The 72,089-nt window shown below is 39.6% G+C and overlaps 5 protein-coding genes and 1 pseudogene across 5 annotated transcripts; 2 read left to right on the top strand and 4 right to left on the bottom strand.

The window, feature by feature from the left end:
• Window positions 1–1,482: 1,482 nt before the first annotated feature.
• Window positions 1,483–2,442, top strand: LOC110543562 (olfactory receptor 51G2-like). Its single transcript, XM_021629859.2, has one exon. The coding sequence runs from the start codon at window positions 1,483–1,485 to the stop codon at window positions 2,440–2,442; it is 960 nt and encodes a 319-aa protein (XP_021485534.2).
• An 11,973-nt stretch (window positions 2,443–14,415) lies between these two features.
• On the top strand, window positions 14,416–15,366 carry LOC110544000 (olfactory receptor 52K1-like). The gene has a single exon (XM_021630158.2). The coding sequence runs from the start codon at window positions 14,416–14,418 to the stop codon at window positions 15,364–15,366; it is 951 nt and encodes a 316-aa protein (XP_021485833.1).
• Window positions 15,367–27,295: 11,929 nt separating this feature from the next.
• Window positions 27,296–34,783, bottom strand: LOC110544773 (olfactory receptor 52Z1P-like). The gene is given in 4 exon segments (XM_060366225.1): window positions 27,296–27,708; window positions 27,711–28,226; window positions 34,346–34,391; window positions 34,664–34,783. Coding segments are annotated over 4 exon segments (1,095 nt in total).
• A 7,588-nt stretch (window positions 34,784–42,371) lies between these two features.
• LOC110543257 (olfactory receptor 51G2-like) lies at window positions 42,372–43,331 on the bottom strand. The gene has a single exon (XM_021629637.2). The coding sequence runs from the start codon at window positions 43,329–43,331 to the stop codon at window positions 42,372–42,374; it is 960 nt and encodes a 319-aa protein (XP_021485312.2).
• A 9,900-nt stretch (window positions 43,332–53,231) lies between these two features.
• On the bottom strand, window positions 53,232–54,178 carry LOC110543613 (olfactory receptor 51G2-like; annotated as a pseudogene).
• A 9,051-nt stretch (window positions 54,179–63,229) lies between these two features.
• On the bottom strand, window positions 63,230–64,201 carry LOC110544566 (olfactory receptor 51G2-like). The gene has a single exon (XM_021630500.1). It carries the CDS (start codon window positions 64,199–64,201, stop codon window positions 63,230–63,232), a length of 972 nt encoding a protein of 323 aa, XP_021486175.1.
• Between the last annotated feature and the right edge of the window lie 7,888 nt (window positions 64,202–72,089).

Consider the following 72,089-nt stretch of genomic DNA (forward strand, 5'->3'; position numbering starts at 1 on the left):
TTCGTTTTAAATATTTAACTTACAACTTTTCCCCATAGTACTTATTTTTTGTTCCAGTTGTAAATGTTTCTTCAATGGGAAACAGTAATTGTGTGAGTTGATATATTAACTGACTTCCTTAGTTTCCAGTACCATGCTGAAAGTGTCAGCTGATAAAGGATGCAGCTTTGGTGTATACAGAAAAGTAATCATTACATAGAATTAAAATATGAATATACATTTCAGCTACAAAATAAATCAAGCTGATGCTGTATAGAACCAGAGAAATAATATTAACCAAGAAGAGGCACCTTAATGAAGGAAATAGTCAATTCTCTTTTCTTTAAGTTTTGTATTTTTCTCTTGGTTGTAAGGTTTTCTTTGAAATTACACAGTATTTCAATGAAGCATTTTTTATTATGTAATTAGCTTTCAATGTAACAATCTAAATTACTGGTACTGTGACCAATCTCACATGACCTGCACAGGTTCACATCAAACCAAACAGCAGCCTAAAGAAGGGAGAGTGTACACAAAGTCTCACTGCTAACCAAAAGCTATTTGCAACTGATGCTGGTTGTAAAATCCATCTTCTCCATGCCACTGTCACTAGCACATCAGCTACAGTCCTTGGCAGACCCCATGCCCAGGTATATTTGGCAAAATTATTCTATGTCTGTTTTATTTTATTTTAGTGTGTGTTTATGTGTTTATGTGGGTGTGTGTATATGTGCACATTCTGTTTTGGGTTTTTTATTTTTGTCTTATTGCTTTTTATTTGTTTTGTTGTTTTTGGAAATAAAGAGAAAGGAAGGTGGGACATGGTTAGCAGGAGTTGGGGGAGGGAAAAATTAGCAATGTATGCTCTTTTTATGAAATTTTTAAGTAAAAAGAAAAAGAGTTATAATCCAAACACAAATCATCTTTGGGATTTATTGCCTGTAGAAACCAAGATTATGACATCAATTACACAATGGAATAGTTGGGGAAGAATGAGACCTGTGCTGGCCTTGACTTGGTTGATTTCTCTAAAGATGCCTTGCATGGTGCTCTAGCATCACGAATGAAAACATCAGATTTAAAAGGTTAACAAATCAATTTAAATCTCTGCAGGAATTATCTAAAGAAGAGATGGTGTAAAACTGGCACTTCTCGATATCATGTCTTTGGAAATCAGTAAGTCAAAACTGTGGTCTCCAATTTGTGTGTATGTGCTCTATCAGGCTGTTTGGAAACTCATTTGTGTTTAAAGGGATGTTGAATGAGTTTGCAGAAATGAAGAACTTGGTGGGTAGAGAGTAGATATTTTACCTGACAATGGTCATCACTGACAGAGGAAGGGTTACAGGCCTGGAATGGCTTAAGGAGTTATTAAAGGAAAGTACTAGAGTCTTTTGTTGACTTTTTTGGCTGTTATTTTAAAAATGCAGATCCTGGCCTTGTCAATGCCTCTCCCGTTAGAGAATAATAGTGGAACTTTATTGTGTTCTAACAGCCAGCCCAATGGCAACCTCAAACTCCAGCAGCATCATGTCCTCCACGTTCTACCTCACCGGCATCCCAGGCTATGAGGAATTTCACCACTGGATTTCCATCCCATTCTGCCTCCTCTACATTGTTGGAGTGACAGGAAACTGTTCCATCTTGCACATTGTGCGGACAGATCCCCGGCTCCATGAGCCCATGTATTACTTCCTAGCCATGCTTTCTCTCACTGACATGGCCATGTCCCTGCCTGCCATGGTATCACTTTTCAGGGTGTTGTGGTCTATTTCCAGAGAAATCCAGTTTAATGTTTGTGTGGTCCAGATGTTTCTGATTCATACCTTTTCCTTTACTGAATCATCCGTGCTCTTGGCCATGGCCCTGGATCGATATGTGGCTATCTGCCACCCTCTGCGATATGCTACCATTCTCACTCCAAAACTTATTGCGAAGATTGGAGTTGCAGCCTTGCTCAGGAGTGCTGTTCCACTCATCCCTCTCCTGGTTCGTCTAGCATTCTTCTCCTTCTGCCGCTCCCATGTCCTCTCTCACTCTTACTGCCTGCACCAGGACATAATCCGCCTTGCCTGCGCTGACATCAGGTTCAACGTTGTATACGGAATGGTTGTGATTACTATGCTGTGGGGCATGGATTCTTTGGGTATTTTGGTAACTTACATTTTCATCCTTCACTCAGTGTTAAGACTCGCATCCCGTGGGGGCAGGCTGAAGGCACTCAACACATGTGCATCCCACATCTGTGCTGTTCTCATTCTCTATGTGCCCATGATAGGATTATCTATTGTCCATCGCTTTGCCAAGCATTCCTCTCCCTTTGTTCACATCTTCATGGCTCATATCTACTTAATGGTGCCACCAGTGCTCAACCCAATCATCTACAGTGTGAAGACCAAACAGATCCGGCAAGGAATATTCCATTTGTTCTGTCCCCACAAAATCAATTCTTCTGCAATGTAAGCATGTCGTCCAGATAAGGTGTTGGTGCTGATGATGTGATGTCACGGTGAATTTTCTATTCTATTCTATTTCTATTCTAAGTATGTTGTGCTGAAAGTTGACAAAATATTTAAAACATAATTACAGCAATTCAATTACAGAGAGACTCTAGAAACACTCACTGTTGATCACTAGAAATAGACAGAATGATCTTACACATACTTTTAAATCACCTTCAGCTATTAATGTATTGGAGAGGAACATGATACAAATCATTGCTTTTCCTTCTCTTGCCTGCTACTAACCTTAAAGCTTCATATGAGGAATTTATCCACAAAACTTTCCTTGAGTTGGCAAAATTGCAGATTCTTTTTGCTTGTTGGCATTTGATAATGTTTGCCATAGAACTTTACATGGCCTTTTACATTTTATTATTGTGCTTCAAATCTGTTTACTTGATAATATTTATAGCTGGAAACGACTTAATATTAAATTTATACTGTAGGTCAAAGAAGAAGTTGCTAGGTGTCATGCTGCCTAGGTGTCTTAAAGAAAAGAAATGTTTGCATGTTATTTCTGTCTGGGAAGGGATGATTTCTGTAGAAGAGGGCAACAGTATCAATTTTCTTGTTCTTTGGAAGTGATTTTAACTTGAATGAGTTCTGAGAGTAATTTTGCCACGTTATTACAGATTATCATTTTAAGCCAATAATAACTGTAATCCATTAGTTTAGCATGTGCTGTAATTTCAGGCTGAGGAACACATTTTAATATCTTCAAATGCAAGTGAATAAGGGTTAATTATTTAGAATTTTTGGAAGAAGAAAGCATGGTATTCCAGATCTTGTCTGTTCATTGTTTTTTTAACTCTTTATTTAAAAATTTTTCTTTATAAAATTTTATTTAATTTTTTTATTTATTACCATTTATTCACCTTGTATCCCAGCTGTCAACCGCTCCCTCTTCTCCTCCCACGCCCCTTCCCCAGTCCACTGAAGGTCCTCCTCCCCTTCCATCTCACCCTAGCCTATCAGGTCTCATCAGGACTGGCTTCATTGTCTTCCTCTGTGGCCTGGTAAGGCTGCTGGCCCCCCACTCCTGAAGTGATCAAAGAGCCAACCACTGAGTTCATGTCAGAGACAGCCCCTGATACAATGACTAGGGAACCCACTTGGAGACTGAGCTGCCATGAGCTACATCTGTGCAGGGGTTCTAGGTTATCTCCATACATGGTCCTTGGTTGGAGTGTCAGTCTCAGAAAATGCTCCTGTGCCTAGATATATTTGGTCCTTGTGGAACTCCTGTCCTCTTCAGGTCATACTAACTCCCCATTGTTTCATATGATTCCCTGCACTCTACCCATAGTTTGGTTATGAGTCTCAGCATCTGCTTTGATACACTGCTACATGTTTTTCAGAGGCCCTCTGTGGTAGACTCCTGTCCTGTTTCTTGTTTTTTCCTACTTCCAATGTCCATCCCATTTGTCTTTCTAAGTGAGGATTGATCATCTTACCTTGGGTCCTCTTTCTTGTTTAGCTTCTTTAGGTGTACAGAATTTAGTATGTTTATCCTATCTTATAGGCCTGGTACCTACTTATAAGTGAGTATATACCATGTGTGTCTTTCTCCTTCTGGGATACCTCACCCAGGATGATCTTTTCTAGATCACACCATTTGCCTGCAAATTTCATGATTTCCTTGTTTTTAATTGCTGAGTAGTATTCCATTGTGTAAATGTCACACTTAAACACAATTTTTTATTTCATTGAATGCAATATTTTATTTCATTTAAAGCATTTTCTTTATTTTTGATAATTTCGTCCATGATAAAATATAATACTCCCCATTTCTCCCTCTAAGCCCTCCCATTTTCCCTCCAATATACACCCCTATTTTTTTTGATAAATCTGAAAGTCCTGTTAGTTATGCCTATGTAGACCTGGGCACGGGGGCACTCACTGGTGAATGGGAAACTACCGGTAGCCATAGTCTAACAGGAACGGTCCGAACACCCCTAGCTTCTGTCCACTGCCAGTAACTTCTCAATAAATCCCATTTATCCTGAGATTTTGACTGCCTTGATTTTGTGCAAGCCTAGTTCAGGTAATCACAGTTTCTTAGTATTCATGAATATGTTAGATATTAAAAACATAGAAATGTTGAACATATTTATGACTTTGTTCTTGAAATATTTTTATCAACTTCTTGGTTAACAAAACCATGCAGTTGAGCAATTCAACCTAAATATATTTTAATTTACATTTTATTAAAAGTTTTTTATGAAATTTATTGTTTTCACTTTCCATTTTTTAAAAGTTTATGTGTTCACTTTACATCCTGATCATAGAACCCTCCCTCCTCTCCTCCTGGCCCCATCATCCCACTCATTTCCTCCTTCTCTCTCCCCTCCTCAGAAAGGAGAGCTCTTGTCTTATATCGACTCACTCCAGCACATCAAGTTGCATCAGGATTGAGTGCATCTTCGGCCACCGTGGCCTGGCAAGGCAGCCCTGCTATGGAAAAATGATAAAAGAGCAGGCAACAGAGTCTGTGTTAGAGACAGTAATGGCTCCATCTACTAGTGGACACACATGAATATCAAGCTGCTCTTCAGTTACATATGTCTAAGGAGCCTAGGTCCAGTCCGTAATCTATGGTTGGTGCTTCAGTCTCCTTAGGTCCTCATAGGCTCAGGTCTGTTGGTCTTCCACTCAGGTTTTTATCCTCTCAGGTTCTTTCTATCATTCCCTCAGCTCTTCCACAGGACTCCCTGAGCTCTGCCCAAAGTTTGGCTCTGAGTCTCAGCATCTGTTTCAATCCCCTGGTGGGTGGAGCCTCTCAGAGGACAGTTATGCTAGGCTCCTTTCTGTCTGTAAGCACGGCAGAGTGTCCTTAACAGTGTGAGGTTGGCTTTCTACCATGGGGTAGGCTTCACGTTGGGTCAGGCATTGGTTGGACATTCTCTCAGTCTCCGCTCAGTCTTTATTGCTGAAATCTTGTAGGCGGGGTGAATTTTGGGTTGAAGGTTTTGTATATGGGTTGGTGCTCCCCTCCCAGCATGATAAGTCCTGCCTTACTATAAAGTGACCTCCTCACTCTTCATGTTCCCCACTGCTAGTAGGCTCAGCTAGCGTTACCTCCATATCCTCCCCGTGTTCTATCCTGTCTCCAACTTGTCTCAGAGATAACCGGCCCTCAGTTTTCCTTTCCTCTTCAAGGCCTCCCATCTCCTGTCCCCACATCTGGTCCCTCCTCATTTCCCTCCCCACACCCTCTCTGACCTAGATTTTAGAGCTGAGCTGTTCTGTCCATGAAGTTGGCTCTTGTGCCAATGAGTTCAAGGCTGACCTTACCCTCCAACATGCTCTCTCACTTTCTTCATCCACATCTGCTGTCTATTCCATTTCCCCATCTGAGTGAGATTAAAGCAGCCTACCTTGGGGCCTTCTTTCTTAGCTTCTTTGGGTCTTTGAATTGTTGTATAGCTATCCTGAACTTTATGGCTAATGTCCATTTTTAAACGAGTATATATCATGTACATCTTTTTGGGTTTTGGGTTACCTCATATAGGATATTTTCTAGCTCCGTCATTTTTTCTGCAAATTTCAAGATGTCCTTGTTTTTAATAGCGAATTGTATTCCATTGTATACTACATTCTCTTTATCTGTTCTTAGGTTGAGGAACATCTAGATTGTTGCTAGTTTCTGGTTATTATGAATAAAGCTACTATAAACATAGTTGAACACTTGTCCTGGTGGTATGGTGGAGCATCTTTTCGGGATATGCCCAGAAATGGCACAGTGGGTCTTAATGTAGAATTATTTCCAATATTCTAAGAAAGTATCAGACTGATTTTCAAAGTGGTTGTACAACTTTGCATCCCCACCAGCAGTGGAGGAGGGTTCATCTTTCTCTATATCCTCTCCAGCATGTACTCATTTAAGACAAAAAAAAAAAAAAAGCCAAAACCATACAATGAAAATAGAAAATATCTTCAACAAATAGTGCTGAAATAACTGGATGTCTACATGTAGAAAATGCAAATAGATCCATATTTATCACCCTGCACAAAATTCAAGTCCAAGTGGATCAAAGACGTCAACACAAAGCCAGATAAATAACACTAAATCTGTTACAAGAATAAATGAGATCAGCCTTGAACTCATTGACACAGAGATAATTTCATGAACAGAGTACCACTAGCTCAGGCTCTACAATTAACAATTAATAAACAGAACCTCTTGAAACTGAAAAGTTTCTGTATAAGGCTCAATCCTCACTCAGAAGGACAAATGCAATAGACATCAGAAGCAGGAGAAAACAATGAACAGGACAGGAGTCTACCACAGAGGGCCTCTGAAAGACTCTACTGATCCAGGTATTGAAGCAGAGGCTGAGACTTACAGCCAAACTTTGGGCAGAATGCATGGAATTTTATGAAAGAAGGGGAAGATAGAAAGACCTGGAAGGGACAGGAGCTCCAAAAGGAGACCAACAGAGCCAAAAAAAAAAAAAAAAAAAAAGAGCCCTCGGGGCTCTGAAGAGAATGATACCACAACCAAGGACCATGCGTGGAGAAGACCTAAAACCCCTGCTCAGATGTAGCCCATAGACTCAGTCTCTAAGTGGGTACCGTAGTAAAGGGAGCAGGGGCTGTCTCTGGCATGAACTCAGTGGCAGGCTCTCTGATCTCCTCCCCCTGGAGGGTGCAGCCTTGCCAGGCTACAGAAGAAGACAATGCAGCCAGTCCTGATGAGACCTGATAGGCTCGGGTCAGATAGAGGGGGAGGAGATCCTTATCAGTGGACTAGAGAAGGAACATAGAGGGAGAAGAGGGAGGGAGGGCGTGATTGAGAGACGATTAGGGAGGGAGCCATAGCTTGGATAAAGATTGAATAAATTGTAATAAATAATAAAAAGAGTAAAAAAAGACTATGTTTCATAAAAATACTTTACCATTTCATATGAAAATAGCCAGAAAATTCAAGAGAATTTATTTATTTATTATTATTTTTTGTCTTTTTCTTTTTTTTTTTTCCAGAGCTGAGGACCGAACCCAGGGCCTTGAGCTTGCTAGGCAAGCGCTCTACCACTGAGCTAAATCCCCAACCCCTTATTTATTTATTTATTTGTTTAGTAAGTCAGTTTTTTTCTTTCTTTCTTCCTTCCTTCCTTCCTTCCTTCCTTCCTTCCTTCCTTCCTTCCTTCCTTCCTTCCTTCCTTCCTTTCTTTCTTTCTTTCTTTCTTTCTTTCTTTTTTTTTCAATGCAGTTTATTCAGGAACCTTGAACAATCATCTGACCCTGGGGAAAGCCAGCCCACAGCTTAAATAGCCTCTGGGTAGCCAACCCAGGCGTGCCACGTGGGCAATGCAGATAGGTCCACATACATGGAAGCAAGCCAGATCCTCAGCCTTAGCCAAATGTGGAGTTGTTTGTGACAGAGAGCACTCACCATCGGGAAGGTGGAAGGCGGAAACCAGCTCCATATTTAAGGCTTAGCATTCCGCAGCTCTCTACAGTTCCCCCTTTTTGTTTTAGACGCATCAGGCAAGAGTAGAGGTCTGATCTCTGATATTAGAAATAAATTGGGACTTTGTACCAATGTTCGTTTAGGTGTCATCCACCCAAAGAGCATCAGACCCGTCTGATACCTTTTTCTCAGAGGCGGGACCTGGGGTATGAACCCGCATGCAATCAGACATGCTCTTCTCTGGGTTGAAAGTGGCTGACCCTGAGTGCAGTGCTTAGCCTCGCATCCTGAGCATAACATTTTAGCTTTTTATGGTAGCCAACCATGCTTGGGGATACTGTCCTGCTTCAATGGCTGTAAAGGCCTGAATGATCATGGCTGCATCACGCTGTTGTGAGACTCTAATCTTGCATATACACCACAGGCAAACCAAGGAGACCAACACTAGAAGGCCTGATAACGCTCCCATGCCCGCCCATTCCTTCAGATGATTCATGGCTGCAGCAATCCATGATGATAATCCTGTGGCTAGTCCTGCGTCCACTCTGGTAGAATTTACTGTGACAATGGCCACTCTCAGCTGCTCCATCGTAGTATCGAATTCTCCAGTCCAATTACCTAAAATATAGCTCGACAATTGTTTAGACAGATTTGCAGCACAGGAAAAATTTTCATGTTATATGCTAGTGACTCAAAGTCCAGCATATTTTCATAGACAGCCAAGTTGAGCGATTTGCCATAGGGTATCAATTTGCTCCTGCACGAGGTCAATCCTCTGATTGAACACCATCAAGCTTCCTTTTAGTTGAGCATTAATTCCTTTATGTACAACTAAGGCATGAGCTACATTGGCTAAATGATTATTCAGGGTCTGAGCAGTCTGCCCAGTATGACTCATGGCTAATGCCCCGGTGGTAGCTCCAACAGCCACCAATGAGATGGTAGTAACAATGGTGGCTGTAGTTCCAAGATCCCTTTTCTGTCTGAAGAGAGTCATAGCGTGAGGGGCATCAACGGGCACAGGCACCCAGTGAGGCATGCGAGTAACCAGGGCATACCTAAATTTACTAGCATTCCAGCATTGGACAAAAAAGCAAGTATCATTACCACAATTACTTGGCTCTATCTGGCTAATAATGAATAAAAATGGGAGATATAGACAAACAGGTGTGGGCTTATAGGAAATATTATGAGAAGCCTTAACCACCTCGTTGAAACATCCTGCGTCAGTTCTAGAACTAGCAGTGGTGGGGTCCGAGGTCTGAGTAGGTTCAGGAGACCATTGCCCCCAGGGGCAAGACGTGCTCCATGCCAATTGACTAACTCCATGTTTTCCACCACTTTTGAAAGTCATTTAAGGTTCTTAAATCATTTTTTCCCTTTTTTTTTAAAATTTTTCATCAATTACACTTTATTCATTCTGCATCCCCCCATAAGCCTCCCCTCCCAGTCCCACCCTTCCTCCTCCCTCTGCTTGCATGCCACTCCCCAAGTCCACTGATAGGGGAGGTTCTCCTCTCCTTTCTGATCTTAGTCTGTCAGTTCACATCAAAAGTGGCTGCATTGTCCTCTACTATGGCCTGGTATGGCTGCTCCCCCCAAGAGGGAGGTGATCAAAGAGCAGGCCAATCAGATTATGTCAGAGGCAGTCCCTCTTCACATTACTATGTAACCCAATTGGACTCTGAACTGCCCTGGGCTACATCTGTGCAGGGGTTCTGGGTTATCTCCATGAATAGTCCTTGGTTGGAGTATGAGTCTCTGGGAAGTTCCCTGTGTTCAAATTTTCTTGTTCTGTTGCTCTCCTTGTGGAGACCCTGTCCTCTCCAGCTCTTACTATTTCCCAGTTCTTACCTAAAATTCCGTTCACCTGCCCAACAGTTGCCCATCAGGCTCAGCATCTGCTTTGATAGTCTGAAGGGCAGAGGCTTTCAGAAGCCCTCTGTGGTAGGTTCCTAGGTTGTTTCCTGTTTTCTTCTTCTTCTGATGTCCATCCTCTTTGCCTTTCCAGATGGGGATTGGACATTTTAGTTAGGGTCCTCTCTCTTGCTTAGTTTCTTTAGATGCACAGGTTTTAGTGGGTTTGTCCTATGTTGTATGTCTATATGAGTGAGTACATACCATGTGTGTCTTTTTGCTTCTGGGACAACTCACTCAGGATGATCCTTTCCAGATCCCACCATTTACCTGCGAATTTCATGATTTCCTTATTTTTCATTGCTGAGTAATATTCCATTGTGTAGATGTACCACAATTTCTGCATCCATTCTTCAGTTGAGGGGCATCTGGGTTGTTTCCAGCTTCTGGCTATTACAAATAAAGCTGCTACAAACATGGTTGAGCAAATGTCCTTTTTGTGTACTTGAGCCTCTTTTGGATATATGCCCAGTAGTGGTATGGCTGGATCTTGAGGAAGCGCTATTCCTAGTTGTCTGAGAAAGTGCCAGATTGATTTCCAGAGTGGTTGTACAAGTTTACATTCCCACCAGCAGTGGAGAAGGGTTCCCCTTTCTCCACAACCTCTCCAGCATGTGTTGTCACTTGAGTTTTTGATCTTGGCCATTCTCATGGGTGTAAGGTGAAATCTCAGGGTTGTTTTGATTTGCATTTCCCTAATGGCTAGTGAGGTTGAGCATTTTCTTTAAGTGAGACAGAGTTTCTCTATGTAGCACTGACTCTCCTGGACCGCATAGTGTAGACCAGGCTGGCCTCACACTCAGAGATCTACCATCCTCTGCCTCCCAATTGCTGGGATTAAACTTGTGTTCCACCACTACCATCAGAAAAAGCTTTTAACAATATAGGGTTATCTTTATTGACACTAACTACCAAACACGCTTATTGAGTGTACTTTGTGATGTTCATGAAACATAAGTACATGCAGAATCATTACAAAACCAAGACAATTAAATGATATTAATTTTCCCAACATTTTATAATTTTTCTGTGGTGAAAACAATGAAAACCCTCTCTTTCAAATATGTTGAAATATGTAATATACTGTTTTAACTTTATTCATCTTTACAATGGTACATGAAGGTATCTTCCTTCTACGTTAATAAGATACAACAGATGACAAACTTCTCTCTGTCACCTTTCTCCTTCAATTCTTCCTGTACTAGTAACAGTCTTCCACCCCCTCTCTTAGATCAGCTTTCCAAAGTAACAGATACGTGTGATCATGTAAGGTTTCATCCATGATGCCTGGCTAATTTCACATAGTCCCTTCCAAGGCTATCCATTTTTATTCTAATGATGAGATTTCATTGTTCAAGGTGATTGAAGAAAATTCACATATGTTAAAATAGAACAAAGTCTCAAAGGATCCTCAGACAAAGCATCTTGGAAGAAATGTCAATGAAGCTGAAATGTAGGCTAAAAGAAATATCTTACTCTAACTTACAAGATTTGTGTAATGTACAGGAGTAGTTAAAGTTGCCAAGCAGGAGACATTGTACTGTTCTGTGTTTCATGCTGTTGTAATAACTTTCCCAGTGATCCTGGCTATCCTAAGGGATATGTGTGCTGTGAATTGGAGGGGACTCCTGAGAATTGGACTAGAAGTTTAAAAAGGAACCATGGCTACTAACTTTATAGAGTGTAGGTTATATGATGCAAGAGGAAGAGGTATGTTAACATCATGCTCATTGCATCGTAAGACAGTATCTGAAACAGACAGGATAAAGACAAGTGAGAAATGAATACTGAAGACAAAGAAACGGCATTATATATTTGAATGATAACTAATAGGTATTTGAATAATTTTATTTTCTAGTGATGAAGTATTTGTTTCCAAATATCTTATTGTTCATGGTAGAATTATGTTATTTTCTGTGAAAGGGTGATTTCTAGTTTTGTTTTCTGTGATGCAAATTGGAAAGACCATTCCAAGAAAGCAGATGAAGAGAATGAAGTTTGGGCAATATGTGTGAATCAGTTGTCCATTGAAGAATGGCCAGAGTCTTCAGGTAAAAGTTTAAAAATGTGAAATGATTGGGAAAGTATACAACACACTAAGAGCTTCTGGTCTGCCCTAAGAATAATTGTCCATTTACTGATTTCTAAAAATACCTTTCTGTGTTAAAAATATGATGAGTGAGACTAACAAGTGGATGGAAAAGAAGAATTAACAGTACAAGAGTTAACAACTGATGATGAAAGTCGGAGTTAAATGAACAGAGATGACAAGATCATTTTAAGACATCTGAAGTTTAAGATTGGGCGGCTAGTGCTGACAACAAGTAGAATGTAATGAAATGATTGAGGATGTAAGACCTATTGAACACAGGAAAGTATTTATGTGTATTAACACACTAAGCACATTGGTAGCAGACAATAAAAAAGCAGTATAGATAATGCATAGTCTTCCATTTGAAACTTATGCTCTGGCATGGAGAGTTCCAGCAAAGGTGTTAACAATGACTCCAAAACTAAATCAAAACAAAATATCAAAATTTAAGAATTCAAAATGAATCCAGTATATTTGGTTAAAATTTTTTGTAGTGTAAAATTTGAATTATAATGTGGATCATCTGCTAGGGGAGCAAGGTGGTGGTGCAGATCAAACTGTCTGTGCAGTCGGCTAATACGTACGTCCACGGCCGAGGAAAAGGTGTCTTAGAGAAAATGGCTTTGCTTCTTTCCTATTGACACAGAATTTACAAATTGTCTTCAGAGGGAGAAACTTATAGGAAACAGAATGATAAGCTTGTAATTATGACACATATTTTAAAAGTCATATTATTTATGTCAGCAAGGTTTTTTGTTACATTTTATGAGAAAAATGAGGTGTGTTAATTTGCCTCTTACGGTTACAACTGTGCTTAAAATTATGTTCTATTATACCCAAATCAACAATTGCATGCTTGATTATCTTGCATCAGTTGTCATTTCTAAGAGGCTAATCTTGTTTAGTAAAAATTACAAAAAAAAAATCGTAATTTTAAAGGAGAATTTTCCAGGCCATATTAAAAATGAAGATTGAGCCATTGATAGGAAACTTTCCAGTCCCATATATGAAAGCTAAACCAATTGATAGCTTGCATTCCCAATAAGTGAGGTGGTAAAAATATTAACAAATTTCCCAAACAGGAGAGTTTTGATTGATGTGATGTGGACATGCGCTGAGTTTGACCTTACACACAGGAAAGGCAACCTGTGCTGGCCTGAAGGCGGCTAACCTTCAGGATTCCCGCAGACACTCTCCCTCTTTCTTCTTCCTAGGAAAGCAACTTCAACATGACCAACCTGCTTCTTTTTCTTTGTGTTTCTTTGCCTCTAAGTCACCCAATTCTACACATGGAACATTTTTTTCTAATTTACCAAAAGAATGGTCACCCATTGTTCAAATAGAAAATGAAGTTAAGGAGATTATAAAATTTATATATTTCCCCTTGAAAATATGAAATATGTATAAAATTGACTTTGATAAATTAGAGAACTTGTGTATAATTTGATGTTCTTGGTTCACGTTGTATCTTATTTGAATGAGCAACTATTTATGACAACAAAGAAAAACAGCCATATTTTAAAACAATGATGTAACAAAACATCTGCTAGTTGATGGGGTGTTTGCATATTTTATGTTTAAGTCTCCATACTTTATTTCAATTCCTTAAAAATAGTTGGATTAACCACAATATATTCTTATTTTATTATCTTAACTTTGTATAGAAAATGAAATTTTATGCCCTCCCCTTCTTCCAAAACATTTCCTGCACCCTGCACAAAGGTTGGCTGTGGGTCTCAGCATCTGCTTCTATCCCCTGTTGCATAGAGCCTTTCAGTGGACCCTCTGTAGGACGCTCCCATCCTGTTCTCTCTCTTCCGCCGCTTCTGGTGTCTGTCCTGTTTGCTATTCTGAATGAGAGTTAAGCGTCCTCCCTAGGGTCCTCCTTGTTGCGTAGCTTCTTGAGGTCTGCAGATTTTAGCTATTCTATTTCATATGGCTGATCCCCACTATAGACGAGTGCACACTGTGAGTGTCTGTGTGTTTCTGGGTTACTTCACCCAGGATGATTTTTTCTAGTTCCATTCATTTGGAGGCAAATTTATATAACTGTAAAAATTTTTTAAAAATTAAAAGTAAATAAATAAAAGTACTAAAACAGAAAATGAAAAATTTGCACGAAGACTTAATTAAATCTCTCATTCATCAAATCGCCAAAGAAAGCATGGTGTGGAGGGAGGGAATGAGGGATCGGGACATGGCTGGGATACAGAGTTAATAAAATGTAACTGATAAAAAAAATTTAAAAAAATTATTTAAAAAAAAAACAAGACTTAAAAAAAAAAAAAAGAAAGCATGGTGTAATGAATTTAATCTTTTCTTTTGCAGATAAAGTTGCTGATGCTCCATAGGATCAGATTGTTTACCTGAGCCTTGCTGTCCTTTTGGAAACCTAGGTTTCTGATTCTAGATTCCATACATAAGATCCTTGAAAGAAACACTTTGCAATCATCTCTATGCCCTTAGGGACTATCCTGGTTATACACTAAACTTGAAATGCCCTTAGGTTTGACATGGTAAACAATACGACCCATCACTACATTTCTTTTTTCTATTTGGTTGGTATTCCTGGCTTGGAAAAGTTTCACCGCTTGCTCAGCATCCCTGTGTGCTTCCTGTTTGTCCTGACCCTGCTGGGGAACAGCGTAATCATTGTCACTGTCAAGCTAGAAGCAAGTCTCCACCAGCCTATGTTTTTCTTCCTTTGCATGCTGGCAGTGAATGACATGTTTCTCACTTGCTCCACAGCCCTGAAAATGCTTGCTATTTTCTGGTTTGATGAGCACTGGATTGAGTTTGATGTCTGCCTAACACAAATGTACTTCATCCACACGCTTTGCATCATGGAGTCGGCCATCCTAGTGGCCATGGCTTTCGACAGCTTTGTGGCCATTTGCATCCCGCTACATTATCCAACCATCCTTACAACATCTATGGTTGCTAAACTGGGCTTAGTTGGCTTGAGCCGAGCTCTCTTCATGGTCTTACCATGTCCTCTTCTCATTAAGAAGCTGCCCTACTACACAGGCTATGTCATCCCTCATGCCTACTGTGAGCACATGGCTGTGGTGAAGTTGGCCAGCGCCAACACCCTCATTAACAGAGCGTATGGCATCTCAGTGGCCCTTTCAGTAACAATATTGGACATATGGCTCATAGCCACATCCTATGTGAAAATCCTCCAGGCAGTGTTCCGGCTTTCTTCCCAGAATGCCCGCTCTAAAGCCCTGGGCACCTGTGCTGCCCATGTCTGCACAATTCTTGCATTCTACACCCCGGCATTGTTTAGCTTCCTAACTCATCGAATTGGCAAAAACGTGTCTCCCAGTGTCCACATCATCTTGGCCAGCATGTACCTTCTAGTGCCTCCCACAGTCAATCCCTTGGTGTATGGTGTCAAGACAAAACAAATCCGGGATCGCGTCCTGCGTCTCTTCTCACACTCAAAAATAACTGAATATTAAATCATTTGGATAACATTTGTGATGGAAGAGTATGTCTCATGAAAAATGGGCTATTAAATAACCTTTTCTAAGATACTATTTTAACATGCTCGTTTTCTTTTATGTTCTTTTCATGGTGTGATGTAATATTTGGGTATTGATCTTCTGATTTCGTTTTATGTAAACAATGTCTAATTCTCATTTCATTCAGTATGTTCACATGATTCAGTTCCGGTTCAGGTTATACATGTTACCCTTCATTATGTATCTTCCTGTCAGTTTCTCTCCCTACACTGCTTATTTATCAACAGATTTCTGCATGAAATAATTATAATAATTTTTATTTTAGTTTCATCTATATAAGTTGGGATACTGTCACTGCAACTTTTACATCAGAATAATTCATAGCAGCTGTAGAAAACTATATGAGGCCAAGCCAGAGAATGAACATTATATATCCTTTACTGTGTTCAAAAATGATCTTCTTTTGCCTAATTTCATCTGAACTTTTTAAAGCATTTTATTTTTATTCATCTCTTTATGAAAAAAATCAAAGCTGTCCATGTTTTTTCTTTTCACCAGAGAAGTAAGGTTAGCGGGCAAAGTTGCTACCTCGATGTCTGCAGAGACAATAAATACGAGATTACAGAAACAGGAACATATGGAGCAAGTACATTGTGCCTTACTTGCATTTTAAACAAATTTCTCCCTAGATATCAAGTAAATGATTTTGAAGACTTGAGTCTGTGTAAAGAAAGAACATACAGAAAAGAATAAAGGTAAAGCATTCATTTTAAGTCTCAAATTATTTAATATATACCCCGTGTGTCAATGAAGTAGTCAGACTAAGATGAGAACATGTTAACATATGAATAAGAGAAATGCAAAGCAACAATATTGTAATTGATGTGGTAGAAATTGGGGAGAGCTTAATAAAAGATATGTATAATCCCTTGAAGAGACTATTGCTAGCTGAAAATGTGATAAGGTGTGTTGAGAACTTTCAAGCACCATTACAAAGAGACATAAGTGATATAATACTAAAATTCTGTATCATTTTCAATCAAACACAAAAGAAGACATAAAAAGGAAATAGTATTTATCCAAAGTTATTGCTTTGGTATACCGAAAAAATATAAGTATGGATAATAAATAAGAACAGATTATGTATTGTATTCCCTGAAAATTCTTTTTTAATTTAATTTTATTGAGAAATTTATTTATTACAATTTTTTCACTTTGTATCCCTGCTGCAGCCCCCCCCCCCCCCATTGTCTCTTCCCAGTCCCACCCTCCCTCGCTCCTCTCCCCCTATCCCCTTTCCCTAGTCTCCTGATAGGGGAGGACCTCCTCCCCTTCTAATGACCCTAGCTTATCAGGTCTCATCAAGGCTGGTTGCATCATCTTTCTCTGTGGCATGGAGGGCTGCACGCCCCAGGGGGAGGTGATCCAAGAGCTGGCCACTGAGTTCATGTCACAGATAACCCCTGTACTCCTTACTAGAGAACCCACTTGGAAAATGAGCAGCCAATGGGCTTCCTTTGAACAGGGGTCTAGGTCATCTCTGTGCATGGTCCCTAGCTGGAGTATTGGTCTCTGCAGGTTCCCCTGGGGCCAAGGTATTTTGTCTCTGTTGTTCTCCTTGTGGAGTTCCTGTCTCCTCCAGGTCTATCTTCCTCTTCTTCCATAAGGATTCTGGCACTCTGCCCAAAGTTGGCTATGAGTCTCAGTGTCACCTTCGAAACCCTGGTGCATAGAGTCTTTCAGAGGTCCTCTGTGGAAGTCTCCTGTCCTGTCCCTTGCAGGGAAATGGTGGGAATGAGGAAGGATTATCCTGAGTGAGGTAACCCAGAAGCAGAAAGACACACATTATATATATTCACTTGTAAGTGGATATTAGCCATATAATATAGGAAAAACAAACTAAAAATCTATATTTCTAAGGAAGCTAAACAACAAGGAGGATCCTAGGCAAGATGTTTAAGTCTCATTCAAAAGGGCAAACAGGATAGACATGGGAAGTTGGAGAAGACAATGAACAGGACAGGATGGGGCATGCAGCCTTCCACAGAGGACCTCTGAAAATTCTTGTATTGCTTTTCAAAGTGCAGTTTAGATTATACTCAAGAAAAAATGAACAAGAGTAGCATCTCACATAGAAAATTAGAGATTTTGTCAATTAATTAACTAAATATATTCCAAAAATATTAAGTTCAAATAGGAAAAGATTCACTTTTTAAATAATTACAATTTCCTGTAAAGATGCTATTTTGAGAAAATAGCATTACTTGTATGGAAGATTGAGTAAGCTGAATTTAGTCAAACAGCAAACCTCAGCCTTGCTAGGTCACAGAGGAGGACAATGCAACCAGTCCTAATAAAATCTGATAAGCTGTAGAGAATTGTTTTAGCAATTCTGGGTTTCTTGTTGTTCCATATGAAAGTGAGAATTTTGCTTTCAAGGTCTGTAAAGAATTGTGTTGGTAATTTGATGGGAATTGCATTGAATCTGTAGATTCCTTTTGCTAAGATGGCCATTTTTGCTATATTAATCCTGCCAAGCCATGAGCATGGGCGATCTTTCCATCTTCTGATATCCTCTGAAAAGCTCTGCCCTGCAAACTATCAATGTAGATGCTGAGACTTATGGGCAATCTTTGGGCAGAGTGCAGGGAATCTTAGGAAAGAAGTGGGAAATAGTAAGATCAGGAGAGGACAGGAACTCCACAAGGAGAGCTACAGAACCAAAAAATCTGTGCACAGGGGTCTTTCCTGAGACTGCTATTCCAACTAAGGACTATGCATGGAGATAACCTAAGACCCCTGCACAGATGTAGCCCATGGCAGTTCAGTATCCAAGTGGGTTCCATTGTAATAGGAACAGGGACTGTCTCTGACATGAACTGAGTGGCCTGCTCTTTAATTACCTCCCCCTGAGGGGGAAGCAGCATTACCAGGCCACAGAAGAAGACAATGCAGTCAGTCCTCATGAGACCTAATTGACTAGGATCAGAAGGAAGGAAAAGAAGTCCTCCCCTATCAGTGGACTTGGGGAGGGGCATGCATGCAGCGGGTGGAGGAAGGGAGGAATTGGGACAGGAGGAGGGAGAGAACCACAGGGGGGATACAAAGTGAATAAAGTGTAATTAATAAAGAAAAAATCTGATAAGCTAGAGTCAGATGGAAGGGGAGGAGGACCTCTCCTATCAGTAGATTTGAGGAGATTAGGAGGGGACAAGGAAAGTGGCTACAGTTGGGATGCAAAAAGAATAAACTGTAATTAATATATAAAAAATAAAATTTTAATTTAAAAAATACAAAAAAGAAAACCCTTGAACAGAGCAGTTTTATGGAAGAAGGGAGATGTAAAAGGACCAGGAAGGGACAGGAGCCACACAAGGAGACCAACAAAGAAAAAAACAAACTTTAAAAATCACACTTAAACACAAAGTGCATTTTACTTCCTTTAAAGCATCTTTTTTATTTTTGAAAATTTAATTAAAAAAAGTAGTAACTTCAGGCATTAGTTGCGAGGACTAAAATATCATTGCATCCTGATATGTACTTGACACTCAGTAAGCATCCATTACTACTTTTTATTGTAGCAGGTACTTGGTTTGTATATAGTAAGGAAATAAACACATATTATTGAATGCTAAAAGAAGATAATTTCATTCATGTACATGATAAAATATGATATCTACCAATTTCTCACTCTAAGTCCATGATTTCCCCAACATGTACCTCCAAATATTTATTTTATTTTTATAAATTACAGTTTATTCACTTTGTACCCCAGCTATAGCCCCCTCCCCCACTCCCTGCCAATTCCACCCTCCTTCCCTCTTTCTCTCCTATGCCCCTCCTCAAGTCCACTGATAGGGGAGGTCTTCCTTCACTGCCATCTGACTGTAGCCTATCAGGTCTCATCAGGAGTGACTGCTTTGTCTTCCTCTGTGGCCTGGTAAGGCTGCTCCCCACTCAGGGGGAGGTGATCAAAGAGCCAGCTCCTAGCATCTATCCACTGCAAATAACTTCTCACTAAGTGATGGGGCGTGCAGATCACCTACCCATTTATGCTGGAACTTCGACTGCCTTGAAGTTCAGGTCTAGCGCAGGTAGTCACAGTCTCTTAGCATTCATTAGTGTGTTAGTTATTATAAGCATGGAAATGTTGGACATCATAAAATCTCCTTTTGTAGATAGCTTCATTAATGGCAAAAATTCCCCAGCTCTCTCTACAGCCAATATGCAGAAGACTTGGTTGCAGGCTGAGATGCCTGCCATGTTCCGCCATGACAGTAAGCAGTCCTTCCTATTTCCTGCTTCACAATTATGTCTGCCAGATAGACCGGGCCAGAAGGCTAAAGATGATGCTGAAGTATTACAGAGAGAGAATCGGTGACTGACCAGGCAGTGAACTTTCCCTGTCATCTCTCCGTTTTGGAGGCCGCTTGCCTGCACTTCCTACTTAAGCATTAATTTTATTCCTTCTCAAGTCACTGATGGGGTTGAAGTCCAGATAGTTACTGTTTCACAGTTACGATTAAGTTGTTTATGATTTAGGAAGATGTTTTAAAGTCTAGAAATATGCTTTTAAGTTGATAAATATAAGTGATAATAGAAAATTATTTAGGTACACAATTTTAGAGAGGATAGATAGCCTTTTCTTCAAGGTTCCCAAATAAAAATGAGCTAAATATTTTGAATATAACTTTTACATAAGGCTTTCCTGATTATTTCATAGCTATTCTTACTGTATGTAATTTATTTTATATAAAGTTTATATTCATTTGGACAAAATGTCAAGAAGCAGATGCATGATACCATTAAATAGAATTCAATGATTTTATCTATAGATATCAGGGACTGAACATCTACTTTGTCTGATTTTCACTTGTATCTGTTACTTGGCATAATCTTATTAACAGATTATGCACATGCAAACACATAAATAATAATAGATTATACTGCTTTGGTTTGCATATTTGTAAGATGCTTATGTGATGTATCAAGTATATACAAAGGCTAAGAGAGGGTTCAGAACTTTATAAACCTTGTGTTATTTTTTTTAACAGTTTGGTAAGCACGATACTTCTATTTCAAAATAATGTTGAGTGATTTTTTTAAACAAACAAAATAGTTATTTTGTTGGTCTAGTTAAGACTCCAGACACTGTATTGCAAAGGTGTGGAGAGAGTGACCTTCCGTCTCTCGTTCCTCACTGAAGTGAACATGCTTTGAGTTTCTGTCCATTTTAGGATCGTGTTGGATATGGGTTGTTATAAGTCACCTTTACTATGTTGAAGTACGTCTCTCGAATCCTGGTCTCTCCATGCTTTTATCATTAATGGATGGTGGATTTCATTAAAAAGCCTTTCTGCACAAAGAAAAGGAAAAAACGCATGTGATAGAGAAGCTATGTTAATTACAGGTCATGCCAACATGCGCACACAGGAAATGAGAAAGACACAGAGAGAAATAGGTAAACATATATATATATATAGCAAATTTTAATCTACTATATTACCGCTTGTAAATCATTGTTAGATCAGCACTACCTTCGCAAGTCTCAAAAAGAACATTGATAAAACATATATTTTTAAAGTTAATGGAGCCATTCCTAGCAGCGTACATTTGGCCAGGATGGGTGATTGTGCACAAAGGGGGAACAAAGTTGTGCATAAAGAGGGGAATTTCCCTCTTAATGTGTGGATGCCATCTGGTGATGTCATTTTGCTGGTGTTCAAACAATCATATTGTTGAGAGCTCAAATGCAGGATTTCCCTGTCCTATTTGGGAGACACTAGCTAGAAGCAGTCATTTTGTCTTAGAGTTTTACAGTGTTCCCATCCTCTGGATCTCAGGCAAAGTGGTTGCATAGCAGATGTGACAACTTAGGGAGGGCACCTTTCTGAAACTGAGTCTCTCTATTTTTACCTGTTGTGGATCTTGGTATTAGTCTCTATTGAATAAAAGAAGCTACTTCTTTGATATATAGGGAAATTTCCAAATGTTCTACTCCTAGGTAGAGCTATAGGTATTCAATAGGTACTGAAAGTGGGAGACACCACTCCATTAAAGACAAGCTTCAACAAATGTTGTCCAATTCCAAATAGCCCCCACTGAAGAGATGTGATGCTGAATGTATCAGTGCATGTGTATGTGTGAGCGTGTGTGTACATATGAATAATTATTGAAGGATTTTTGAATTTGGGATTGAAGACAGGCAGAGTATGAGTGGGGGAGGAAAGAGCAAAAGTGATGGAGGCATAATATCCATTTAGATAGTTCTCAACTAAATAATATGACACATTTTATTTGTTTTATTGTTAAAATATTAATTCACATTTTATTTTAATTGTGGCAAATCACTGTTAATCCACTTTTCTTTCTTTTTTTTTATTTTTCAATGCAGTTTATTCAGGAACCTTGAATAATCATCTGACCCTGGGGAAAGCCAGCCCATAGCTTAAATAGCCTCTGGGTAGCCAACCCCAGCGTGCCACGTGGGCAATGCAGATAGGTCCACATACATAGAAGCAAGCCAGATCCTCAGCCTTAGCCAAATGTGAAATTGTTCGTGACAGAGAGCACTCACCATCGGGAAGGTGGAAGGCGGAAACCAGCTCCATCTTTAAGGCACAGCATTCCGCAGCTCTCTACAGTTCCCCCTTTTTGTTTTAGATGCATCAGGCAAGAGTAGAGGTCTGATCTCTGATATTAGAAATAAATTGGGACTTTGTACCGATGTTCATTTAGGTGTCATCCACCCAAAGAGCATCAGACCCGTCTGATACCTTTTTCTCAGAGGCGGGACCTGGGGTATGAACCCGCATGCAATCAGACATGCTCTTCTCTGGGTCCAAAGCGGCTGACCCTGAGTGCAGTGCTTAGCCTCGCATCCTGAGCGTAACATTTTAGCTTTTTATGGTATCCAACCATGCTTGGGGAGAATGTCCTGCTTTAATGGCTATAAAGGCCTGAATGATCATGGCTGCATCACACTGTTGTGAGACTCTAATCTTGCATATATACCACAGGCAAACCAAGGAGACCAATTTGTTTTATTGTTAAAATATTAATTTACATTTTATTTTAATTGTGGCAAATCACTGTTAATCCACTTTTCTATTCAGCCTTTTAATCTAATACCTTGGAGAATAAAACATTTAACAACAATGTGAAATAACTATTTCAATGTGAAATAAATATGCATGCAATATAAAGACTACTTTATAAACAAAAGATGCCCATTTATTGATTGTTGATCTTAGAGCTTGTGCGGTTGGTGTTCTGTTCAGGAAGTTGTTTCTTGTGCCAATGAATGCTAAGCATTTATCCAAAACATGCTTAGTACACAACAAGGACATTCACCCAACCATGTTCATAGCAGCTTTATTAGTAATAGCCAGAATCAAGAAACAACCCAGATGTCCCTCAATGGAGGAATGGATACAGAAATTGTGGTACATTTACACAATGGAATACTACTCAGCAATTAAAAATAATGAAATCTTATCCAGGGTCCTCCTTCTTGCTTAGTTTTTTAGATGCACAGATTTTAGTATGTTTATTCTATGTTATATATCTAACATCCACTTATAAGTGAGTATATACCATGTGTGTCTTTCTGCTTCTGGGATACCTCACTCAGGATGATCTTTTCTAGATCTCACTATTTGCCTGCAAATTTCATGATTTTCTTATGTTTAATTACTGAGTAGTATTCCACTGTGTAAATGTACCACAATTTCTGTATCCATTCATGGAGATAACCTAGAACCCCTGCACAGATGTAGCCCATGTCAACTCAGTGTCCAAGAGGGTTCCCCAGTAATAGGAACAGGGACTGTCTCTGACATGAACTCAGTGGCTGGCTCTTTGATCACCTCCATCTGAGAGGGGAGCAGCCTTACCAAGCTGCAGAGGAAGTCAATGCTGCCAGTCCTGATGCAACTTGGTAGACCAGAGTCAGATGGAAGGGGAAGAGGACCTCACCTATCATCAGACTGGGAGAAGGGCATAGGAGAAGAAGAGGGTGGGAGGGTGGGATTGAGATGGGAAGGGGAAGAAGCTACAGCTGGGATACTAGAGATTAAGTGAATAAACTGTGATTAATAATAATAAAATAAAATTATAAATAAATACAAGAAAATCATGAAATTTGCAGGAAAATGTGGAAACTAGAAAAGATCATCCTGAGTGAGGTATCCCAGAAGCAGAAAGATATACATGGTATATATGCACTTATAAGTAAATTTAGACATATAATATAGAATAAACATAATAAAATCTGTACTCCTAAGGAAGCTAATCAAGAAGGAGGACCCTGGGTGAGATGATCAATCCTCACTCAGACAGGCAAAAGGGATGGACATCAGAAGTGAGAGAAAACAGGGAACAGGACAGAAGCCTTCCACAGAGGGACTCTGAAGGGCTCTATCCAGAAGTTTATCAAAACAGATGCTGAAACTCATACCCAAACTTTGGGCAGAGTGCAGGGAATCTTATGAGAGAAGGGGGAGATAGAAAGACCTGGAGGGAATAGGAACTCTTCAACGAGAGCAACAGAACCAAGAAATCTGGGCACAGGGGGCTTTTCTGAGACTGATACTCTAACCAAGGACCATGCATGGAGATAACCTAGAACCCCTGCTCAGAGGTAACCCATGGAAGCCCAGTGTCCAAGTGAGTTCCCTAATAAATGGGAACAGGGACTGTCTTTGACATGAACTCAGTGGCTGACTCTTAGATCACCTCCTACTGAGGGGTGTGCAGCCTTACCAGACCACAGAGGAAGACAGTGCAGCCACTCCTGATAAGACCTGATGGACTAGGATCAGAAGGAAGGAGAGGAAGTCTTCCCCTATCAGTGGACTTGGGGAGGGGCATGTGTGGAGAAGGAAGAGGGAGGGTGGGACTGGGAGGGGAGGAGGGAGGAGCTTATGGGGGGATACAAAGTGAATAAAGTGTAATTAATAAAAATTAAAATTAAAAAATTAAAAATTAAAAATAAACAAAAGATGCCTTGAAAAACGTTTTAATACAATAAACAAATAAAACTAATAGGCTGTATTACTGTGTTATAATCACAACATAATTTTTGCCTATACAGCAGAGAAATATTTTATTTTTTTCTCATTCAAAATAAATATTTTGCAGTAAAGAAATGGTTTACATTTCATGCTTATCCCAGATAATTTATAGATGAAAATGTATATACTACATTCTATAGGATGCAAATATCATGTCAGTTGGTTGCTGGGAACTTAACCAGGGAAATTACATATGTTTACATATGTAAGAATCTTACATATGTAAGAATTCTTGCATACATAAGAATTACATAGGGAAGAACCAAGAGAAAATCGCCCAAGATGGTATATTCATGGGTCCTTGTACTCAGGAGGCTAAAGAAGAGGGTTATGAATGTGAGGCTAACCTGGGCCTCAGTAGAAAACAGTTCAAAAATCACACACACAAAACATAAAAAATTTAAAAATACAAAGGGAAAACTAGGTGCCAAATCTGCCCACTGAATGTTCTGTCAGGTCTCCAGGATCATCTTATTACGAAAAGCCCTGACAGGCTTTCATCATGCTCAAATCAGAACACTGCACTCGGTGATGGGTATGAATTGACCTAGAATGTCAATCTCACCAAATGCAGGGCAATTATTTTTATTGTCTGAGTCACTATCCCTTAGACTGATGTCTACACCAGCAATCCTCTTCTGCAGGTGTGGTCTTTAGTAGCCTAGTGTCTGACCTTCTTCAGTCACACACACATGCATATATACATACATGGGTGTGTGTGTGTGTGTGTGTGTGTGTGTGTGTGTGTGTGTGCGCACTCATCTAATCGTTGGGCACCATTGCATACTGCAGCTGTTTCATAAAACAGCATGCTTGTGATATACTTAATCCAAGCAAAGTAAAATTCTAGACTGTAAAACCAAAGCAACTTTAGTAAACACGTCGTAAGGACTATAAGAAGGAGATATTGTCTGGAAATTTAAGGGCAAAGCACTTGAATGATGGGCAAGTTTACTATTGACTTCTGGGAGGAATTTTAGTCTCCCAAGGATGAGCTTCCTTATAAACTGTTCAGTGCAGACTGCTCAGCCTTGAAAGCATATACACATAAATAAATAACAAAAGCAAGGTTAGCAGACTTTATATACATATATATACACATATGTGTATGCATGTATGTATGTTTATGTTTGTGCATATGCAAACATATCTAATCAAAGGTCAAAGAAGCTATAAAATTAAGACTGTTGGGAGATGGGAAGCTTTGGAGGAAGGGTAATTTTGGGAGTGGGGAGAAATAAAATGGTGGTGGAATGATTTAATTTTATTTCAGTTAAAAACATTAAAAGTTAAATAAACGAAATAATGCATTTTATGTACAGGCTCTATAGATAAGACGTATATCAGGGAGCTTGTTATGTATGATCCTTGACATTTATTATTTGGTTAATTATTTTGTTTATCTGATAAGCACAGATGAATTCATACATTTTGTTCTTCATGAAACTAGAGTAATTAGTAATTCCAGACCTGACAAAGCTATTATTTTATTCTCTCAATGGACTTCTGACAGAGGAGTGGTACATATAACATGGAAATATGATACTCTAGGGCATTGATTTCCCATTGATGAGTGAACTGTGTCAGCATGTTCCACAAAGGTATTTGTATTTCCTATTTATGTCACAACAATAACCTTTGGAAATGATATACTCCGCCTTTTCATTTGTTTAAAGCTTAGGTATATTCATTTTAAAAATTATTATTATTATTAATTACAATTTATTCACTTTGTAAGACCTGGAGAGGACAGGAACTTTCCAAGGAGAGCTACAGAACCAAGAAATCTGAGCACAGGGGTCTTTTCTGAGACTGATTTTCCAACCAAGGACCATGCACGGAGATAACCTAGAACCACTGCACAGATGTAGCCCATAGCAGCTCAGTGACCAAGTGGGTTCCTTAGTAAGGGACTGTCTCTGACATGAACTGATTGGCTGGTTCTTTGATCACCTCCTCCTGAGGGGGCAGCAGCCTTACCAGGCCACAGAGGAAGACAATGCAGCCAGTCCTGATGAGACCTGATAAGCTAGGATCAGATGGAAAGTGATAAGGACCTCCATTCTCAGTGGACTGGGGGAGAGCCATGGGAGGAGAACACAGGAAGGTGAAATTGGGAGGGGACAAAGGAGAGGGCTACAGCTGAGATAAAAAGTGAATAAATTATAATTGATAAAATTATTAAATGAACTTATTAAGGATCCAGCTATATCACTCCTGGGCATATATCTGAAAGTTGCTCAACCAAACAACCAGGACATTTGCTAATCTATGTTCATAGCAGCTTTATTTGCAATAGCTGGAATCTGGAAAAAAAAATAGCTGTCCCTCAACAAAGTAATGGATACAGAAATTGTGGTACATTTACACAATGGAATATTACTCAGCAATTAAAAACAAGGAAATCATGCAATTTTCAGGTAAATGGATGGACCTAGAAAATATCCCGAGTGAGGTAATGCAGAAGCAGAAAATCACATATGGCATATACTCACTCATAAGGGGATATTACCCGTATAATGCAGGACAAGCATACTACAATCTTAAAGAAACTAAACAACAAGGAGGAGCTGAGGCGTATTCCTTTTTATTTATTTATTTTTCATGTCATACATTTTGACCATGTTTTCCCTTTCTCCCAACTCCCCTAAAATGCCCTCCAACTCTCCACAGACCCAAATTTATGTTCTTCCTATCTTGAATTCTGTTTAATGGTTTTATTAAACCATTTGTTAACCATTGTTAGATGCTCCAGGGATAGATAAGACACTGTTTTGAATTTTCATTTATGTCTTCTTGTTTATGTTGGATTTCCTTCTCTTTTTTTTTTTGTTTGTTTCAGTAGACATGAATCATTTTGGGCGGGAGCAGGGCCCTACTACTCGCATCCTTATCTCTTTGGTTTTTATTCCGTAAACTATGGGGTTCATGGTTGGGGACACCAATAGATAGAGATTAGCCAGGAGAATGAGGTGCCTGGAGACGTGGCGCCCACAGCGATGGGTAAAGAAGGAAAAAAAGGCCAGTGTGTAGAATATTAAGATGACGCAAATGTGTGCTCCGCAGGTGCCGAAAGCTTTTTTCCGGGCTTCCCTTGATGGCAGTTGTAGGACTGTTTTCAGGATTAGCCAGTAAGACAAGGAGATGAAGACGAAGTCCATCCCTGTGGTAAGGAGCGCAGCTGAGAGTCCATAAATACTGTTTAGGGTAATGCTGTTGCAAGCCAACTTGGCGATGCCCATATTCTCACAGTATGTGTGGCGGAAATGTTGCTCCAGCAGAAGTCCAAGCGGAGAATAAGGAGCACCCCGGGAGTGATGACAGCCACACTCCGAGCTACCAGCGCCAGCCCAACCTTGCCAATGAGAGAGCCTGTAAGCAGGGTTGTGTAATGCAGCGGTGTGCAGATAGCCACATAGCGATCAAAAGCCATGGCCAGTAAGACAGCAGATTCAGAGAGGAAAAGAGCGTGGACGAAAAACATCTGTGTGAGGCAAGCAGGAAAGGGGGTTGCCAAGGGGCCCTGCCAGAAAATGAGCAGCATCTGGGGTACAGTGACAGTACAGAGGAGGACATCGTTGAACGCCAACATGGCCAGGAAGAGATACATGGGTTCATGGAGGCTCCGGTCATAGACCACCACTGCCACGGCCAGCACGTTGCCTAACACAGCCAAGAGGTACATGAAGCTGAAAGGGATGGAGATCCAAATTTGGATATCTTCTAATCCTGGCACGCCAGTGAGCAGAAAGAAAGTGAGCTGAGCAGGGGTAGCGTTGAGTTCTGAAACAGAGGTGCAGAAGACGTTCTTACACAAGAAGCGAAAGGTCTGGACTAAAGATACATGAAACGCCTTAAGGCTGGTGAAGTCCTAATCAGTTCTGGTGCGATGAAGAGAAAGGACTGAAGACCATAAGATCATCTTAATGAGTACACACACACACACACACACACACACATATATAGAAGAGAGAGAGAGAGAGAGAGAGAGAGAGAGAGAGAGAGAGAGAGAGAGAGGTGGGATACAAAGTAAATAAAGTGTAATTAAAAATAAAATTAAATTAAAAAAGAAATATGTAACAAAGTATAAGTTAAAGCTATATATTTTGAATGCTACAGGAGAGTCTTATAAAAATATGAAAAGAAAATATAAGCACTACTCATAAAAAAGAAAATTAATTCGCTGGATACACAGAAATATGGTTATGTGCTACAAATTTGAATACATTATCTATTTAACAGAAACATATTGATATCCAAAATACATGGAAGGTAGGTGAACAAGGAGGAGATAGAGAATTCAAAAGAAAATCAGATGAAAAGAATTTAAGAGGCACCTTAAAAGGCATACAAAATCAGCAAAATAAGTCAGATTGAATCCACAATAATATACTATTTAAGATACTCAGAAAAGATAGATAAAATTAAGAGAAAAAAATATATGGAATGAGTTTCTGACAGTCTTCTTTTGCAGAATGATTTTCTTTGAAAATATGAGAAATCAGAAAGAACAAAGCTACTGATTTTCTGTAAGTGATGCCTTTTGTTACAACGAAAAATTTTATATGGTTTTTAAATTTCATTCTAATAGATATGCTAAATAATGAGTACAAAAGGCATGGTTTCCTTCCTTCCTCCACATAAGTAAAGGTTGGGGAGAACACGCCTGGTGTACAACTGGCAGCAATCGCTTGCAAATAGTTTTAAGACTCTAATTCCTTTTTAAGAAATTCATTATATTCTCTATTTTTTCCTCCTTTTCTTCCCTCCCTCCTTCCTTTCTTTTTTATGTGTGTGTGTGTGTGTGCTTGTGTGAGTATGTGTGTGTGTGTGTGTGTGCTTGTGTGAGTATGTGTTTATGTGTGTGTGTGTGTGTGTGCTTGTGTGAGTATGTGTATGTGTGTGTGTGTGCGTGCTTGTGTGAGTATGTATGTGTGTGTGTGTGTGTGTGTGTGTGTGTGGGAGGGCATGCATGGTTTACAGTCCATGAAAAGTTCAGAATAACTTGAAGATAACTTGAAGGACCCCAGGTAGGTCCTGGGCCTTGAACTCACATTCTCATTCTTAGTTTAAACAATTTTCTTGTGGAGCCATCTCATGGGCTCCAAGGGGGAAATTCTTATTTTGTATTTGAATGTTGTGAAATTTTCACTGTTGCCCTAGTTTTTCTACTAACAAAGCAATAATTTGATTCACTTGTCTCTCATTCAAATTCTTGAAGACAAAGATTGAACCAACATGAAATTTAGAATGCAGTGCAAAAGTTAAATTTTTCATACTCAAATTAACACTGCTTCTCAAGATTCAAGACATTAAATAAGATACAATCCACACAGGCAGTGTTGATTTTCATTCAGAGCAAAAAAGCCACAGCAAAGAGTCAAGGCTCATCCAACACTGGTGCGGCTTTGCATAGAGCAGAGAAATGTCTATTTTCATTCAGCTCTATCAAGAGAACAAGATAAAAATTTCCCATTATTTGTATAGCCATGGTCTTGTTTTTATTTTGTGTTTTGTTTTGTTCTTTGTTTTATACTGAAAACTCTTCCCATACAATGACATTCTGAACACAGTTCCCCCCCACCCCCAGCTCCCCCAGATTCTTCTTGCATCCCTAATGTGATTGCATGTCTTTCCTGGGAATTGTTTTTAAATTTTTAATATTATTATTGTTATTTATTTATTTATTTATTGTTATTTAGAATTTATTCGCTTTGTAGTCCAGTTACAGCCCGCTCCCTCATCTCCTCCCGGACTCCCATTCCCTCCTTCTTTCTCTCCTACACCTCTTTCGTAGTCCACTGATAGAGAAATTATCCTGGCTCTTGTTTTAAATAATATTATTGAAAATTCTGTCTTTGCCCACCTTTCCTTCCTTCCCTCCATACCTCCCATTTATTCTCTTTGAAACGGGGCCCTGTTGATTAATTATTTAGAGCACTAATCAATATTTGGCATAAAGATGGGGTTTATATAAAAATGACTCAGATCCAAAAATATGCATTTTCATGTCCTATAAAACATTTATTTAAATAGTCAATTGGTAATACAAATAATTGATCTGAGCAAGGTCAAAGAGTATATTTGTCAACATGTTTTGATTTCAACTTCTAGGAAACCTCAGTTGTGGATAATAAATAGTTTTCTATCTGAAAAGAAATTTACCAAAATTTTCAAAATGTACAGGTTCTATTTTCCATGCTGGAAGCTCAGAGTTACTAGGAAATCACTCTGCACTGAGAATAGCAGCTCCACTCCACATTACCCGAAGTCTTCCTTTCCAGATAATTCCAGTGTTAGCAAGGAAGTATGGCATCCCATCCCATCAGCACCCTGCCTTTCTCCAGTTTTCTTCCACATGCCCCTTTCTCTTTCTCACTCTCTTGTTCCATTTCACTTCCCCCTTTATACTCCCACTTAGTTTTCTCTCTGTCTTAGTGGTAATAAAGATGAAGATACTGTTCTTTTTTTCAATTTTAGGACACATGCATGGAATAGGTAAATGTCTTTAGATAAGATTAGGATAGCTATTGCTTAAAATTCAGAGTTAGGTCCACAGTTTCATCAAACACTCATTCTAGGAAATCTGTACTTTCTTGCTCTGTTTTATAACGACCACACAGAAATATCAGCTATTTAAATAGAAGACAGATCACATATTAGTCTGTGAATTGGCAATATAGCAAATTAAATGACAATGATGGGAAAATGTGTGCATACTTACTAATAATCCTTTTCCTAAAACTAAAAAGAAAAAAAAATTCAAGCAATGAAATATAACTATACCAACTACCCTACTGTAGTTTATTATGCCAGTTTTAAATAGGCAGAAACCTGGACATCTACTAATATCTGGACATCTATTAACATACAAATTTTGTTTCCAAATCCAGAGACACTAGTTTCAGAATGTATAACTTTAACCAATGAAGGGTTCTCACTCACCTTGTGCATCCACAGCTTTTCTCAGTCAATAAAAACAGTACAGGGAGGTTTGAAAGTTTCTAATACCTTTGGTTGCGATATCCATAAAGCCTGCGTGAGGTGGCCATGCCCTCCTGCTGCGAGCACAGACTTGTACATATACACACGTCTCTACTTCACGCTCATATTTCTAGCATCAACCAAGGGAATAGTCTCTACCTGGGCTGAGAGGTCTTTTGAGAATTATTTTCATCGAGTAACTATTTCCACAGCTGAGTCCACAGTTAGAATTTGATCATCTTACTTGATCATGGCCTTTCACACCTCAGAAATGGTATTTTCATATCTTGAATTGTGTCTGATTTTTTTCTTCTTTATTATTATTTTGGTTTTCACTGTTTGATCATTTTATACCCCCAACTGCAGCCCCCTGCCTCAACTTCTCCTGGCCCCACCTTGCCACCTCTTCACCCTATCCCCTCCCCTAGTTTACTGAAAGGGGGAGCTCTCCTCCCCTTGCCATCTGCCCCCAGCTTTTCAAGTCTCTTCAAGACTGATCACCTCTGTCCAGGTGATTCAACCTTGCCAGGCCACAGAGGAAGTGGATCCAGGCAGTATCTGATGATTTTTAATCCGTAATATACCTATTTACAATGTATGTAAATAGATTTATCCTCATGTAATTCTAAAATTATACAAAAGTGTCCTATTCCATGTCTCTTATGAAACAAGAACGCCTTTTGAAACAAAGTTAAACTCCTGAGGGTACTTTTATCTATTTCAATAAAACACCAGATGCCTCTTCTGTGTTGTTCTGTATGGTGCTGAGGAAGGTGAACACTGTGGTAGGTGAGGAAACCCCCTTCCGTGCAGTGTGAAAATCAATAGAAGGCTAGCTATGGCGTCGCATGGCTGAACCCAGCACTTGAAGGTGAGGCAGGTGGATCTCTATGGGCTTGAGGCTATGATGTTTTATATAGTGAGTTTCAGGCCATCCAGGGCTACAAGGAGAGATTGTGTCCCAGAAAACCGACGAGTAAACAAACAGCAATAGACTCTACTCTACTTGACAGTTGTGTGTTTGCGTAAAAGGTAAGAAAAGTTATATAACGAGAACTTTCTTATGGGAATGGGCAGTGAAGCCGGGAAGCTAGAGACCATCTGTCAGATGACAAGTCTGTCGACCGTTGGACTGTGGTTCTGTTCTTTTAACAACATGAGCTGACTGTGTGTCCTGAACCGTGTTTATACTTAAATACTTTAATCTTTTGCTCATATGGGCATACCTACACTTATTAAACAGTCTTGTACCTATGGATATACATATATACATTACTAAAGATGAAAATAATGAGAATGACTGAGCTCATTGAGAACAAAATTTCCTGACTTCTGTAAGTTTAAGTTCATTAACAAAATTAATCTTGGCACATAAAGCCAGCTATCATAACGAAATTATTTCTGTTCATTTTATTTGGTTTTCATTTTGCTCTTATGTTTATTTTGGCACACGCTGCCTTCTATAAGTTACACAGCTTACAATGTTCATTTTAAGTGAAATTCTTTCATTTGCAGAAGGTAATGATTATGAAGAAATTCATAACTCATCAGAGTTCTAAGTGTGAGTGGGTGCTATGGACTTATCTCTAGGTTGGACATCAATAGTATCTTCTCCAGGGCCCATGAAAACGGGTCAAAAAGATTTCAGGACCCTGAAGGTGGTGGAGAAAACTTTGCAAACCTTTGAATATTCTGAATATGACATGTCCTTTAAAATCACGGACACACTGCAGTTGTGGTTACCTATATAGGCTCTCAGACACACACACACACACACACACACACACACACACACACACACACACACGTGCCCACAACACAAATGAAGAAAAGATTTGGTTAGGATGAAGAAAGGGAGGTACTGGAGTGGGAAAGAGAGACCATTAGGGGAGATGGGTATGAACAGAAAGAACAAATTGTATAGATGTAAAGCTGATAAAAATAAACAAAACATTAGGAAAGAATGAAAGAAAGAAAGAAAGAAAGAAAGAAAGAAAGAAAGAAAGAAAGAAAAGAAAAAAGAAAAGAAAGAAGAAAGAAAGGAAGGAAGGAAGGAAGGAAGAAAGAAAAAAAAGGGAAATTCGGGCACAACTTCTACTTTGAATCCAAATCAGCAGCTGTTCCAGGCTTTTCTGGACTCTTGCATACTGTGGTTAAGGAATCCTGCATAAGGAAACCTTGCAGCATAAAGACCTGCATGTATAAGACATCACGTATAAGTGGATATTAGCCGTCTACTATAGACTAACCATACTAAAATCTACAGACCTAAAGAAGCTAAACAACAAGGAGAACACTAGGGAGGATGCTTAATTCTCATTCAGAATAGCAAACAGATAGAGACCAGAAGCAGTGGAAGAGAGGGAATAGGATGGGAGCATCCTATAGAGGGTCCTCTGAAAGGCTGTATACAACAGGGGATAGAAGCAGATGCTGAGACCCACAGCCAACCTTTGAGCAGAGTGCAGGGAGTCTCACAGAAGGAGGGTGAGAGAAGGACACAGAGGGGACAGGAGCTCTACAAGGAGACCAAGAAAGCTAAAAATTTCTGAGCCCAGGGAGTCCTGCAGAGACTGATGCACCAACCAAGGACCATGCATGGAGAAGATCTAAATCCCCGGTTCAGATGTAGCCAATAGGAAGCTCAGTCTCTATATGAGTTCCTGAGTAAAGGGACCAGGGGCAGCCTCTGGTTTTTGATAACTTCCCCCTGGCGACTAGGCCTTGCCAGGCCACAAAGGAAGGGGAGTCAGGAAGTCCTGATGAAACTTGATAAGCTAGGGGAAGATGGAGGGGGACTAGAAGAAGGTGATGGGAGGAGAGGGAAGGAGGGTGAGACTTGATACAAAATATACAAATTGTCTTCATAGAGAGAAACTTATAGAAAACAGAATGATAAGCTTGTAATCATGACACACCTTTGCCAAGAACAACTGTATTCTCTTCATTAGTTTCTTTGCTAAACTTAAAGAGAAAAAGAATGAGGTTTGCTAATTTGCCTCTTATGGTTGCATCTGTGCTTAAAACTATGTCCTGTTATATCCAAATCATCAACTGTATGTTTGATTATCTAACACCAGATGTCAGTTTTAAGAGACTAATAATGTTTAGTAAAAGTTGTAAAGAGCATAATTTTAGCGTGACCTGTTCCATGGCCATGTTAAAAATTAAAATTGAGTCATCCACATGAAACTTTTAGGTCCTCCAAATAAAACTGAAACCTGTTGGTAGCTTACTTTCCCAATAAGTGAGGTGGTAGAAATATTAACAAATTTCTCAAACAGGAGAGTTTTAATTGTTGTGATGTAGACATGACCAACCTGCTTCTTTTTCTTTGTGTTTCTTAATGATTTCATTGTCTTAAAATCACCCAGTTCTTGTCTTTATGGTTGTGAGCCAAGCCTTTAGTGGCTGAGCCGTTTCTCCAGGCTATCCAATCCTCAGAGCTGGATGTTAGATGCCAAAGCGGGTGGTTGCTAGGAAGCAAACGTGGTTGAGTGGGCGCTGTCATTGGGAAGACAGCAGTGCTTTCTTCTGACCTGGCAAGAGCCACGCCTAGAGTATCTGCCTATCTAAAACTATTGACTAAACGCCACCCATATATCAGAGTGTCTGCTAGGCTGACTGACACTCCAAGACTGTATAAGATGGGTGAGAATAGAGATTCTGCAGGGTTGTCATGCTCCCTTCTCCGGTTTGTTACCTCTTCCCAATGGTGAATATCAAGGTGAATAAATGATCATGACCAGACCGCAGTCAACTTCAGAACGAGCCAGGAACCAGGCTCTCTAGCTTGACTTCAGACCTGAGTACAAGGAGAGGGAGTAGTACTTAAAAGCAAAGACTGAGGGGTCAGAATAATAGCCACAATCCCCTGCTAAGCCTGTCCATTCCGTTTTGTGAGGAAAAGGCAGATTTTGGCACAATCAACCTAGAACTGAATTTCCAAATGATAGTATTTAAAGCAAACAGTTCTCCCCAAACAGGAACTATGTGAATTGAATGGAATTTTTCTATGGGAAAGACTAAACCATTTATATTTGCATTAAAATTGTTTCCATTTTCAAAATAATATTCTCTTCCCAAGTGTTGGCTATGACATGTTATCACCTTGATGTACAATATTATAGACATTATTTTTCATATTACAGTTTATTCATTTTTTATCCCAGAGGTGGCCCCTTCCTCATTCCCTGCCAATCCCACCCACCCTTCATCATCTCCTCCCATGGCCCTCTCCAAGTCCACTGACAGGGGAAGTCCTCCACCCTTTCCATCTGACCCTTGCTTAGCAGGTCTCATCAGGACTGGCTGTATTGTCCTCCTCTGTGGCCTGGCAAGACTGTTCCATCCTCAGGGGGAGGTGATCAAAGCCACTGAGTTCATGGCAGAGACAGACCCTGTTCCCCTTACTAGGGAACCTTCTAGATATTCAGCTGCCATGGGCTGTATCTGAGCATGGGCCCTAGGATATTTCCATATATCATCCTTGATAGGAGTATCAGTCTCAGAAAAGACCCTTGTGTAAAAATTGTTTGGTTTTATTTCTTTCCTTGTGGAGCTCCTGTTCCCACTTCTTTCATATGGTTCCCAGCACTCTGCCCTAAGTTTGGTTATGAGTCTCAGCATCTGATTTCATACACTGCTAGGTAGACTCTTTCAGAGGCCCTCTATAGTAGGATCTTGTCCTGTTTCTTGTTTTCTCCTTCTTCCATTTTCCATCCCATTTGTCTTTCTGAGTGAGGATTGATCATCTTACCCAGGGTCCTCCTTCTTGTTTAGCTTCTTTAGGTGTACAGATTTTAGTATGTTTATCCTATATTATATGTCTAATATCCACTTATAAGGGAGTATATACTGTGTGTGTCCTTCTGCTTCTGGAATACCTCAATCAGGATGATCTTTTCTGGATCCCACCATTTGCCTGCAAATTTCATGATTTCCTTGTTTTTAATTGCTGAGTAATATTCCATTGTGTAAATGTACCACAATTTCTGTATCCATTCCTCTGTTGAGGGACATCTGGGTTGTTTCCAGGTTCTGGGTAATACGAATAAAGCTGCTATGAACATGGTTGAACAAATGTCCTTGTTGTGTACTTGCTTGTATTTTGGATATCTGCCTAGGAGTGGTATAGGTGGATCTTGAGGAATCACTATTCTTAATTGTCTGAGAAAGTTCCAGATTGATTTCCAAAGTGGTTGTACAAGTTTACATCCCCACCAGCAATGGAGGAGGATTCCCCTTTCTCCACAACCTCTCCAGCATGTGTTGTCACTTGAGTTTTTGATCTTAGCCATTATGATGAGTGTAAGGTGAAATCTCAGAGTTGTTTTGATTTGCATCTCCTGATGGCTAAGGATGTTGAGCATCTCTTTAAGTGTTCCTCTGCCATTCTATAATTCTCTACAGAGAAATTTGCATTTAGCTCTGTACCCCATTTTTTAAATTGGATTACTTGATTTCTTGTTTTTTAACTTCTTGAGTTCTTTATATATTCTGGATATTAGTCCTCTGTCAGATATAGGGTTGGTGAAGATCCTTTCTCAGTCTCTAGGCTGTCATTTTGTTCTGACAACAATGTCCTTAGCTTTACAGAAGCTTTTCAGTTTCATGAGGTTCCACTTATTGATTGTTGATATTAGAGCCTGTGCTGTTGATGCTCTGTTCAGGAAGTTTTCTCCTGTGCCAATGAGTTCTAGGCTCTTCCCCACTTTTTCTTCCAACAGGTTTAGTGTGTCTGGTGTTATGTTGAGGTCTTTGATCCACTTGGACTTTAATTTTGTGTAGGGTGGTAAATATGGATCTATTTTCATTTTTCTGCATGTAGATATCCAGTTGGATCAGCAACATTTGTTGAAGATGCTGCCTTTTTTCCATTGTATGGTTTTGGCTTCTTTGTTGAAAATCAAGTATCTATAGGTGTGTGAGTTTATTTCAGGATCTTCTATTTGGTTCCATTGATCCACTATTCTGTTCCTATGCTAGTACCATGCATTTTTATTACTGTTGCTCTGTAGTGCAGCTTGAAGTCAGGGATGGTAACAACTTCAGGTAATCTGTTTTTGTACAGGATCGTTTTGGCAATTCAGGGTTTTTTGCTTTTCCGTATGAAGCTGAGATTTTTTTTTTCTTTCAAGGTCTGTAAAGAATTGTATTGGGGATATAGACAAACAGGTGTGGGCTTATAGCAAATATTATGAGAAGCCTTAACCCCCTCGTTGGAACATCCTGCGTCAGTTCTAGAACTAGCAGTGGTGGTGTCCGAGGTCTGAGTAGGTTCAGGAGACCATTGCCCCCAGGGGCGAGACGTGCTCCATGCCAATTGACTAACTCCATGTTTTCCTCCACTTTTGAAAGTCATTTAAGGTTCTTAAATTATTTTTTCCCTTTTTTTAAAATTTTTCATCAATTACACTTTATTCATTCTGCATCCCCCCATAAGCCCCTCCCTTCTCCCCTCCCAATCCCACCCTCCCTCCTCCCTCTGCTTGCATGCCACTCCCCAAGTCCACTAATAGGGGAGGTTCTCCTCTCCTTTCTGATCTTAGTCTGTCAGTTCACATCAAAAGTGGCTGCATTGTCCTCTACTATGGCCTGGTAAGGCTGCTGCCCCCCCAGAGGGAGGTGATCAAAGAGCAGGCCAATCAGATTATGTCAGAGGCAGTCCCTCTTCACATTACTATGTAACCCAATTGGACTCTGAACTGCCCTGGGCTACATCTGTGCAGGGGTTCTGGGTTATCTCCATGAATAGTCCTTGGTTGGAGTATGAGTCTCTGGGAAGTTCCCTGTGTTCAAATTTTCTTGTTCTGTTGCTCTCCTTGTGGAGACCCTGTCCTCTCCAGCTCTTACTATTTCCCAGTTCTTACCTAAAATTCCATTCACTCTGCCCAACAGTTGCCCATCAGGCTCAGCTTCATTTTATTCATTATTAGCCAGATAGAGCCAAGTAATTGTGGTAATGATACTTGCTTTTTTGCCCAATGCTGGAATGCTAGTAAATTTAGGTATGCCCTGGTTACTCGCATGCCTCACTGGGTGCCTGTGCCCGTTGATGCCCCTCACGCTATGACTCTCTTCAGACAGAAAAGGGATCTTGGAACTACAGCCACCATTGTTACTACCATCTCATTGGCGGCTGTTGGAGCTACCACCGGGGCATTAGCCATGAGTCATACTGGGCAGACTGCTCAGACCCTGAACAATCATTTAGCCAATGTAGCTCATGCCTTAGTTGTACATAAAGGAATTAATGCTCAACTAAAAGGAAGCTTGATGGTGTTCAATCAGAGGATTGACCTCTTGCAGGAGCAAATTGATACCCTATGGCAAATCGCTCAACTTGGCTGTCAATGAAAGTATGCTGGACTTTGAGTCACTAGCATATAACATGAGAACTTTTCCTGTGCTGCAAATCTGTCTAAACAATTGTCGAGCTATATTTTAGGTAATTGGACTGGAGAATTCGATACTACGATGGAGCAGCTGAGAGTGGCCATTATCACAGTAAATTCTACCAGAGTGGATGCAGGACTAGCCACAGGATTATCATCATGGATTGCTGCAGCCATGAATCATCTGAAGATTCGGGTCAGATGGAAGGGGAGGTTGACCTTCCCTATCAGTGGACTGGGGGAGGGGTATGGGAGGAGAAGAGGGAGGGAGGGTGAGGTTGGGAGGGGATGAGGGACTGAGCTACAGCTGGGTTACAAAGTGAATAAACTGTAATAGATAAATAAATAAATATAAAAAAGAGTTGTCTGCATATTTGTAAATATTTGCTTACCTGATGATCAGTGAGAAGGACCTAAAATAGGAAGGGACATTTCCATGGATGGGTTATGAGTAAAAGCCCATGTTAAAATTCACCTTGATCACAACTTTATTTGAAGTACCTTAAATTGACATGAACTGCTTATTAATTATCCATTAACTTTCATGATACTCAGTGAGTGATTGGAAATCCAATGTTTTATTCTTACCTCTATTCAAATCAACCATTCTTTTGTGTTTTATATTAGTTCAGTTATCATCAAAACAGGGGTTTATTAAAGCCATTTATATATATGTATATATAATGTAATATTATGTGATTATATATAACAGAATTATACATTATATAATAATTGTAACAATTAAAAATATATACAATTATATATTATATATAATATATAAATATAATAATATTATAATTATAAATTACCCCCAAACACGCACTGCTTTCTGTCAGCCCTTCTCCCTTTTGCTGCTCCAATTTTCTTGTAATCTTGAACTTGCTCTATTTTGTGTTTAGACTCCTTTGTTTTTTGACAATAGACACATACAGTCCTTTTAGTTTCATTCCACATGCTAACAAGCAAGAAGGTTATGATTGACAGCTTGATTTATTTTCTGAGTCTTTCCACTACATATTCAGTGTCACAAAACTAATATAGACTTGATCTAGTCATTTACCCACCTTCGTTATCTAGACAATAAAATGTGTTATTACCTTCCATTTTCATTAATCATAAAAAACCCCAATTTTCTTTTAAAGATTAATTTAATAGAAGTTGGAATTAGAACAGTGATTACTAAGGATGCAGAAAGTCTAACGGTGAAGAATGGTAGAGAAATATAACAATGTGATCAGTGCATGGCTGGACAGGGGATATAGTTCAGATGTCACATGTCACAGAAGGGTGATTTAGTACAATGATAAACTGTGCATTTGAAAATATCTGGAGGGAACATTTGGAATGCTTTCACCAGGAAAGCAGTAACCGTTTAAGATAAGGAATGTGTTATGTTCTTTAATCATTAGGCAACCGTACATGTATTTAAACATCAGTGTTACCCAAAATTATTATATCATTAAATCAAAACAATGAGAATATAATTGAGCAATGGGCTTATTTCAAGTAAATTGTTGCTGCAATGCCATAGTACATATAGAAAAAAGTTAATGTGATGAACAAAACGGTTCAGTTTAAATAAAGAATATATTTCTAAAATATGCAAAAATGCATTCTTAATTTTGTAAAGTCATTATCAACTCTCCAAATGTAGAACATAAATTTTGAGCATATCAACTGATATTTAATATCATGAACAAATTCAAAAAGGACAGAAGTCCTCATTCTTCTGATGTTTTGACTTGCAATAACAATGCACTCTCCCTGTCGTTTTGTTCTCCTCTGCTGTCTGCTGTGTGATGGTTTGCTGCTTAGATCCTACCCTGAGTGCCTTTCAAGTTCTTTTCATCATTGGTTATAACTGAGAAATGCAGATAATGCAGCACGGAATATATACTTGGTCTCCACAAGGAGAGCAACAGAACAAGAAAATTTGAACACAGGGAACTTCCCAGAGACTCATACTCCAACCAAGGACTATTCATGGAGATAACCTAGAAGCCCTGCACAGATGTAGACCATGGCAGTTCAGTGTCCAAGTGGGTTACATAGTAATGGGAAGAGGGACTGCCTCTGACATAATCTGATTGGCCTGCTCTTTGATCACCTCCCCATGAGGGGGGGGGAGCAGCCTTACCCGGCCATAGAAGAGGACAAAGCAGCCACTTTTGATGAGAACTGATTGTCTAAGATCAGAAAGAAGGAGAGGAAGACCTCCCCTATCAGTGGACTTGGGGAGGGGCATGCATGCAGAAAGGAGAGGGAAGGTGGGATCGGGAGGGGAGGAGAGAGGGGCTTATGGGGGGATACAAAATGAATAAAGTGTAATTAATTAAAAAAAGAATTAAAAATAAAAAAATAGGCACCTCCCAGTGTTTGGACTACTGTAATGGCTCTCATATGTTTGACTTTCAAGCTATCTTCAAGCAATTGATTGTTTCCAAGACTTCTTCAAGCATAAGATTCTTTAAGCATAAGATTACATACAGCTAAGGAGACTAGAGTGAAATTGTTTCTATTCTTATGCCCTTAAAAAGACTCTTCTGCTAACTATGACAAAACAAACCATTTAACTGAATGGCTAAAGCACCTTTGAAATTTCAATTGGCAAGAACATGCGTAACCCTGGAGAACGCTGCTAACTGATCCATTCCAGACACCAAAGACAAATTACTATGCGATCTCACATGACTGTGTAATCTCTAACTGTTGAAGAAGAGCGTGGAGTTGTTTCCATTGGCTGAGAGCTGGAAGAAATGGGAAGATGTTAGTGTTGGCCAAAGCGTACTAACATTGTTTTAGAGACCCAATGTATAAATGGTAAATGTAGTTAGCGGTGCTCTACTTTGTAACTGAAACTTGTTAAAAGTGCAAATCTAAACTGTTATGACCACAGAAAACTAACTATGCAAGGTAGTGGACGTGTCAATTAAGTTCACTGTGGTAATCATTTTACAATGCATGCATACTTCCTAAGAGCACATAGACGATCCGCATGTTTATACTTTTTAGTAGTAAATTAACCCCCAATGAAACTGAAGATAATAAAAGATGAAGTAAAAACGGGAAATTCTATTAAACAGGAGGAAAATAGCCGAGACATGTTCATAGCATGACTTGTGCTCAACTAGCACTGAAGTTTGAATTGTCGTACACTGGTGAGAAGTCTCCCTCAGACACATTATCTATTTATGAATCCAGTCTTTCATGAAGCAAATAAATATTAACTAAATGCCTAATACAGTAAAGATAATGAGCTTATAATAAGGGATGCACATTGCAAAGAGACAAATAATTGTGCCATAAATATTACATCTGTTTATATAAATACTTCTATATCAAAAAAAATTACAAATCTTAACAGTGTTCTATGACATTTATTTCTCCTGATCTCTAGTAGAAGTAATACCTGCATACACCTGTAAAGGCACTAACTGTATGCAGTCATATATTCAGTTATAGTAATGTCTACCTTATGAGTCTTCAGTAGTATGCAGACTAGAAACTGTAACTCACTCCATATTCTTATCCTCCAATGGGAGGGGATTTAGTGACCCCTGATATGCCCAATGCTTCCTCCACCAGACCGGAAGATGCGCAGAATCCTCAGTCGGATCTGGTTGGTCTTCATGGTGTAAACGACTGGGTTGAGCACTGGGGGAATGAGGAAGTGAAGATAAGAGAGAAGCACACGGCTGCGTGGAGAAGCCCTCTTGCCAAAGCGGTGGATCATGGAGAGGCCGATCATAGGTGTGTAGAAAAGCAGCACAGAACAGATGTGGGAGACACAAGTGTTGAGCGCTTTGAGGCGCTCGGTCTTGGAGGCAATTGACAACACTGTGCGGAGGATCAGCCCGTAGGAGAGAACAATGAGTACCGAGTCCACACCCAGGGTGGAGAGGACCACAAAGAGGCCGTAGGCGCTGTTGATGTGGGTGTCAGTACAGGCCAGCTTCATAACATCCGGGTGCAGGCAGTAAGAGTGGGAAAGCTGGTCCTTCCGGCAGTAAGGCAGCCTCTTCAGCATGATGGGGGCAGGGATGTGGAGACCAATGCTGCGGACCACAATGGCCAGGCCCAAGCTGGCGATCCGAGCGTTGGTGAGGATGGCGCCATAGTGAAGGGGACTGCTGATGGCCACAAAACGGTCAAAGGCCATGGTCAGCAGCACAGACGACTCCATGATGGAGAACGTGTGGATGAAGAAGAGCTGGGCAAGGCACTCGTCTAAGGCCACCTCCCTAACACCCAACATGTAGATGGCGAGCATGGTGGGCAGTGTGGAGGCAGACAGGCCCAGGTCAGTCACCGCCAGCATGGACAGGAAGAAGTACATAGGCTGGTGCAGGGAGGGCTCTGACCTCACCACCCACAGGATCAAGCAGTTGCCTGCCAGAGAGGCGGCGTACATGACGCACAGAGGAATGGAGAGCCAGACATACACGGCCTCGAGGCCAGGGAGGCCAGTCAGAAAGAAAGAGGCGCTCGAATGGTTAGAGTGGGACATGACAACTGTAAGGGCTCCAAGGTCACGTGTAATCGCAGGAACTTAGCCCGGAGAGTTCGAGTTGGAACTTCTGAGAACTGGTCTCACAGAATCTTCAAATGTTTCTCTCACATGCAGACCTTCTGGATCATCTCAGCATTTCTCCTCATTCATAATTAGTGACCCCCTTTAAAAAGACGAATTTGCTTAATTGTTAGGAGAAAGTTTTTGTACATAACAAGTCTCCACAGAGAACCATCTGAAGATATTTAATTCTTGAATTGATTGGAATTTGGTATATGTCTCCAGAAGTGTGCCAAAAGCTGGTTCCAAGTCTGTCCTACACAGATTGGGAACTGGATTCGAGCTTCCTCCCAGCACAGCCATTGTATCAGATCTGCTCTGAAGTTCGGGTTTCCCCTTTCTGTTAATCTCATCACATTCCTCCCATTTTCCAAAGAAACAACAAAAATGAATTCTGTTACCTTTTTCTTCCACGTATGAAAATATACCGCTATAATTCACTGCATATGTCTTTCACTTAAAGCACTTTATGAAACTATTTTATACGACCTTTAAAAATATTTTCATTTTGTTTTATCTTATTTGCACAAATATTTTGAGTGTATGGATGTACAGCGTGTATGTCCGTGGTGCCTGCAAGGGTCAGAAGAGGGCATCGAGTGCTCTGTAGTATGTTTGTAAGCCACCATGTATGTGCTGCGGCTAAAACCCCGGTCTTCTGCAGGAACAGCAAGTGCTCTAAACAACTGAGCCCCATCTGGGGGTGAGGGGAGTAGGAGATCGGGATGGATAACTTCGGGGGGAGGGAAGGTGATGGAAGAATTATGGACACTTTGTGTATGTGTGTATAAACCAGTGCAGTGAAAACTTCCTGGAATCTATGAGGGTGACCCTAGTAAGGACGCCTAGGAATGGAAGATACCTACGGCCTCTGAATTGGCCACCTTTTGCCTTCAGTGGTGGACCTGGGTTACATTCAGTGGAGTTGGACAAGGAGGTCGTGTGAAGATCCTTAAATATTACAGGCTGATGCTAGCACAGATCACTCTCTGAAAATGGACAGTGGACTCATATTGTTGAGGATAATTTCCACACAGCTTCTTGAACTCAGAAAGTTTGAGCTGGTACCTATTGAGCCTTTATCTATAGTCTCTTTGACCTGAGAAAGTACTCTGCATGCTCCGAACATGAAACCTGGACACCGGTGCAGCCACACAACCCTCCACCTACAATCTGTCCTGCCTTCAAGATGTGCTGTGGAAATGGTGGGGAAGAGCTTCTAGGAGTATACAGCCAATGTGTGGTCCCAGGTGAGGGCCAGCCACAAGAGGAAGTCCATGTCCTACACGGCTTGGATGGCCTAGCTCATGGGCCTAGGGTAGAACCCAACACACTGGCAAAAGAACAAATTCAATGAAATTATTCCTAATGATATTCTGTTATACTCACAGACTGGTGCCTTCTCTACTCTTCATCAGAAAGGCTTTCTCTGGCAGTAGATGGCATCAGGTGCAGAGAACAAAAGACAGGTATTATGTGAGCAGAGTTTAAGTTAGAGTTCTCTATTGAGAACCTCAGAGATCAGGGACCTCACAGAAGAGGAGAAGGGAAGGCTGTAAGGGTCAGAGCGGATGGAGACACGAGAGGACACGGCAGGGCTTACATAAGCTCAGAGACTGAAGCAGCAAGTGTGGCCTTACATGGGTTTACGCCAGGCCCTTTGTATTCGTGTTATGGCTGTTAGCTTGAGGGTTTTGTGGGACTCCTAAGAGTGGTAACAGGTGTATCACTGACTCCAGTCTGCCCTTCGGACTCTTTTCCTCCTATTGAGTCGCCTTGCCCAGCCTGCGTGTGAGGGCTTTTGCCTTGTCTTATTGTACCTTGTTTTGCACTGTTTGGTTCTTGGAGGGCTGCATTTTTCTGAAGAGGAAACAGGGGGGAGTGTATTTAAGGGAGAAGGGGAGGGAGATGATTAGAGGGAAGGGAACCTGTGGCCAGGATGTACTGTATGAGAGAATAATTCATTTTCAATTTTAAAAAGAATTCAAGTCTATAATTTTGTCTCTTTGTCTGTAAAAGGAGAATTCCAGACTGGAAACAATTCTGTATGAACTGGTTTGAATTATGAATATTGTGTTTAGTAGCTGAAGACAATCACCAAATTGTAATAAACATCCTGAAAATAGTCACCGAACTATTCTCTTTAAGGATCTCATTTTTTTGCTAAATTATGTGAATATTTGCTTGGTTTAGTGCAATATAAACTGAAATTCTCATACAGTCTTGTTTGTTTGTGTTTTGTTGTTCTTTTTCTTTCATTGCTTGAATGGTTTTGCTCTTGTAACTTATCTTCTTGCCCCTCAGTTAGATTATTATAATTTTATAAGTGAAACTATGTTAGGTACTGTTTTAAGATGCAGAGATTAGAGCTATAACATGTTCAAATAATAAAGGGAAAGGAAGGATCATGATCAATACGATTTCCAATATGTGGAGAAAATAAAACAAAGGAGAAAGAGAAGCGTCGTCATACTAGAGCAGTGGTTCTCAACATTCTCAGTGCTGTGATTCTTTAATATAATCCTCAGGTTGGCCCCAACCACAAAGTTATTTTGCTGCTACTTCTTAACTATAATCTTTTACGGTTATGAATTGTAATGTAAATCGCTGATATGCAGATATCTGATTTGCAACCCCTGTGAAAGGGGAATTTGTTCCCCACAGGGTAGGAACCACTGTGCAAGACTGGGAATTTGAGGACTAAGAGGAAACATTCCATAGCGAGAGGATTCAGACCACCAAGATCAAACGACTTCCTTAAGAACACTCAGTGTCGCCCAGCAGAAGAGGCCAGCTTCCTGCTGCAGCAATGTGTGCTTGTTTGCTCCAGACATGGTGATAAGGGATGCGTTAGTACCAATGAAACTTGCACAGCATGCATCAGCTTAGGTCTCTTTCAATCCTAAAGTCAGTGTTTCCTGGGTTGAGGCCTTACCCTTGGTGCTTCAACGTTGCCTTGAGTAGAGTGTTGCATTCCAGAGTCTGAAGTGCTGCCACGATTCTTCACCAGGTAAAGAACTGCAGTGTAGAAAGCTGGCTGCAGTGGTAAAGACCCACTGAAATAGAAGTGAGAAAGAGTCAGGGCACAACAAAGTTCAAAGGTGATTCCAGCAAGCACATTTGCCTATAAATTCAGATATCTTTAGTATTAATAAATAAACACCAAAATTATGATTATAATGCCAACAGGTTCCCAAACATTTAATGGGAAAAGAAGAAAGTTTCCACTAAGGTAATTTATATGGTGGATAATCTCCCAGGCTATTGGAAGTTGATGAAAATTGAAATTAGCACAAATATTTGAGGACCTTCACTGGGATGATCTGAGCATCCAAATGTTTCTGTGTTAGAATAATTCATATGCCCAGACTGAAGTGTTTCTCTAAATCAGAGACAATATTTTTAATGAGTTGAAAAGGTCTCATTTGACCTATAAATCACAATTACAAAAGTAAAACACAATAAATGTCCTTGTAATACTTTCAGGATTTGTTTCTATTCTCTTTTGCAAAGAAATGACATGTGAAGTAGAAAGGGCGCAGACTATTTTTGTGTTTCTGTATATATTAAACTCAGATACTGCCTTGAAGAGAAATTGTGATTGTATATACTCATCCTTCAGTGTTTTAATTATTTACACATACTTCGTTGAGTGTGAGGATTTAATAATAAGCAGAGGAATATTGTTGAAAATTCAGACCATCTGTTTCTGGGTGTAGCTTTAACACAAACGTAACAGGAGAAATAGAAGTTGGATAAAAATAGCTAAACATAAAATTTTCTCTAAAAATGTCAAGAAGGTACTATGGGATCACTTGTTTGGACAGATTCTGCTTTTGGCTTGCTGGTAGAGTTTCAGTTAGTTGAGGTAGGATGGGAATAACAAAGTGAGAAAGCCATATAGGAATTTTCAGCACCAGTGTCTTTACAATTAGAATAAATCTTCTTACATCCATACTAGAATAGGAAAATCATCATAAAATAAAATGTCGATATACACATGTTTATATATTTGTACCAAATAGATTTAATCTTTACACAAAAAAATTGGTGAATTGTATTACTTCACCTAGAATACACACACACACATACAAACACACACACACAAAGAGAGTGAAAACTGCATAGCATCCTACAGTGTTCAGAAAGTAGTTAATTATTATTAACATTTGCTTAATTTCTCCTATTTCTCACCTTAAAATATACGAGGTGCCTTTCAAAGATAATCATCCACAGATATAAAAAGAGCTGTGGTCAGCAGCGCTCAGCGTGGACTCACTCAGGTCACACCTCTTTTACCTTCTATCTCAAAAGAAGAAAAAGAAGTTAAAGTATTTCCCAAATTAGCAACTCAGCATGATGATTCTGTTCTTAAAAGTGTCTGCAGTTTTAGTTCAGATGTGTTGAAGTACAGAGAGTAAGAGTTCTGGATATCAGCACACATGCACATTATGGTTCACTGCAGGAATCATTGATAGTGAGTTATAAGTCTATTTAACAATTTTGAATTTAAATGTTTTTTTTTTTTGCTACAAAAAGACATTTTAAAAGTCATTAAGAAACCCACCCATCAGATTCATGATGTCTGAAGCAAAAAATATTCTAAATAGTCAATGACTTTGCTTCATGATCTTAGTTCAAATGTTTTAACATTGTTGTTAATCTCAGCAGATGGATTTAGCCCTTTGTTTTTTTCAAAATTCACATTATTTACTTACCCAAAGGGAAACAAGGATGGAGAACATGTCTCTTGGTCCTCATGAGTCGAATGGCAGGAAGTGTTCAGGGAAGAATAATTTTACAGCAAATTAGCCAATACCCAAGTTGTCCCCTGATGTATACAACAGGGACCATGGGTTTGGTGGCAGCCAGTGGCTTTAATTGCGCCATTTAAAACAAGTTTCACAGGTGCTAAGGAGACCCTGTTGTGATTGTTAGTGGGTCTTCAACAATCTGAGTCTTTACCGCAGCTGGAGACCCCTTCAGTAATAACTATGATTCTATGATTTACTAATGATATTCAAATACATAAATATATATGAAAACAATTTTCTAAATTCTTTAAATGGCTCATTAAACAGCTACTCAATTAACATCAAGTCTAAGCAATAAAATATTCTATCATGTACTATAAATAATAAAAGTTCCATAAAATGAAGGATATTTAAAATTTAAAATATAGCTCTAAAGTTAGACAGAAAGTAGAAAATGAGCCAGTGTACTAATCACAAAAGGAAGATAACTCATGCTGTTCTCCTCTTCTAAAGCTTTGTGAAGCAATATGTTCACAATATAAGAAAAATCAGAAACTGCAGTCTTAGACATGGGCTTACTTATTTGGCAAGTCGATGATATACATCAAAACGGAAATTTATAATACTCACTGGTGCAACAGTATGAAAACTTTTCATGGGGTAATTAACAAGTGGCTCTCTTGACTTGGAGACCTGCACCACACAAATCCATGCATGGATCTGCAAACATACTCAACACCCCTAAGAGGGATATCCTAAGCTCTAGGAATGAATGCACTGCATTTTTTATATATAATAATGTTGTTATACTGTCTTCGAAATAGATAGATAGATAGATAGATAGATAGATAGACAGACAGATAGTTAGATAGATAGACAGACAGACAGATAGATAGTTAGATAGATAGACAGACAGACAGACAGATAGTTAGGTAGATAGACAGACAGACAGTTAGATAGATAGACAGACAGACAGACAGACAGACAGATAGATAGATAGATTTGTGCCGCTTTCAACTGTTGAGTTCATAAACTCAATTGCGGCTGTGATTGCCTGTACAAGATTTGGACAAGTCCAAGCTAGTTAAGAATTCAATTAATGCAGGGGACAAAGAATGCTTCAGTAGTTAAGAGCACTTGCTCCTGTCCACTACCTGCCTTCAGTTCCCAGCACCCACATAGCAGCTCACAAACCTCCAGAACACCTCTATCTGGAAATCTGCTGCCTTTTACGCATATTCATGGTAAATATAGCACATGCAGCTAAAATATACACACAATATATCATTAAATAAATATATAATTCTTGAAAATCCCAGCAGCCAGTGGTCAGGGGCTCCTGATGCCCTAGCCCTTGCTAAGGAGCAATTAGCGGTTGATGGCACTGTGGAGGGAGGGTGACTTTTCCTTCTTGGAGTAATCGCTGATAGGTTGTTCATTTCCTAACTGGTAAGCACAGATCCCTGTGCTTATTGACAACATCAGCTGCTGGGTTGATGGATTAAGAACGTGTAGATGCTCCCACGGTCTCTGGGAGTTTCTTTGTGCATCAACCCTGTTGTGTCTGGAAGACACTATTTTCTTGGCATCATACAACTCCTTTATCTCTTACAGTTTTTCTACCCTCTGCTTCCACATAGATTTCTGAGCCGAGGGGAGGAGGTTGGTACTTACATCCAATTTAGGTCTGGATGTGCCAGAGTTTTTCATGCTTTGTATGCTGTCTGGTTACAGATCTCTGTATTAATTATCATCTACTTCAAGAAGAAGCTTCCCTGAGAGAGTTTTGTGTTATGTATATAAAACAAGCTCAAAAAAGATTTTCAAAAACCCCAGCAAGAAAAAGGGAAAGTGTAAAAAAAATGTCCCAACCCTACCAAAAAAGGCTATTTTGTAAAAAGTACCTCCTGAGAAATGTACAATCAGTTTCCCCAATGGAATGACACTGTATTTATCAACTATACTCCAAGCGAAAGCTCTATGTCCAGGAATAGCTGGCCGAAGCAAAACCAACTCCATTTAGTGAGCTTATTCGCTTGTTTGGGTTTCTGTAATTTGTCTCCCTCCACCCCAAGGTGTGTGTGTGTGTGTGTGTGTGTGTGTGTGTGTGTGTGTGTGTGTCTTCATATGCATGTGTATTGGATGTGAGAGAGAGGTAGAGAGGGAAAGAGAGACAGAGAGAGAATATGAAGTTGGGGAGTTATGGAGGTTGGGAGAAACTGGAAGGAGTTGGAGAGTGGAAAATATGATCAAAGAATATTGAATTCAAATTTTAATAAGAAAAATGTTAAAATTAAACTATTTTTTAAGAGCACAAAGTTGAAGGGATTATAACAGAGGATATTGGGTGTGGACATGGTCAACAAATACTGTATATATGTATAAACGTTTAAATAATAAGTTGAGGAACAGTGACTGTCTCTGACATGAACTCAGTGGCTGGTTCTTTGATCACCTCCCCCTGAGGGGGGAGCAGCCTTACCAGTCCATAGAGGAAGACAATGCAGCTAGTCCTGATGAGACCTGATAGACTAGGGTCAGATGGAAGGGGAGGAGGGCCTACCCTATCATTGGACTGAGGGAGAGGCATAGGAGAAGAAGAGGGAGGGAGGGTGGGATTGGAAGGGGTTGGGGGAAGGAGCTACAGCTGGGATACAAAGTGAATAAATTGTAATTAATAATAAAAAAGAAAATAATAACTTGAAATGTGATATTTTAGAAGCAGAAATGTACCAGAACAAAAGAACAGATTTTGTCCCCAGAGAGTCAGAAATGGGGCAGAAGAGGGAGTTCTCAAAAATTGCTTAGGTGTCCATTTGTGGTCTTTACCAAGTTCTAACCTGAAAATTCATAACAAAGAGGCATTAATGCTTGGCAGAGAATGTCAAGGAGAGAAACAAATTCAATGGAGACTCTAAACCTCCTGCAACAATGAGACACATTAAAATTTTATCCTTTATTAAATTAAAGAACATTTACCTTTTAAATGTCTTAGACTACCTGGATGCTAGTGCTGTGTATAGCAAGACTTAAAGTTAAAATTTTAAAACTTGTAATGAAAGCATACATTACCTCATCAACAGAAACAAATCTAAGCAATTTTGCAACATTAAATTTGGGAACCACAAGCTGATGTAGGAAAAGGATTGTAAAGTAGACATGTATGAGGTTTGAGAACGCAAAGGAGGCTTTCTCCGACAATACAGAAGTATGACAGGATGGTAATCAGAATTACCCTCAGTCCATTGATACTGAATCTATAGATATGGAAGGAGGGAAGGAAGAAAAGAAAGATGGAAGGGAAAGAGAGACAGGCTGTCAAAGGAGGAAGAATAGTGGGTGTTGCAAACAGACTTTGAAGAATAGCTTTTGCAGAAGCTGCTGCCAGCAACAGCAAGATGTTCCTGGAGCACTTTAATATGGTACCAAGTCTTGGATGCACAAACTGAGGCAGAATCTATGGAGAGATATGTTATCAGCAGGGAAACTACATTTTCTATACGTGTTTCATCTTTATGTTCTTCACACAAAGCTTTTTGCTTAAGCAAATGGCTCAAAATCACATTGATCAAATGTTCTTACTCCGATATGTGTTCTTGGTGTAGAATTCTCCTGCCTGATCCACTAACCTAAGGCATACCGAACAATTATACTCCTACACAATATCTTTTTTCAGTCATTTAAGGTTTCATTCCTAGAAAGAATTCTGCTTTGTTTTCTTCATATTTTAATCAAGAGGTGCACTTAAATACATTTATTTGTAGTGTATAGCTAAGATAGGATTTGTGTTTTGGAGTTTTAATTTTCTGTTATAACATTTCTAATGAATTTGCAGCGTGACCTGAGGTGTACGAACTTAAGTTATTCCCTGCTTGAACTGTTGGTAGGCATCTTCTCGCTTGTTAAATCACGCTGGCAGAGAGACCATCGCATCACCCAATTTCTGTGGCTCCGACATTATGTAAAAACAAATTCTCATAAAAATCACCTTCTAAGTTATCTGCCAGCTTACAGCTTAACATTGCTCTCAAAGGGCTGAGGGAAATATGAACTGTACCTTGAATCAGCAAACCAATAGCTATAGTGATTATTGAAAACGTGATCTTTCCGCGTATGTACTGCAGAGCAAGAGGCTTAGCTCAGCTGAGAAAGGTAGCGAGTATTGAAATTTCTCTTCGTTTACGAAGTGATGGCCTTTAAGGAAAGGTAAAGTTGCATATTGAAGGTTTCAGACACTGTAGTTCAAGATTTAAGAGTTTTATTTTTAAATATCCCCATTACACTTTGGGGTATTTATTCAATTACATTTTCAAAGGTAATCTTCATAGTTATTACATAAATCAAAAGTAAGAAATATTGTGACTGAACATGTTTGACATTAATTCTTTTTTTAAGGCAGTAGTTGTTTATTTTTACATGGCTGTCACAGGATGTTATCACATGGTGGAATCATATTATGATGTGATCTTGAGGAGTTTTTAATGTAGATTTTGAAGTCTTACACATTTAAATTTGTTTATTTATTTATTTATTATTACAATTTTTCCACTTTGTATCCCGAGTCTTTCACATTTATCAGATGCTTTCTCATTATTTTTTTTTCCAGTTTTGCAATTCTAGATCCAAACTGTATGGCCAGTTTTGGCAGACAGGTAGAGGCTGGGAGACCAACTTCCATAGCTGCAAGGTGACATTAATTCAGAAAGTGCAGCTAAATGAGGGCCCTCCTGAGCTTGTTTTAGGGATTCTTGGTGTTTATCAGAAACAGACTTTAGATGTTGCAAACTCCCACTCTTACAATCTGTGCACTTTCACATATCAGTGAATTAACACTCTTGACATGCAACAAATACTCCTGGAATAAGGCTTTCAAAAACAAAGCTTACTTGTGAGTAGTAAGAATTATGATTTTTCCCTTGCATCAGTTACGGCTTTGATGGCTGGAGGAGTCCATGCCCTGCTCTTGTTTCTGTGTCTGGATAATAAGTTTACTGTTGACCTAGTGAAAACTACTGACTCTACTATACTGTTGGGATGCCCTCAGTCAGTCTTTACCTGGGGTTGAGAACTGTCCAATGATATTTCAGTGTTTCCTGGGATGGAGCATCTTTAGAATGCGAACCCGAATCTCTTTGGTTTTGACACTGTAGACAATCGGGTTGAGCACTGGGGGCATGAGAAAATGAAGATAAGAGAGAAGCATGTATATCTGAGCTGGTAGTTTCTTTTTCCCAAAGCGGTGAATCACAGATAGACTAACCAGTGGGGTATAAAATAGAAGGACTGCACAGATGTGAGAAATGCAGGTGTTGAAGGCTTTCAAGCGCTCAGCATTAGAGGCGATGCTCAGGACTGTCTTCAGAATCAGCACATAGGAGAGGAGAATCAGCACAGCATCCAAGCCCAATGTAGAGAGCATGACAAAGAGCCCAAAGCCACTGTTGACAACTGTAGTGGAACACGACAGCCGTAGAACATCAGGATGAACACAGTAAGAGTGAGACAGAGCACTGACGGGCTGGAATGTCAGCCTTCCCAGGAGCACAGGCAAAGGCAGATGAAGTGAAGCACTGCGGATTTCCACGCCTAGTCCAATGGTCCCAATTCGTCTTGTCGTGAGAATGGTAGCATAGTGCAAAGGCTCTCTGATGGCCACACAGCAGTCAAAAGCCATGGCCAAGAGAACAGCTGGCTCAATGACCGAAAATGTGTGGATGAAGAAGAGTTGCATAAAACAGGCTGCAGCTCCTATCATTCTCTGGCCCAGAAGAAAAACAGCTACCATTGAAGGCAGTGTAGAAGCCGAGAGGCCCAGATCAGCCATTGGCAGCATGGAAAGAAACAGGTGCACAGGCGTGTGGAGGCTGGGCACAGACTTGACAATGTGCATGATGGTTATGTTGCCCAGCACAGAGAGAATGTAAACTAAGCAGACGGGATCGCTGTCCAACAATGAGAAGCCTCCAGCCCAGGGAGATCCATCAAGATGAAAAAGAAGTTGCTTGCATTACTATGTTTAGAAATAGCCATAACTCTGGAAAAAGATTGCCCTGGAAAGCTGTAATAGAAGAAAAAAAAAAACCCTTCTTGAATATTATCTTACATGGTTTTCCGCTCTGGCTTCAGAGTAGTGATGTTCTCTGTTTCCTCACGCTGCTGAATCCCATTGTCAGTGGTTTCTACTCTAAAAACGATGCAGAATCACTTCTTTAAAAGTGCTTTACCAGGCCACAGTAGAGGACAATGCTGCCACTTTTGATGTGAACTGATAGACTAAGATCAGAAAGGAGAGGAGAACCTCCCCTATCAGTGGACTTGGGGAGGGGCATGCATGCAGAAAGGGGAGGAAGGGTGGGATCGGCAGGGGATGAGGGAGGGGCTTATGGGGGGATACAAAATGAATAAAGTGTAACTAATAAAAAAAGTGCTTTATTTTAAACAGGACACTTGAATGATTAACATGAAGAAACCTCGTTCTTCACCTTGCAGGTTAGTCAACATTTGACATTTTAAAAAGTTTATTTATGTATTTATTACAATGTATTCCCTCTGTATCCCTGCTGCAGCCCCCCTCTGGTCTCTTCCCAGTCACATTTATAAGACAGGGCCCAAATACTTGAGATACATTGATCAGGCCTGTTTCTAATGGAAGCAAGGTAGAGAAAATCTGCTGAATGAGTGTGTGGGAACTAGAGTATAAATTATAAGTAATATACTGAACTATAATATCAAATACAATTTTTTTTCCAGAGCTGAGGACCAAACCCAGGGCCTTGCGCTTGCTAGGCAAGTGCTCTACCACTGAGCTAAATCCCCAACCCCTCAAATACAAATTTTGTGGTGAACTTGTCACAATGCATCAGAAATAAAAACAACCTTCAAAATATATATTAGAAAAGATTTGAGTTTATGTGCTCATTAACTTGATCAAATACGTTCTCAGTCCTTTTGGATGTATCCACTGACGTTTGGGATAGTTGGTGTTAACAGATGAGCCACAGATGTAAAAACCAGACAATATTTATATTTGGGAAAATATATTCTTGGTGGAATCACGAATCAAGGCTCCTGCTCTATAGAAAATGTTGGCGATAACAGCAGGTAATATGTAGCATCTACTTTTGAAGACCTAATGGCTTACAGGTCAGTACAGAAGACACGTACAAACTAGATCAAGTGGTCACTGGCTTTAGAGAAATTAAATGTATCAAGTAATAATCCTCACCAATTTCTCCAGCTCACCTGTTTCAAAATTAGGCCAAGTACTTCAAGAACACTTAGCAAAGAGAAGAATGCATTGAAACCTGAGAACATGGAGTTCAAGGGAAACATTAGTAAAATATCAAAATTGTACATTAAAAAGAATTTTCTTTTCTGAACATCTTAAGTGATTTTCCTTAAATGTAGAGGGTTCTAAATGTTCTTGAGAAGTACGTTATGCAGCATCTTTGATTATTAGGGCAACTATTATGATATTCTATTTCATGTCTATCGGTAGTCCCAACAGTGTGCCAATCACACACACACACACACACACACACACACAAATCAACCAGCATGTTAACTGTTGACATCAGGGAATACTAGAGTAGCATTTCTGTAAAGGTTAAGCAAGGGTGTCTCAACTTAAACCGGCATGTAAAATAAGCATGGTTGTTAACAAATATAAGACAAATAATAGAGGAAAATTAGCAGTTGCTTATAAAAACATCAAAGTTGTAGCTGACCCATCCTACTGAAAAAAAGGGCCTTAACAAAAGAGGACCAGTTTGTGTGAGTGCACCCCTGAGGAGGCAGACAGGGGTCGCCTCCTGGAAATCATTCGTGGTGTACTGTAGAAGAAGAAATGCAAGCAAAGAGAGAGTTTTCTCTACATGCCTCTGGCAAAGTTGATCTGCAGCATGCAACAACTGAGTACTTCCAAAAATATAGAAAAAGCCATCCTCTTTTCTTCAAAATTTGTTGCCAATATGCTGAAACTTACAGAAATCTAGAAAACTTGTCATTGCACCCATCAAATTGAAGCATTTTAAAGAACGAAGCACTTAGAACTCAGCAGCGCTGAGTGGATCTCAGCGTCCAACTCAACCTACTTGGCTGAAACATTGTTGAAGTGGCAAATATGTCTCCTTTGAAAGCAAAGTTCATAAAACAGCTCTATAGGTATGTGGCAACGTGGCAAACACCCCACAGATGGGCTTCTTGGTCCAAATGGAAGTCTCTGTTCTGTCTTCATCATTCTAATAGATATGAGTAAAGAGAACTCAATGCCTTCATATCCAGGAGCTTAAGTGCAAAGTGTAGATTCAATCCATGTTCTACAAGCCAGAGACAGATTCTGAACTACATGAGGACCTGATCACACGGCAAATACAGGCTTCCATCTATCCACAAGGAAGAAGCTTCCCAAGGGATTATATGAGAATGGACAGACAAATGCAGAAGGATGGAAATATCCAGCAATGTTCTATGGTAAAATAGTAGGAAAAGAAGAATTGAGAAGAACTGCTTTTGGAATGGTTACGAGAAATTTCCTCAACATAAGACCATGTGCACTGCATCCAGATATGGCTCATTTCTATAAGGTGATAAGGGCCTATGTAAGGCCACCCTTGGACAATGTAAAGTTACCAAGATAATAGAACTGACTTGTGTGGATTATATAAACCAGGTTTTAATGGACAGACCGTCCTAGGAGACCTATCCATGGTGCTGATTCATGTAAAACCTCAGAACAGTTTACAGGCTGGAAGTCTCTGTTTGCCTGTTTGTTCACAGTATTCCTCACTTTTGCAGAGGCGTGGATGAGGAAATTATTCCTTTTACATAAACTGTTAACGAGATATTTTCAACCACAAACTGGTCCATGAATGCTATAGTCGGTATTAGACATCTGCCAAATCAAAGAAGAAAAGTATATGTTGTATGTTTCAAGATCAACAATCCAATATTGGATAGATTGACTTTGTAGTATTCCTTATCACAAAAGTAAAACTAAATGCTTTAGAAGGTGATGAATTACATTTTGATCTTTAAGTAGTTAAAGAATTCTATCTTCCTCTAAAGGCTTTTGTTCATGTTAGAAAACTGTTCTGAGGCATTAATTAAGATTTTAGTGCACTGATACCACTCGTGAGAAGTCATTTTGACCTGCTTTTTAATGGACTACACTGTGCCCTGTTTTCCTTGGTTTTAAAGGAATGTGTATATGGGTAGTAGATTGTCATGATTTATACATGGAGAAAAATTACACTTTACACAATGTTGAAGTTAATTTTTAAGGGCTAACATGAGAGGACTTATTATAGAACAGAAATTTTTAAAAATCACCTTAGAAAAAAGAGTTTGTAGGTAGATAATTTTGGATAAAAGTATCTTTCCATCATTATTCTCATATGCATGAACTCTGACCTTTTTTGAATAGGATCTGGTATTTAAGGAAGAGTTAGTACCTTTTACGAATCTTAACTTGGTCCTTTCCATGCACGGTCCTTGACTGGTGCAGAAGTTTCTGCATGAACCCTTGGGCTCAGAACCTTTAGCTTTGGTGGTCTTCTTGTGGGGCTCCTGTCCCCTCCATGTCCCTCTATCCAAAGCCTCTCTTCTTCCACAAGACTCCCTGTGCTCTGCTCAGAGAGGACGTAGGCACCCTGTTCAGATGTAGCCAATTGTCAGCTCAGTCTCCATGTGGGTCTCCAAGTGAGGGGAGCAGGGGCTGCTTCTGTCATGAACTGGGTTGCCTGCTCTTTGGTCACCCACCCCTGGGGATGTGGGCTTGCCAGGCCACAGAGGAAGAGTATCCAAGCAGTCCTAATGAGATTTAACAAGCTATGGGCAGATGACAATGGTGGAGAACTCCCCCTTTCAGTGGAGTAGGAGAAAGGGATGGGAGGAGAAGAGGGAGGGAGGGTGGGACTGGGGGGAGTTGTAGGAAGGGGGCTTAACTCAAGATATCTAATAAAAAATTGTGAAAAAATGAAATTAAAAATTAAAGATAATCTTAACTTGTTATGTAGTAATTAAATTTCTGAAACTTGAATTTCTACATTGCTTGCATCCCAAGAGTTGATGTTTATTATGCTGAGAAGCATGTTAGAAATTAAGATTGCATGAGGTCTTTAGTGAGGAAATGCAGAACTATTGTATCTTTCCAAAGGAATATGGTAAGGAAAATGCTGTCTGAACCTTCATCTGTTGCATATAAGGTAAGAACTTTCAGTCTTCATCCTGAAGGCCTCTCGGTAGCAATCTGAGTTGCCTTTAAAATGAAGTTTCATGAGAATTGGAAGGCATGTTTCTTTTTCCTTCCTATTTCCTTTCTTTCTATCTCTATTTTTTGGCATGAATTTCTTATCAATAATAGTATGCAACATATATAATTGCAACTTGATTTCTATCTGATCTTAAGCTCTGAGAGAAACAGGTGATTGGCAGGTGAGAAAAGAGGGGTTAGGGATTAACTAAAATTATCATATACATCAACCAATAGAGCTGAGAACCTAATAGAACTGTCCTTTCTGCCTCAGAAGTTCTTATAAAGAGTTTTAATCTGTCTGTGTCATAAGCTGTGCCTTCCATCCCAGGCACCGCAAGACCACTTGATCTAACAGAGATTCAAGTGTTTCCATCACTCACCAGACTCCAGGACAGAGCCGCAAGCTCTGTAGAGCCTCTGTACCTTGAGTGGAATGACAACTTTACAGGCTTTTAAAGCATGATTCCAGTTTTCCCAGAAGGCCCAGAGCAAATTCCCATGATACAGGCTGTAAACACATTAACAACTGTTAATGAGTTGATCTGTGTGAACTTTCCAGAGTAATACTAAGAACTTGAAACTGGTTATAGATCAGTTTTTTTTTTCTTCTTCTTCTTTTCTAAGTCTAAAACCAGGATAGGCCTAAACAGTTATTGCTATGGACCTAACTATGCTGATTCTAACAAAATCTTTCTTAAAATTGTAACCCCAAACATAAAAATCACCTACACTCTCTAAACAAAGCATTATCTTTCTTCTATTTCTTAAGTTATAGGCATGATGGGGCCAGAGTAGAAAATCTTTAGCACTATGTTGATGGTTAAAGATATTGATAAATAATGTCTAGTCTAAATTTATTCCACAAGGAACATAAAGCAACCTTTTCATTGATCTCATTTTTCTTCTCTTTTATATATTACAATTTATCCACCTTGTATCCCAACTGTAGTCCCCTTTCTCATCCCCTCCCTCTTCTCCTCCCTTCCACTGATAGGGGAGGACCGCCTCCTTTTCCACCTGATCCTAGCCTATCAGGTCTCATCAGGAATGGCTGCATTGTCTTCCTCTGTGGTCTGGCAAGGCTGCACCTTCCAGGGGGAGGTGGTCAAAGAGCCAGCCACTGGGTTCATGTTAGAGAGAGTCCTCTACAATAAAAGATCTTCTGAAGGTATCTCCATTCCTGATCTCAAGCTGTACTATAGAGTAACAGTATTGATCATTTCATTTTTTTAAATTTTATTTGTTATGTATAAAATGTTCTGCCTGTGGGCCAGAAAAGAACACCAGATCTAATTCTAGATGGTTGTGAAGTCACCATGTGATTGCTGGGAATTGTCCTCAGGGCCTCTGAAAGAATAGGCAATGTTCTTTATTTAATTAAACTTTTATTTCTTATATTAATTAGAGTTTATTTACTTTGTATCCCAGCTGTAGCTCCCTACCTCATTTCCTACTAACTCCACCCTCCCTTCCTCTTCTCCACCCATGCCCCTCCCCAAGTCCGCTGATAGGGAAGGTCATTCTCCCCTTCCATCTGACCCTAGCTTATCAGGTCTCATCAGGACTGGTTGCAATGTCCTCCTCTGTGGCCTAGCAATGCTGCTCCTCCCTCAGGGGTGGGGAGATGAGGTCAAAGAGCTAGTCACTGAGTTAATCTCAAAGACAGTCCCTGTTCCCCTTACTAGGAAACCCACTTGGACACTGAGCTGCCATGGGCTACGTCTGAGCAGGGGTTCTAGGTTATTCAGGAATCATGTGACAGACATCGGTTTGTAGTTCACTTACTCTGTCACTTAACTGAGAAGGGTTACTGACTGAACAGAGCTCAATGAATTTTTAAATTAAAGCTACAACAAATCATACACTCAGAGCAGATATGTCAGAGCAGATAAGTATGGTGCCCGACTTGAAAGAAGGCATTTCTGCATGATGATCGTGGGAGGAGGGAGACAACCAGTGTTGCAGGTAATGATAGATACGAAGTATCATCACTCTTTGCAGCTAATGATAGATACTAAGCATCATCACTCTTTGCAGCTAATGATAGATACTAAGCATCATCACTCTTTGCAGCTAATGAGAGATACTAAGCATCATCACTCTTGGCTGCTAATGATAGATACTAAGCATCATCACTGGCAATTAAGGAAACCAGAGTTTACAAGCTTACGATATTGATGGCAAAATAACATCACATAGGAGATTATCTTGACTTTTCTTTTGACTGTGATGCATATTGCAATATAATCCCATTTCCTTTGTCTTTCTTTATTTTCTCTGAAAACAGCTTGATTAACACAAAGAAAGTCCTTTAGATTAATATTAAACAGAATAATTGTGATAAATGGAGGTAAAATTAAAAGGATCAATATTAAACTGAGTACAGCAAATACAAAAATCAAAGCATGAACATTTCATAGTTGATGTATCCAACATCAAATACATGTGCACTCACACAAGAATGAATATCTTAAAATTCAATTACTCATTACTTCATGATCAATAAAGAAGTTTTAAATGCACGGATATATTTCTCTGAATAAAGCCAAAAATGACTGTCGTTAACAGTGTCATTTGAGTTATTTAATTAAGGAGAGGACATTAGCACGACATCATCATTACACATAATTGAAATCTATTTTAGAATGAATATACCAGGCCCCTGAAACTGTGTTTAAAATCTAATCAAGGACTTCTTTACTGTTGTGTATATATATATATATATATATACACAACAGTATATATATATAATTTTATATTATATATATATAATTTTAATATTTTATAAATATATTATCTATCCAGGGATAAAACTCACTCAGTCAATTATTTGACTTTATTAACACTTTAGCACACCTTTTCCTGTTCTCTGTTCTAGTATCACCCAGATACTATATCATTTTCTGAAATGTGATGTAACAAGAATTTATCAGCGATGTGACAAGAATTTATTACCAAATTTTTATTTAATCTGGTTTAATGGGAAGGTCCTTATCTCCTTCTCGCATTAAATAGTTCAGTCTATGTTGTTGTATGAGTCGTTCAGCTTCCTTGATGTGAAAAACTAAGACAAGACAATGAAGATAAGGCTGTTACCCTTAACTATTCTAAATGTCTATGAGATTAATGAGCAATTGTATTTAAGTAGTGAGGAAATGGTATGAAGACTAATGAAGAATTTATCCCTGAGAAGACAAAAGCGAACAATAAATATCCTGTATATGACACAAACTTTCAAGAACATGGTTTCAAGAGATGGCTTGTGGCAGCTCAGTATCTAAGTGGGTTCTCCAATAGGGGGAACAGGGACTGTCTCTGAGATGCACTCAGTGTCTGGTTCTTTGACCCTCCCCCCCCAATGAGGGAGCAGCCTTGACAGGCCACAGAGGAGGACAATGCAGCCAATTCTCATAAGACCTGATAAGCTAGAGTCAGATGGAAGCGGAGGAGGACCTCCCATATCCGTGGACTTGGAAAAGCGCATGGGAGGAGATAAGAGAGGGAGGGTGGGATTGAGAGGGAATGTGGGAGGGGGCTACAGCTGGGATACTAAGTAAATAAACTGTAATTAATATAGAAATAAAATAGTAATTAATATAGAAATAAAAAAATTAATTAAAAATACCAACAGGCATTTCTGTAAAGTAAAGCAAAAATCTAGAGTCAATGTAGTGCTTTCATGAAGACATGCATTAGGTCAACTGGAGGTCTACTGAGCACTCATTTTCATTCAGACAATCAAACCTAGTTTATAATTAATACAAAGGGCTGTGCTTATGGAGAAAAAAAGCTGAGAAAAACAAAAGGTTAATATGCCTGTATGTACCAGGCCACAGAGGAAGACAGTGCAGCCAGTCTTGATGAGACTTAATAGGTTAGGGTCAGAGGGAAGAGAAGGAGGACCTCAGCTGTCACTGGCCCTGGGGGAGGGGCATAAGAGAGGAATAGGGGGGGTGGGATTGAGAGAAGATGAGGGAAGAGGCTACAACTGGGATTCAAAGTGGAAAAGTTTTTATAATAAAAAAATAAATAAAAGAAAGAAAAATATTTTAAAAAGATAGCTCATTAGTTAAGGTTATGTACTGCTCTTGCAGAAGCTCCAAGTTCAGTTCTGAGTACCTACATCAAGAGGCTCACAGCCATATGTAACTTCATCTCCAACAAACTCTGCATCTGCCACGCTTGTGGCCCCCGTGAGCACCTACACACTGGTGGTGCACACACACACACACACACACACATGATTAAATAAAGTTTCAAAACTATCTTAAAAGTTATAGAACTGATTGGCCTGCTCTTTCGTCACCTCCCCCTGAGGGGGGGGTGCAGCCTTACCAGGCCACAGAGAAAGACAATGCAGCCACTCCTGATGAGACCTGATAGGCTCGGGTCAGATGGAAGGGAAGGAGGACCTCCCCTATCAGTGGACTGGGGGAGAGGGACATGGGTGGGGAAGAGAGAGGGTGACATTTGGAGGGGAGGAGGAAGGGAGGTACAGGTGGGATGCAAAGTAAATAAACTGTAATTAATAAAAAATAAAATAAAATTTTAAAAAAGCTTAAAAGAGTTATAAAAAACATTAAATGTGCATTATTTCACAAATGAATTTACATGCTGTCTTTAAAGAACATCTGAATGGCATATTTAAACAAGTGGATGTAAAAGATTGGGTATGAAAGAAAAATAATCAAATTTTGTGGAATTTGAAGAAATAATGCAATTTTATAGTGCTTGGTTTTTACAGCTATATGAAGTTCAGTAAAAAGAACATTTTAAAAGGAAAGGTAGCTTTTGACCATGTTTAATGTTCATACATTTTCAATAATTTATGTTACAGATGCCACCTGAGCTTTTTCTGTTGCTTTTATAATGAAAAGTTTCTGAATTTTGTCTCTGATCTGCTTGGTTTTTACCACATAGACAATCGGGTTCATTACAGGGGGAATTAAGAAATGCATGTTGGCCAAGGTCACATAGACATGTGAGGGAAGTCTTGGGCCAAAGCGGTGCAGCATGGATAGGCAGATCATGGGCGTGAAGAAGAGGACCACAGCACAAAGATGAGATATGCAGGTGTTGAGAGCCTTGAGGCGACCACTTTGGGAAGCCATGCCCAGTACTGTTTTCAGGATCAGTACATAAGAAAGAAGGATGAGGAGAAAGTCAAGCCCCATGGTAGAGAGCACCACAAACAGTCCAAAGATGCTGTTGATTCTAGTACTGGAGCAGGAAAGCTTTATGATGTCAGGATGCAAACAGTAGGAATGAGAAAGGGTGTTGGAGTGACAAAAGTGAAGTCTCCTCAAGAGAATGGGAAGAGGCACCTGCACAGTTAAGGTTCGCACAACAATAGCCAATCCTACCCTGGCAATCACAGTGTTTGTGAGAATGGAGTGATAGTGAAGTGGATGAGAAATGGCCACATATCGGTCGAAGGCCATTGCCAGAATGATAGCTGATTCAAGGTCTTGGAAGGTGTGAATGAAGAACATTTGGGTGAAGCAAGCAGAGGTGGTCATCTCTCTAGCATCCAGCAAGAAGATCCTCAACATAGTGGGGAAGGTAAAGAGAGAGAGACCCAGGTCTGAGGCAGCTAGCATGGCTAGAAAAAGATACATAGGAACATGAAGAGTCTGCTCCTGCCAGATAAGAACTATGATGGTCATGTTGCCCACCATAGTAATGAGAAACATGGCACAGAATGGTATTGATATCCAGATGTACACAGCCTCCAGCCCTGGAATTCCTGTAACCAGGAAGGTGGAGTAGATGGAGCTGGTGATGTTGACAGGAAGCATGTTGCCAGGGCTGCATATGTCTATAAAATTGTGTTGTCCCAGGAACAGATGCTGAGCCCTATACTTACAATTTTTGCACCTCAAATGCACATTCCCTTGGATTCATCCTCAAAAGTCATGAATTTTCTCAAATGTTTTGCGTAATAAAAGAGTTTATGATATTTCCTGTTGTATAAGTTGCACCTAAATAAAGAGTAATTTCTCTCTTGAACAACTTCTTCAGCTGTGATGTGTTACTGAAGGAAAAAATAAGAATGTTTTTAGTTAACTCAAGTTGTAACATTGATATAATGACATTTTCAAATGAAGACTTATTATTATTCAAATGTATCATTAACTAAATTTCCATTCAATAATAAAAAGTTGCACTCTGATTATAGCTCATTGTTCTGTGGGATTCTTTAGTCCTGGGCCTTATAAATAAATGTGATATCAGTTGATTAGTTGTTCATAGGAATGTGGCATATTGTGATATTGGGAGTGAAATAAGTGTTTTCTATGTAACAGAGAAGCTTACCATCTACACTTTGATCCCTGATAACACACTGGGAGATGATAGTGTATGGTTTTTTTTCTTTCCTCTTAAAATTCTTCTGCTGATATGAGTGCAAAAAATAAAAGGACCTACAATAATTTGCATATATTATTTATGATTAATGTAGTAATACTAGTATTTTAATCATGAGCTCTGCTCATTTTTAGGTAGTACTTGGACTTTTAGACAAATTCTTTTTTTCTTAAGTTTTACAGTACATTCATAACATAGTTTGTGATGGATTTGGATTTTCTTATTTTCATTTCCCCATCACTAATTTTAAGAAGTACTGTGACAAGTGGCATATTTTTTTTAAATATAAAATTGGTTTCTAAAATTACTTACCATACAAAATAAGAGAAATATTTCTATATAGTTCAAAATGTGTCTATAGTTGAAATTTTATATGTATTTTATATTCATTCACATAGCATGTAGACTACTTTCATAGTGAAATTTTAATTTTGTAATTATTTTTTTTTCAATGTAGTTTATTCAGGAACATTGAACAATCCTCGGACCCCGGGGAAAGCCAGCCCACAGCTTAAATAGCCTCTGGGTAGCCAACCCAGGCATGCCACGGGGGCAATGCAGATAGGTCCACATACATGGAAGCAAGCCAGATCCTCGGCCTTAGCCAAATGTGGAGTTGTTCGTGACAGGGAGCACTCACCATCGGGAAGGTGGAAGGCGGAAACCAGCTCCATCTTTAAGGCATAGCATTCCGCAGCTCTCTACAGTTCCCCGTTTTTGTTTTAGACGCATCAGGCAAGAGTAGAGGTCTGATCTCTGATATTAGAAATAAATTGGGACTTTGTACCGATGTTCGTTTAGGTGTCATCCACCCAAAGAGCATCAGACCCGTCCGATACCTTTTTCTCAGAGGCGGGACCTGGGGCATCAACCCGCATGCAATCAGACATGCTCTTCTCTGGGTCCAAAGCGGCTGACCCTGAGTGCAGTGCTTAGCCTCGCATCCTGAGCGTATCATTTTAGCTTTTTATGGTAGCCAACCATGCTTGGGGAGAATGTCCTGCTTCAATGGCTGTAAAGGCCTGAATGATCATGGCTGCATCACACTGTTGTGAGACTCTAATCTTGCATATATACCACAGGCAAACCAAGGAGACCAACACCGGAAGGCCTGCTAACACTCCCATGCCCGCCCATTCCTTCAGATGATTCATGGCTGCAGCAATCCATGTTGATAATCCTGTGGCTAGTCCTGCGTCCACTCCGGTAGAATTTACTGTGACAATGGCCACTCTCATTATTAGCCAGATAGAGCCAAGTAATTGTGGTAATGATACTTGCTTTTTTGCCCAATGCTGGAATGCTAGTAAAGTTAGGTATGCCCTGGTTACTCGCATGCCTCACTGGGTGCCTGTGCCCATTGATGCCCCTCACGCTATGACTCTCTTCAGACAGAAAAGGGATCTTGGAACTACAGCCACCATTGTTACTACCATCTCATTGACGGCTGTTGGAGCTACCACCAGGGCATTAGCCATGAGTCATACTGGGCAGACTGCTCAGACCCTGAATAATCATTTAGCCAATGTAGCTCATGCCTTAGTTGTACATAAAGGAATTAATGCTCAACTAAAAGGAAGCTTGATGGTGTTCAATCAGAGGATTGACCTCTTGCAGGAGCAAATTGATACCCTATGGCAAATGGCTCAACCTGGCTGTCAATGAAAGTATGCTGGACTTTGTGTCACTAGCATACAACATGAGAATTTTTCCTGTGCTGCAAATCTGTCTAAACAATTGTCGAGCTATATTTTAGGTAACTGGACTGGAGAATTCGATACTACGATGGAGCAGCTGAGAGTGGCCATTGTCACAGTAAATAATTTTGTAATTATTAATACACAGATATTTTCACAGGGACTACTGAATATAATAATGGAAAATTCATTTTTAGTTGGTATGTCAAATCAAATCATACTGTGCCTACTTTACAGATATGATTTAATGTTGATCATTTGTTCTTTTTCAGGCCAATACTTCATGTGTACTTTGGCCATGTGCTTAATCCTAAAATATATTTTATGCCAATGGCACAAATTAAATCTGTCACAATTAACTAGTTTCATTAAAATGGTGGGCAACAGAAAGAATCACGCAATATGTATAGGGCAGTTCCACTTTCATTATCTACATTAACCACAGCACGTTTATTTTAGGAAAAATATCTACAGACATATTTAAATCTTCTCAAGCCTTCAATACACACGTGTTCTCTACTTACACTCTATCTCACTTTCCATGTTTCTAAAGTTAACGATTCAGCACATACCTTGATCTTCACATCCATCAGCAATGATGCCACGAACAACAAACACTAGATATCAGGTTCTTCACCTGTTCTTCACTTGCCATCATTGTTAATTTTGGTGACGATTACGCTGGGAAGTCGTCATTTCCTGATGAGAGCATATGTTTCCATTTCAGTCTCATTATTTCCCTTATGACTCATCTAAAATAATTTCTTTTGAGTCCAGGTTCTGATGGAAAAAGAGAGTTAGGGAAAAACCACAGAAACCAGACTCAAATCCTAACTTTCCTTTTTTCTGTTATTAGTTGTGGGTTGTTGTAGGATCCTGCTGACTGATTTCCACAGCTCGTAATCTCCGTCTCCATCAATTTAGATGAAACTCAGAAGTGATTTTAGTGATTGATTTCTATCTTACATGTTATCTGGAAAGGAAGTGTCTGCGAAGATGTCAAACATTAGCCTCAGAGGGTCAGTGGGCACGGAACCTTTGATGAGTTCCAGTGTGAGGGAAGACAGGTTAGGAAATTCATCCTAAATTGCCAAGACCCCTTATGTGAGAGTCTCACGGAGTTGAATGACACCTGCTTATAAACGTTCCACTTTGTAACTGATGTTTCTTTTTGCTTAGATTTTATTGGGGGGCATTTTGAACTTGTACCTTGGAGTGTTAAAGGATACTTACATATGATAAGACCCCTCGTCAGCCTCAGCATGCATGTGGACAGTCCTCCACTTCTCCAGTTTGTTTCCAAGTGTTTTACTACCATGGCCCAAACATCTCAGACACAAATACAATCAACTTAGGCATGTTTTCCCTAAGACACCTCTTCTGCAGATCCCAGTTGCCCCTCCAACGTGATTAGCTTTTTCTGTACTCATTAATTTACCCACAGTCTTTTTGATCTAAATTTCATTTTCACACCATGCTCAGTTTTCCTCTTACCTGGCATCTTAGGACATCACCCTCCCCAGAACTCTGTAAGGACAGATTTGCCTTCTGCCTTGAAGATGTAATTTCTGCTCCTTCATTATGTATGCAGTTGTCTCCTGAGAACTAAAAGCTCCTCAGATGCCACTTTTCTTAATGGGGGAGTTGACATTAGACTTCTTAGTCCCTAGAGGCCCTAGAAGAATGTTCAGTTGCCAAGTATTTGGTTTTTTTTGTTTTTGTTTTTGCATCAGATGAAGTGATTGTAGATATCAAGGTTGTATGAATTCAATTTTGTTAGAAGTTAGTTTACCAATGAACTGTGTATGACAGTACCATACAAATTTTCTATGATACATAAGAAATCTGAAATTAAAAGTTTCATTCAATTCTTTATTGCCCATTAATTGAGCAGTTTCAAACAAAACACTACTTGGTGTTCTTCAAAATTAAAGCTGCTCAGAGGAAATCCATAGGCTGCTCACTTTCCAAGTGGGTACCTTAGTAAGGGGAACATGGCTGTCTCTGACATGAACTAAGTGGCAAGCTCTTTGATCTCCTCCCCCTTGGGGATGCAGCCTTGCCAGGCCACAGAGGAAGACAGTGCAGCCAGTCCTGAGACCTGATAGGCTAGGGTCAGATAGAAGGGAAGAAGATCCTCCCCTATCAGTGGACTAGAGAGAAGGGAGAAGAAGGAGGGTAGGTGGGGCTAGGAAGAGACAATGGAGGGGGGTACAGTGGGGTTATGAAATGAATAAACTGCAATAAATTTTTAAAAATATATTAAAGCAAAATTGAGAAGCAAACAGATCCTTTTGTTGCTTTCATCCTTCATTAGCTCATATACTCCTTACAAAAATCACTGCCAGTGAATCATTTTTACATAGCATTTTAAATGCCACTAAGGATACTTTCAGTCATTTTTTACAAATTCATAGGAATCTAGACTGATGACAATACAAGCTTTCAAACAGTTAATGAAAAGATCGTGTTCCTTGAAATGGAGGATCTCTAAAACATGATATGGTGTGGGCAATCTTAAGAAATGATATTTTGTCTACTTTTCCAAAAACATTAGTTATCACAATGTTTCCAAAACATTAGTTATTAATAAAAAGCCAAATTATTTTGTGCTAACAACTAAAACAATTAAATGAGTGTGGTATGAAACAATTGTTAAATACCTGTACATACTGTAAGTTGACCAGAGTAATTTGTTAACTAGTCAATGTATGAGTATAACAATTTGTAGTGAGAATATCAGTTTTCAAGTCCTGTTACCTCACATCCCATAGTATTCAACAGATTTCTCCAAGTTTCTCTTTCATTGTAAATTTTGTAATTTGACCTTTCTGTGTAATCCTTACCTCTCAGAACTATGTATTTGGAATTCTATGTTCAGCTTCTATGAGATTAACTTTTCTTTACAGATTCCAAATATGCAACATTTGTTTTTGTTCTTTTTATTTTCAAATGACACAGACAAATATAAAATTGTAAATGTAAATGAGATGTACAGTGGCATTTTATATGTGTTTAAACTGTTAAACTTTATAACCTCAAACATCTATCTTTTATACACAATTTTAAGAACTTAATGTTTTCAGTATGTTTAAAATCTACAGACCTAAAGAAGCTGAACAACAAGGAGGACCCTAAGGAAGATGCCTCATTCTCATTCAGAAGAGAAAACAGGACAGACACCAGAAGCAGTAAAAGAGAGGGACCAGGATGGGCGCCTACCACAGACATCCTCTAAAAGACTCCACCCAGTAGGGGATCAAAGCAGATGCAGAGGCTCACAGCCAAACTTCAGTCTGAGGAAAGAGAGTCTTATGGAGGAAGGGGGATAGAGAAGGACCTGGAGGGGACAGGAGCCACACAAGTAGACTAACAAAGCCAAAAGAGCTGGGTCCGGGGGGGTAGTGCAGACACTGGTGCATCAACCAAAGACCATGCAGAGAAAGGACAAGACCCTCCTCCATGCTCAGATGTAGCCCACAGACAGCTCAGTCTCCAACTGGGTACCCTAGTAAGGGGAGAAGTGAGAGGTGTCTGTTCCTTGATCACCTCTCCCTGGTGGGGCGACCTAGCCAGTCCACAGAGAAAGAGGATTCAGACAGTTCTGATGGGACTTGATAGGCTCGGGTCAGACAGTAGCGGGGAGGACTTCCCCTATCAGTGCACTAGGAGAGAGAAATAGGGGAGGAAAAGGGAGGGAGTATGGGACCAGGAGTAGATGAAGGAGGGGGCTATAACTGGAATACAAAGCAAATAAATTGTAAATAGTAATAGTAAATAATAATAACAAAATTTTAAAAATCCTCAAAGTTTTAATTTTTGAACTTATGTTGGACAGATGAAAGGGGAAGGGGAAAGAAAGCAGTTATATTATAATTAAAAAAAATTAAAAGTTATAAAACATATATAGTGTTTTGCCGTTGTAGTTAGCCTACTATGCACCAGCTCATTTGAACTCGTTCTATCTGAACGCAGTAGCTCTCCTGTCAGAAGTTCTGAGAAAGCAGGTTCCTAAAATGTGAACATCTTCTCAGATGACTTACTCAAATATATGGCGTGATCACTTCCAAAAACAAGTACGGTTTACCGTCCTTTTTACATTACTGTGTGCGGGTGTAACAAGACATCACTGAGAAGTTGTGTGGTAGAAACGCGCCTGTAAAGATGTCAAACACCTTAGTTAATTTACCGTGCAAAAATTTTTATTTAATAAGACTCCATTTTTTTTAGATGGCATCGTCTCCTCCTAGTCTGCACTAGGATGCCTTTGTTCAATGCTACAAACAAACATCTAACCTTCTAAGAACCATCTTAAGCATCTGTACCCAGATTCCTAACTCTACAAATATCCTAATTCACAAATAATGTGCTTTAAAACTTTGTTAGTGTTTTTCTTTAGAGATCATTGTCATTTTCAGTCTAATTTGTACTCACCATTCTGTCTTGCTACAAGACTCATTTCTCCTAAGTCTCCCGATTAGATTTATCATTAACACGTTAATAGTGAGGTAAATTTAACATGGTGCAAACTTTAACATTTCTTTCTTTTTTCATGATTATTATTGTTGTTGCTGTTGTTAACAATTTATTTGCTTTGTATTCCAGTTGTAGCCTCCTCTCTCATCTCCTCCCAGTCCTACCCACCCTCCCACTTCTTTCCCTATCCTTCTACCCTAGTCCACTGATAGGGGAAGTCCTCCTCTCCTCTTGTCTGAACCTAGCCTGTCAGTTCCTATCAGGACTGCCTGGATCCTTTTCCTCTGTGGACTGGCTAGGTTGTCCCACCAGGGAGAAGTGAGCAAGGAGCAGGAAACCAAGTTCATGTCAGGTACTATCTCTTCTCCCCTTACTATGAAACCCACATGGAGATTGAGATGTCTATGGGCTACATCTGGGCATGGGGTCTAGGTCCTCTGTATTCACAGGCTTTGGCTGATGTACCAGTCTCTGCACTACCCCCTGGGCCCAGCTCTTTTGGCTTTGTTAGTCTCCTTCTGGGGCTCCTGTCCCCTCCAGGTCCTTCTCTATCCCCCTTCTGCCATAAGACTCCCTGTGCTCTGTCCAAAGTTTGGCTGTGAGTCTCTGCATCTGCTTTGAATCCATGCAGGGTGGAGTCTTTTAGAGGATGTCTGTGGTAAGTCCCATTTTGCTTCCTCTTTTCTACCGCTTCTGGTGTCTATCCTGTTTTCCCTTCTGAATAAGAATGAAGCATCTTCCCTAGGGTCCTCCGTGTTGTTCAGCTTAAGTCTGTAGATTTCTATATGTTTATCCTATATTACCTGGCTAGTATCCACTCATAAGTGAGTATATACCATGTGTGTCCTTCTGCTTCTGGGTTACCTCACTTGGGATTATTTTTTTCTAACCTCCCAAATGTCAGCTTTATTTTTGAGATATTTTTAATTAATAACACCTTTTAAAGAGCAATCTTTTCATGTTCAGTTGAAGTAGGTTTTCCCTTAGTGATCATTGGACTTATAACTCTCTGTATGTCATTGAATAAAATCAGTGAAATTGTAAGTAGAATTTCATAAAGAGGAGAGATACAAGAATATTTGCCTACCATGAAATCTGAGATTTTGCAAATTTCTCTCATTAAAAAGACAACTAATCATATCCATCA

This window comes from Meriones unguiculatus, chromosome 14 (assembly GCF_030254825.1).
Source record: "Meriones unguiculatus strain TT.TT164.6M chromosome 14, Bangor_MerUng_6.1, whole genome shotgun sequence".
NCBI classification, from domain to species: Eukaryota; Metazoa; Chordata; class Mammalia; order Rodentia; family Muridae; genus Meriones; species Meriones unguiculatus.

Coding starts and splice junctions, on each gene's coding strand:
- LOC110543562 (XM_021629859.2), top strand. CDS start 1,483: ATGGCAACCTCAAACTCCAGCAGCATCATGTCCTCCACGTTCTACCTC.
- LOC110544000 (XM_021630158.2), top strand. CDS start 14,416: ATGGTAAACAATACGACCCATCACTACATTTCTTTTTTCTATTTGGTT.
- LOC110543257 (XM_021629637.2), bottom strand. CDS start 43,331: ATGTCCCACTCTAACCATTCGAGCGCCTCTTTCTTTCTGACTGGCCTC.
- LOC110544566 (XM_021630500.1), bottom strand. CDS start 64,201: ATGCTTCCTGTCAACATCACCAGCTCCATCTACTCCACCTTCCTGGTT.